At 43.2% G+C, this 72,089-nt stretch overlaps 1 protein-coding gene across 1 annotated transcript; it reads right to left on the bottom strand.

Annotated features, from left to right (window-relative positions):
• Positions 1 to 24,310: 24,310 nt before the first annotated feature.
• On the bottom strand, positions 24,311 to 66,215 carry LOC147626567 (urease accessory protein G-like). Its single transcript, XM_086816623.1, has 7 exons — positions 65,999 to 66,215; positions 65,677 to 65,868; positions 65,432 to 65,492; positions 27,275 to 27,476; positions 25,697 to 25,818; positions 25,461 to 25,565; positions 24,311 to 24,628 (listed from the first exon to the last, which is right to left on the bottom strand). Exons 1-7 carry the CDS (start codon positions 66,163 to 66,165, stop codon positions 24,542 to 24,544), a joined length of 936 nt encoding a protein of 311 aa, XP_086672749.1. The 5' UTR covers positions 66,166 to 66,215; the 3' UTR covers positions 24,311 to 24,541.
• Positions 66,216 to 72,089: the final 5,874 nt, after the last annotated feature.

Below are 72,089 nucleotides of genomic sequence, written 5' to 3'. Positions count from 1 at the left end.
TGTATACGTGTCTACGATAATGCCTACAGTACTATATATGGACATGGTTGCCATGAGCTAAGGTATCCAATGCATGAGTATCCACCTTGTTCTACACTCCATCCAGAGTCTGTCTAGATCGCCATCTAAACTCTACTTGGGAGCGCATGAGTGGAGAGCACCATCACTTGTACCTCTTTGGTATAATCAGAATTTTAAATTCTGTTCATTGTGTAGCTATTGCATTGTCTATTGTGCTTTTGTCTCGCTATCTCTTTTCACTGTGCCATATTCTTATACTCTACTGTCCTATGCTATTTCTTTCTTGCTTGCCTCTTGCTTGTTTGAGATCTTGTGTGCTTGGTTGCATGTATGTGAGAGAGTGAGTGTGAGCGATTGAGTGAGAGAGGAGGGTTGAGGCTCCATTGGAGTGTGGCAGCAGTGTTGGAGTGGAGCTTGGAGTGTGACTGTGCGACAACATCATCTCCTACCAAAATCTGAGCACAAGCAGTCACGAGGTGAGCGAAACATCTTGTTTATGCAATTGTGGGCCAAGTTATGGCAGACTAACTTCTCGGTTTGATCTATTTTATTCTCCTGAGTGCGATGAGGCAAAGCCCCACAACATTATACAAGGACCTGTACTAGGGACCAGTGATACATCATCATATTTCAACTCAACGGAAGGATCCCCAGTCCCAAGAAGTAAAAACCCTAACCAGGTCTCAACAATCAAGCCAACTACTACTATCTTTTTGGTAGTGTAGCTAGCTACCTCAGAGGTCCGGCCTTAACCACTACCTTTGAGCCAAACCTTATGACTTATAAACCATATGATGAAGGAGTTGAGGTTAAATCTAGAGAGACACCTGGTCTAATCTCATCGTTCCAAGGAGGGAGTGTTCATGTTGATATCCATGTCCATACATCTCCTATTGCACTTGGTACAACTATGAACTTTGAACCACCCCCTGCATAAGTGCTTATGGCCGATGGTAGGACATCAGAAGAAGTGCAGGTGGTAGAGACACTAATCCAAGTTCCTAGAGCAAAGGAAGAAGAGACTTTGGAATTGGCACAACAATGATTAGCAGCCCGATACACCCAAAACGAGTCCCAAAGCAACATTGTGTAGGTAGTGCTGGATAGGCGAGATACAAGAAATAACATTGTGTCTACCTTAGGGAAAGAGCTAGGCTTGCAAATCATCGATCAACATCTGCCCACAAACGATTGGGAGCATGACGCATCCAAAATTATGGTGCTGGTTGGGAAGGGATTGTCCAATCCATATCTAGGGCCACAACAGAGGAGGAACGATTGCAGGATCTCTTCGATTGTATATATAGAGTCATTGAACATGAAAGGATCCTAAGACCCATGGCACAAGTTGGGACATCCAAAGCAATAACTCCCACAATGAGAGAAATGGTAACACCTCCTATGAGCCCAGAACCAGATCCTACTTTTGTAGTATCACCTGGCTATACCACAGATCAACCCACATCTTCTAACCCACAAGGCCATGCTGTAGGGACTCAAGGGCAGACTAGCACAAGCTTCACCTTAGTAGATCCTAGAGCTACCCCCGCCCAAGACAATACTAGTACATTTCCTCATCTAGTAGATAACATCACATCAAATATGGCACCTATGATGACTGATGCAAAATTGCCTCTAAGCCACATGCCCACAGTTCACAGTAGCCAAAACCACATCACCAATGAAGACCCCTGCATGCTTGGCATATCTGGTATTACCATTCCTAGAGGGTTCACATCTCTCACGTATTAAGCTCCCAAAGCACAACCAGATAAGACTTGCATTCTCACAACTAAATCTCCCAAAGCATGGCCTTGCCTTTTCACGTATTCAGCTTCCATATGGGTGCTCTTCCATACTGAAGCCATGGCTTATCTAGCAGTGTCATTCAATCGCGCTCACTGAGCACGATTGAACAGAACGACCAGATAAGCCTTGGATTCTCACGGATTAAGCTCACAAAGGGTAGGAATGGTTTCATTGACATAGATAGCTCACAAAGCAAACCATGACTCACATCCAACAAAGAGAAGAGAATCATGCATAGCTCGCACCAAACTCTAGCAAAAAATAGACAACCAAAACAATACATGAGAGAGACCTTTTTCTTAGGACTATAGTCGAATTTATAAGGGGAGTATTTCCCTACGTGTGGTGCTCCCTTCATTTGGACTGAAGCCACCCTCCCTTGCACTCACAGTAGCCGCCTCACAAACATCGTGTATGGTCTTAGAGCAACCACCTCTCACAACATCCGCCTCAAAAAGGTCTAGTTAGGTCTCACAACAGTCGTCTCACAAATGTGTTAAGTGTCAACGTTTTAGGTCTCAATGTTTTTAGGTCTAAGAGCAGCCGCCTCATAGCATCCGCCTCAGAAAGTTCTTGTTAGGTCTCACAACAACTGCCTCACAAACGTTTTAGGTCTCAATGTTTTTAGGTCTTAAGGTTTTTAGTCTAAATTTCAAGTTTAATTACAACGTTTTTAGGTTGCTGCATTTTAGGTCTCAAAAATTTTGTTGTTTCCTTGTGCATATTGCCTATATACTAGATTTTATTGTCTCACTAATTTGGGCAATAAATCTCATGAGATTCTTATTATAAAAATAGGATTATCTCATCCCCACACAGAGGCACATCAGACTAGTAGTTGATTTACTAGTTGATTTACTAAAGATATTGGATTTGAATCTAGCAATCATGGAACGATTGTGAAAGCATGGCACACCTTAATGATTATCTCATCCCCACACAGAGGCACATCAGACTAGTAGTTGATTTACTAGTTGATTTACTAAAGATATTGGATTTGAATCTAGCAGTCATGGAACGATTGTGAAAGCATGGCACACCTTAATGATGCGGGGGAGGATTTGAGGACTTAAGAGTGAGCATCAAGCATATGTTTGCCATGCAATTGGATTTGAATATAGTAGTCATGGATCTAGTAGTTATGGAATAATTATGAAAGTGTGGCACACCTTGATTATGCGGGGGAGGATCTGACAAGGGATCTTAGGGCCCAGGAGTGAGCGGCAAGCTTTTGTTTGCCATGCAGTTGGTGTACACTTGAAGGGAAGTTTTTCTACATTGATAGACCTTCTAAATCAAAGAGATTTAATTCCATAATTATAACTCCATTTACTTTGAGTAGTTTGATGTCATTATAAGATTTATGGCATATTCACATATTCTCATGTATTTTTTTAAATGAAAATATAACAGGTGTGTGTTTGGAGGGGCCGTTTTGTTGGGGGATGCCTATTGCGACAATGAGGCCATTTGTAAGTTTTATAGCCATTCTAATTCATGGGTCATATGGTGCATTAAGGAATCAGAATTCTTCAACATTGATTGGGGCATATCTATTAGATTATCGTGCAACAAGTGCATGGATTGTGACTTGTTTGTTTTGTTGTAATAATGAAAGTGTCATGTCCCATATAACCCTGTCAATGTTTCAACTTTCAAACTAAGGATTTAAGCTATTTTTGAGGTTGTTTATTTTAAAACTATTATTAAACCTTTTATTATTTAAAGTTGTAAGTTTTAGAAGTTGTATTAAACCTCTCATTATTAAAAGTTGTATTAGTAAACTCGAGATTTAATAGATTTTTGAGTTTGTATTATTAAACCTCTCATCACACTCCACCAAGGTTATGGTTTCCATTAAAAGAAACTAAAATAGATGTTTTTTTTTCAAAAGAATTTAGAGTTATTTTTAGGGTTTAGATAACTTTGGGCCATAAGAATTATGGTTCCCAATCCTTGAGAAAGAAACTTTTATATAGCATGTGATTGACCTAGCAAAGTAGTGTTAATATAAAAGCAATTTTATAAAACAATAATAATATAACAAATAATATTCAAGATGCATCGTAAGTTATAAATATAAGAAATGTAATATTTCATTAATATATCAATATAAATTCAATTATTTAATATTAAATATTGTCTTCTCTCTCTCTCTCTCTCTCTCTCTCTCTCTCTCTCTCTCTCTCTCTCTCTCTCTCTCTCTCTCTCTCTCTCTCTCTCTCTCGCTTTCCTTTCATAGGAAATTTCCTTAGAGGCTTTAATTATGTCTATCGAAGGTAAATTCTATAACAAAGCGTGAGTGATTATCATGAATGTAAGGAAACACTAGAATTCAAGTAGAGAAAAAAATTGCATTTGGTCACATTATCAATGTTGTTGGATGGGTGTATATTGTAGTCACACAACCGTCACAATATAAAAACCCCTTGTACCACATTCAATCAAGGCCATTTCTATAGATCTTTAACATTTATATATAAAATTCACTCGTATTTAAGATCATAGGAGTATTCCTTTTTTTAATAAGCCCTTTTTATTGAATGCACCTAAAATGCTTATACATGTTCACGATGTGGTTGTGTGAACTAAACCAACTCAAGAGTCACACACGCACTACATTACCATTGAGAGAAGATTTATTGTTCTTTCATTTAGCACTACATTACCATTGAGAAGCTGACATTTCATTGAGAGAATATCATGAGAGAGCTAATAAGAGGTCAACTAAAGTTCACTCTCTTAGCTAAATAGGAATTAAACAAGGTAAAATCCAAGGCCAAGTACAAACATAAAATCCAAAGAAGTAAGGCGATGCAAAAGACCTTTAGCAAGTGCTAAGCATTTAAATACTTACCTAGGCAATACATACATAGCCTTTGGGTGAGCTCAAATAATGATGGAGAAACAGTTCATGATTGACCTGCTAGTGCTAGCTAAATGAATTTAGCCAAACCAAGGAAAGAACCAAAACTTCACATTTCCAAGGATTTGAGTGTAGAATATGAAAGGTCTCCAGAACTCTTGCAAAGGTATTAATACACACATTTCCTTAGTGTGAAAGGGATGCAGCCAAGAGGAAAGACCCAAATTTTTACATTGCCAAGGATTTGAGCGACAAATATGAGAGGTCTTTATTATTATTGATAAATATTAGTTTTGAATTAAAATAGTAAAACTTATTTTGATATTTTTTACTAAATAACATATGCTAATGTTTTAAATAAATTATAACTAATTGATAATATATGTGAGGTTTATAAGATATCAAAATGAAATAAAAGTGAATGTAAAATAATTAAAAAATCATTAAAATATTAATGTTGCAAGTATGCAAAGGTTTTCGTGGGAAATGTTAGAGCAACTTCTATTAAAGTTCCTTTCATGGATGGAAAGGTTTTGGCTTCTCATAAAACACTACAAGAAAAGCTTAATTGCAATCATGATGTGGTGTTAGAGGCATTGGTTGAAATGGATGGGTTTTATCAAGTTCTTAGTCCAACCCCTGTCTACACAAGGATTGACAAATGAGAAACATTTAATTACTTGAATGTAGTTTAACTTCTTGCTTTTTAGCAAGAGTAGATCAAAGCAACCTAGAGTCTTCTAGGTCGCACCGTAACACCAATGTAACACAACAAGGTGGGGGTTTCAACTCTCCAAAATGATTAGTATGCCCTATTGTTTCCTATAATAAAGTAGAGCTTCCAACTTTTTATGCCATAGAAATTTTGATAGAGTGATACTCTTTTAGAGAGAAATTGATGAGGAAGTCAGATAATAAGGACCTTGCGATCAAAACATTGTCCTGGATATTGAAGCAAAGAGAATATTTCAAGAACCAATGTCAGCATTCCAAAAAAATTGGACTCTTCCCCGTACTGATCTCCTCAGAAAGTTGGTGGAAGAATGTGAATACAAGGGTAAAGTGACTAATCTACCCAAGCTTGGTACTTATAATGTGACGTGCACCCATGGCCTTGGTACTCATATTTTTAATACCATGCATTCAATAAGATGCTCAAAATGCATTAAAAAAAACATTTAGAAAAACGAGAAAAAAATACTCAATTCACTATGCTTATCGAACATTAGCTACCATGTAAGTTCCTCTCGCGTGAAGTCCATGTCTCTAGCTACAACTTAAGTTACCCAGTAATATGCTTTTTAATTAATTCTTTCTCTATCTATGGGAAGTATTTATCTCTAATTGATTTCAAAAAATCTAAGTGAATTGAACAATCTTTGTGTTTTTGAAGTCCTTGTGTCTGATTTAAATTTCATGTGAGTAGGCCTCTAGTTTGCTCTTGAGTTAGCAGTGATCTATTGAAGCTGATCACTTTCTCTAGACTGTAACACATCAATATGTCTGAGATATTAAATTTTTTCTTGAAAGAAGCTACTCACAATGACCACTTCATGTCGTAAAGGTGGTATTGTATACATCGCTTTCCTCCATGCAGACTTGGTGATAATTAGATTTACAATTAATCTTGCTAAACAATTTAGCCCCTTTAAATTTATCTAGAAGTTCATGGATGGATGGAAAGAGAGAGGATATCTTTTTTTCATGATTATCTTATTTAAGGCCCTATATTCCATACACAGGTGGAAAGAATCATTCTTTTTCTTGACTAAAAGTATCATTGCCCATAGGGTGAACTACTGGGTCTAATTAGTTTTGTATCAAGAAGTTCTTCAACCTTTGTTGGATTTCATGTTGGTCTACCTAGATCAATCCATAGGAACCCTTGCAAGGTGGAGTAATACTTTGAATAATCTCTATCTTATGGTCCTCGAACACAGCCTTAGGTAAACTAGGGGGAAAATCTATCTTATGGTCCTTGAACGTAGCCTTAGGTAAACTAGGGGGAAAATCTATCTTATGAAACCTTGGGGCTAGCCCTTAGTAAGCATATGTATATCCTCCATCTCTTTAGCATTTTCATTTCACTCAAGCTATTAAGCCTGAATCAAGGAGTAGTTTGCTTGAATATATTTGGGTTGCAAAGTAGCACATTAGCTATAGGAGAGGAAATTCACAAGGATTAGTTGTCATTTATTCACAACACAAAGACATAAAAGGGATTGAAGAGAAATAGGAGGGCTTAACCTTGCAACTTTGCACACACACACAAAACCACTTGGTGGTAAGGGCGACAATGGTCTTGGGTGCCTATGCAGTCATGCCATATCATAGATAAGAGAAAGGGAGGGAATAAAGGCTTGCACATTAGCAAATCTACAGTAGGCGCTTGCACAATATGGCAGAAGATTCAAGGTATATGGTAGGACTGCATATTAGCACCTAAGAGTTAAAAATGTGAGAAGCTTGAAACCATGGATTGAAATCATACTAAGAAGCTTGAAACCATACTGTTCATCGGTAAGAATGAAATAGGATCATATCTTCCATAATTGTGCTCTTTAGAAGGTCACATTGAGGTTGAATCACTCCACCATACTAAAACCACGGCTTATTTAGCCGTGCCGTTCAATCGCGCTAAGTGCAATTTAACGGAACAACCAAATAAGCCTTAGTTTCAAGCTTGTCTATGCTATGAAATCTCCACTCATGTCATTATTGCTCAAGAGTAGATAACATTTTGTTCCATAATGGTGCTCTTTAGGTGGTCACATCGAGGCCAAAGATAAGGTATCAATAGTTACAACCTCACATGCACAAATGAAATAGAATCATATCTTTCAGATTGGTGCTCTTCCTCAGGGGGGTTCACCTAAACATATGTAAGTATACCACGTGAGTTCAAATGAAGGGATTTTCTAATTCAAAAATTTATAGTAAATACATTTATAGAAGGGTTTTTTTCAAGCTATTTAAAAAAAACCGTAAGTCCATAAAAGAAAAAGGGGTCACTTTATTCATAAAAAAATTACATGTAAGGGGTTTTTTAAATACCCCTTAAATGCACATGATATATAGGGTTTCTTTAGTAATGAAAACCCCTGAGCTCCTCTGGTGGTCACATTGGCTTTGAATCATGGTTTATCTTCCATACAGGTGCTCTTCCATACTGAAACCATGGCTTATCTAGTCATGCTGTTCAATTATGCTAAGCGAGATTGAATGGAATGGCCAGATAAACCTTGGAAAGCACGACTAGATAAGCCTTGGATTCTCATGGCCAAAGCTCCCAAAGCACAGCCTTGCATTCTCACGTATTAAGCTTCCATATGGGTGCTCTTCCATACTGAAACCAGGGCTTATCTAGTTGTGTCGTTCAATCGCACTAAGCACGATTGAACAAAATGGCCAAATAAGCCTTAGATTCTCATGGATTAAGCTCACAAATGATAGCATTAGTTTCATTGACATAGATAGCTCACAAAGAAAACCATGACTTGCCAAACAAGAGATAATTATGTGCAACTCACAGCAACCAACAAACTCTAGCAAAAAATAGAAAACCGAAACAATACATGGGAGAGACCTTTTTCTTGGGACTACAATTGAATTTGAAAGGGGATTATTTCCCTAGGTGTGGTGCTCTCTTTATTTCAATTGAATTTTCCCTCCCTTGCACTCACAGTAGTCGCCTCACAAATATCGTGTATAGTCTCAGAGCAGCCGCCTCACAACATCCACATTAGAGAGGTCGTGTTAGGTAGACTTTGAGAATTTCAGCCTTAAAGTATTTTTCAAGGTAACATATGAAGTCTTGTAAGAGGATTTGGGGTTTGGAACCAACATCCAAATCCATCTAAAGTCAAGCCAAAACCTAATATTTTTGTAGGTTTATCACAAACACCTTTTCCTTTACACATTTTCTCAAAAACTTCCATGTGGTCCTAAGCATATTTTGTGCCATCGTACTTGTGTATCTCTGAAAACCTTGAGCTTTTAACTATGTTGTTCTCGAGGTTCTCTAGGAGCAACATGTGTTATTCCTATCCTCAAACCTCAATCCATAGATTCTACAAAAGGTGGCATACCAAGAGAGATTGGTATTTCTTGTCCCAAGAGGGGCCATGGATGGCATACGAGGTACCACATGGTTTAACAAAACTTCATGTACATGTGGAATAGATATAGGTGTTGGTTGAGATATGGCAACCAATCTTGGTGAAGGAACAACCATACTACTCGTGGGTATAAATGGTGCAGACACTTTGGGTCTCATATTGGTCTAATTTGAGGGTGTATAATCCCTAAAGGCCCCATAAAGCCTCATCGTTTGGCTGAGAGATGTGGGGATGTCTTGAACTCACTTTAATGTTAGAAAGTTCTAGAATTTAGTAATGTGAGTAATCTTCATGTCAAAGTACTCTAATGATCATGCCTACTAATGCCTTTATTCACATTTGCACAAAAACTATCTTTGTGCCTATATATGCTTACATGCTAGCTATCCATTTGTCTTTGTGAGAAGTAACTTTACAACAAGAATATTAGGTCTTCACAAGTTGGGATAAGATCATAGACTTGGTATGCTCATTATATTTTGTTAGGGCATCTAATGTGTTTTGACAAAATTTTGTGCTGCAGGAAATTTTTGGTTTTGGTCATTTTCAGGTAGTTGCCATTTTTGTGGGTGAGTTTTGATTAGGTTAGAGATGGAATTAGGAGAAGCTTTGTAGGAGAGAGTTTTTCCATTTTGTACATAGAACAACTTTGCGCTCGAGTGATTCATTTTATTTCACATCCGTTTGGTGACTCAAAAGTGGGTTTTGAGTGGTTTTGTGCTAAAAATGTGCCTAGATTTTCCTGTCGACATTGCAGGTCCTAAACGGAGGTCAAGAATAAAGATTTAGCCTTAGACAAAGGAGATACAAAATCGAAGAGGAGGATGGAATGTTCGAGATGAGCTATTGAGAATCCTCATCGGATCACCGAGACGCAAATGGCACACCATGTAAAAAGGGATTTTTTCCTAGTGTTTCTTAAAAAAACGTAATGTCATGGAAATGATGACCGCATGTGAAGAAAGCTTCCCGAACACGCTTTTTCAAAAAAGGTGACATCAACAAAAAAATGGCACGCGGATCGAGAAAACTTGAGAAAGGGATACTTTTGGCTTTCAACGTCGTGAAGGTGAGGAATACACAGAAAATCGAAGAAGAGGTTGAGAGTGCGAGTGAGAGTGTGTGTGCGAGTGTGAGTGTGAGATTTTCATGAGAGTGAGTGTGAGTGAGATAGCTCGGTGGTGGTCGTGAAAGATCATTTCTCTCTTCTTCTTGCCATGTAGCTAGTTAAGAGGTGTAAGGTTGTGTTGCAAGAGAGAGATTTGTGTAAGGTTGTGTTGCAAGAGGGAGATTTGTGTGCTTGAGGTTTTGCATCTTGCTTGGAGGAAGATCGGGAGAGTGTAATGATTCTTTCTTTAGTTCCTTGCATGTAAGGTAGATCACTCAAGGAATAATAGGAAAGAAAGACAACACTTGATTAAGTAGAGAGACTAATAGAAAATAGCATGTGACACATTGGCACAAGAAAAAAAGGAGCTTCACTACAATAGAATGATAGTATAGTAGCGTTATATATAACTACAAGCCTTGTAAAATGTTGGAGTCATTTTGCTGCTATTGATGCTACTATATTTACTCTGCAAGCGGGAGGACTACTCAGCATCAAAATTTCACTGTTGGGCAGTGTTAATTTGCTATTATAAACACTGCTTAGCACTTAAAATAAACTTGTAAAAAAAGCTCGCACAAACAAGGAAGTTCTCAGAATTCTCCAGTCTTCCATAGCTTTTTAAAAAAAGTTTATGTCTTACATTTTGCTTGAAAAAAAGTTTCTGTCTTACATTTTGCTTGAAATAAAGAGATAGTAAAAAGAATTGGACAAAAACATTAACAAAAATATATATTCAACCAACTTCAAACAATTACAAAATATTGATAAGGGCTTTAGTCATATACAAAATATTGATAAGTGCTTTAGTCATATGAAAAATAAAATTAAAGGGATGACTAATCATCATCCTCATCTTCAAAATCAATTTCTTTATCTTCATGGTCTTCTTCATGTGCATTGATCGGATCATCTTCACTCTTCTACAAACATGCATACATGAATAAGATAAGTATTAAATAGTAAAAGAGAATATATAAATAAGAAAAAGGCTTATATATTACTTACCTCATTAGCGGGTGGTAGTTTCCAAAATGGACTCATTCAAGGAAACACCTCGCATGTGCATCCATGCCAACAATTACTTTTGGGGGGGTGCTTACCTCGGGGGGGGCTAACCTACAAATATGTATGTATACCACATGAGTTCAATTAATGGGATTTTTTATTTTAAAATTTTAAGGTAAATTTATAGAAATACATTTACAAAAAGGGTTTTTAAAATCGAATTTGAAACAAAACCCGTAAGTCCATAAAGAAAAAGGAGTCATTTTCACAGGTAAGGGGTTTATTAAATACCCCATGAATGCATGTGATACATAGGATTTCTTAGTAGTGCACCCCCCCTCTGAGGTGCTTACCCATATATTCATATTCTTCCTTTCTTGGGGAAGACCAGCAAACTCCCTCTAAAGAGATAATAAAATATAAGATCAAGTTATATTTAAGAGAATAGTAAAATATAAGATAAATTAGATTAATGCAAAGAGAAAAATATACACCTGCAAAGCACGCATTGAAGGAAGATTTTCCTCCCGACCCAAAGTGAGAAACTTCATTAAGAAAAATATGAACTCAAAAAGGGGCCATGTAAGAGCTCTCTGTCTTCCATAAATAAAGAGAAAGTGCAAAAAAAAAAACTATTAAATATTAGCTTTCTCTCTCTTCTTTTAGGATTTAAAGATCACATTTTGGGTATATTACAAAATAGATTCATCTATTTTTTTATTTTATGACAATATCTTTGTCTTTAAGATTGGGACCAATTTTTTTAATTCTCACAATACCTTTGTTTAAGATTGGGACCAAATTTTTTTATTCTGACAATATCTTTGTGTAAGATTGGGACCATATTTTGAAGATAATAAAAAGTATTTTTTTAGTTGAATTCAAAACATGCAGCTTGTTAATGTGACTCTCTTGATTAACCTGTTGGCTTTTTTTTATTCTGACAATATCTTTGTGTAAGATTGGGAACATATTTTGAAGATAATAAAAAGTATTTTCTTAGTTGAATTCAAAACATGCAGCTTGTTAATGTGACTCTCTTGATTAACCTGCTGGCTTTTTCCTTTCAACTTTCATCAAATTTGATGGATTTAAGCTCTTTTTACATTTTAAATAAGAAATTTTGTATATCTTCATGTAGACTTTAGATTTTAGAATTATTATTTATCCACGCCTAGATTAGGGCCTAAAGAGTGTGTGTACATTTTTCCCAATTTCTATTCAGTTTACAAGTCTTTTGAGACTTAGTCTATATGTTTTTAGTTAACCATTATGTTTTTAAGATTATTTTTTGTTGGGTTATGAGGGATTCCCCAATTGTTTTGAGTTTCCCTCCTTTGTAGAGGAGAAATTTTAATCTATGTGACTGGCCTTCAATTTGTGTAGCTTGTCGCTATTTTTTTTATCGTCCCTTCCTTTTCCTTCATTCCCACATTAATGGCACTAATCTTTTCAATCATAATACCATTTAGAAAACATGATGTAGAGTACAAGATTAATTATGAGAAGGGTGTGTTGACTTTAGGTGCCATTTGGTTGGCAACAAAAACTCAACTTTCCCTTCAATAAACTGTGATTTTGCAATATCCATTCTGCTGCAACTTCAAAACAAAAGAAAACTATTGAGGTTTTATTTTTTTCATGTTTTGATATCTGGTTATGATTTTCTAATTTAGTTTTCTTTTTAGTAAATGTTTAATGTAATGGTATAATATTTAAGCTTGAAATTATACTCTATTTTACTAAGATGATTCAATGTTATGTTAAATTTCTTAAAATGTGTTATAGTTAAGGTTGATGTTATGCTTTAATTGGTGTGCTTAATATTATGATTTAATATATTGTTATTGTTATGTTTTATTTCTCTATTACGTTAAATTTTAATATGCTATATTTATCGCGTTTGATATTTAAGAAATAATGTCATGTTGTTTTATTAAGATTGAATGGTTGAATTTTTGTATTATAAGTTTTATGGCTAATTGTCTATATTTTTAATATAGGATGCAAGATAGAATAGGAAAAGAGATGTACACTTTCAATTAGATGTTAAGTATGCACCTTCACACAAGAGGACATAATCAAGTATAGTGCAACAAATAGTGATGCAACACCAAAGAGATGTAGGTAAAAAACATATTGATCTTTGGGTCGAGGGATCACTATATCCACTTGATCCTCTTACTCAATAGCCTCCTCAATTTTTAGGATTAAGATCTTTTATTAAAAATTGACTATATTAATAGAAGTTTCCCTCATTTTGTTCATTTCTTGTTTATCATCGTTTTGATTCATGGCTTACATAAAGAAAATCCTACGCAAGGTGTGACACCCAAAACAGAATAGGCCTACGTCGCCACCACAAGACTCTGACTCAAAACCCTATCCCCAACCTACATGTAGACTTGATTTTTGGTGCCATTTTGTTGGAATCAAAAACTCAGTTTTAATCTTTTTGTTTAGAGATATCCATTGTGTTGCAACTTCAAGGGAGAAGAAATCTACGGAGGCTTTATCTTTTTAATGTTCTAATATCTTGTTATGGTTTTCTAATATAGTTTTGTTTTTAATTAATGTTTAATGTAAGGGTACAATATATAAGTTTAATATTATACTGTGCTTTTCTGAGATGATTCAATGATATGTAAAATGTTATGTTAAATTTCTTAAAATGTGTTATAGTTAAGCTTGATGTTATGCCTTAATTTATTTTCTTATTATTATGATTTAATATGTTGTTATTGTTACTATTATTATTTACTACTATGTTAAGCTAACTTTTAATATGTTATATTTATTTGGTTTGATATTTAAGAACTAATGTCATTTTTTAAATTAAGATTCAATGGTTAAATTTTTGTATTATACATTTTCTTGTAAATTTTTTGTATATTTTTTATATAGGATGCAGGAAGGAACATGAAAAGAGATATACACTTTCAATTAGACGTTGAGTATCCACCTTTAGACCAGAGGACAAAAGTAAGCATAATGCAACAAACAATCATGCAACACCAAAGAGATGCAGGTAAAAAAGATGTTAATCTTTGGGTAGAGGAATCAATATATCCATTGATCCTCTTACTCAATAGCCTCCTCAGTTTTTAGGATTAACATATTTCATTAAAAATTGACTTTATTAACAAAACTTTCCCTCATTTTGTTCATTTCGTGTTTATCATCATTTTGATTCATGGCTTGCACACAAAAAACCCTATGCAAGGTGTGGCCCTAAAAGAGAGTAGGCCTATGCTGCCACCACATAAATCTAACTGGGAAGGTGTAACGTCCTCTCACCAACCCTTTATTGAACATTTATAACTCACCCAATCCCCACACTAGTTGGAGGATGAGGTGCAACCCCAAACCCAGCCCCCACCTCAACCTCAGCCCCCCATCGACCATCCCCGGTTCTGCCGAGTGCTTGGAGTGGCCGGAGCAACGGGGGCAAGGGGGGAGATCATGACCGCCTGGACCGCCTCCACCTCCACCTCCATCTCCATCCACATCGCCCTCCACCTCCATCTCTCCGCCTCCACAGCGCCACCGCCTCCTACGCCTCCAGCGTCGCCGCGGGCCGTCAAATTGCCACCTCCATGCCTCATCTCCACTGCACAAACCGAAGCCCCAACCTGAACCTGAACCTGAACCTCAACCCCAACCCCAACCCCCGTCTCAACCTAAGCACCATCCCCAACCTTAACCCCAACCCCAACCCCGCCTCAACCTCAGCCCCATCCCCATCTGTAGCTAAGAAATCACAAACAGACATGGAGGCCAAGTACTTTTGTGTCTTGTCCTTGATTGAGAGTGTGAACTTGCTCTTGTGCAAAGTCTCCTCTTGTTCCCCTTGCCCTTTTATCAATCCTTATGTGAGATTTTGTATTTTAAAGGGTGGTGAAAGTTTTTTTTCTAGCCATGTAGCTAGTATAAGAGGTGTGAGGTTGTGTTGCAAGAGGGCATTTGGTGTGGTTGAGGGTTTCCTCTTGCTTGGAGGGAGAGCGGGAGAGTGTAACCATACTTTCTTGGATTCCTTGCAAGTGGAGGAATGGTGACAGAACTATATGAGTGATTAAGCCCTTAACGTTATCCTTGGGATTAATCATGGTGTTGGAGAGAGGGTTGTATCAAGGGATGTGTATAGTTGTGTGTAAGCTTTAATATATTGCTATGTGTGCTTTCTTATTCAAGTTTTCATTTCATTAATTTAGGGTGTTAGGTAGTGTAGGTTTTCTTCAACCCTCACTCTCTCTTCATTCCTCTCCTCGATAGCTTGTGTGAGAGGCAAGCATTTGGGGATCAAGCCTCCTATACATCTTCCGTTGGCATGTGAACACCCATTCTACACGTCCAAAAGTCTATTTTGTGTGGCTGGATGCATTTAATGTGTGTTGGCTTTAAGTGAAAGATTCTAGGAAAACCCCTTTTCAGTGAAACCTAAAAATAAAATCGTAAACAATAAACAAAAAAAGTGAAAAGAAAAAAGTAAAAAGATTAAAAAAAGCAAAAAAGTTAAAAATAAAAAATAAAAAAGTGAAAAGGTAAGAGGGGAAAGGTAAAAGTTCCGAGGGTAAAAGAAAATGAGTATATAATTTTTTTGGAAAGTGATCGCACCAACTTTCCTAATATATGTTTTGGGCTATTGCAATCACATTGGCGCAACTTGTGTGACACCCGAAAAATTTACAATTTTACATAGTTAAGGAGCCCCCTACTATGGGAGCCAGCGCTTGTAGTGCTTGACTCACCCAAAAAAAAATACACTATTTCTGGCCCCAAACAGGTTAAGAAACACAAATGACATGTTTCAGAAAAACTTTGGCCAATCCAAAATTTTTACAAAAAAAAATATTTATAAAAATTTAAAAAAAAACCAAATTATCAAGGGCATCTGGGAAGTTCCTACATCCTATAATCACATACACCTACAATCTGGGCATAAATTAGTGGCTGATATAGATGATAGTGTATCTATCGAGCTAGATATGTACCAGCGTACAGTGGGTTGAGGACCTTTGGTGGGAACCCAATGCAGCATTGTACAAGGACCTGTAGGGACGAGTGATACATCATCAATCATATTTCAACTCAACAGAAGGATCCCCACTCCCAAGAAGTAAAAATCCTAACCAGGTCTCACCAATCAAGCCAGCTACCAGTCTTTTTGGTAGTGTAGCTAGCTACCTCAGAGGTCCGACCTCAATGAAGTGGCACAACAATGATTCGTAGTCCAATACACCCAAAACGAGTCCCAAAGCTGTGTACGTAAAGCTCGATAGGCTCGATACAAGAAATAACATTGTGTCTACCTTAGGGAAAGAGCTAGGCTTGCAAATCATGGATCAACATCTGCTCACAAATGATTGGGAGCATGACGCATCCAAAATTATGGTGTTGGTTGGGAAGGGATTGTCCAATCCATCTCTAGGGCTACAATAGAGGAGCAACGATTGCAGGATCTCTTCGATTGTATATATAGAGTCATTGAACATGAAAGGATCCTAAGACCTATGGTGCAAGTTGGGACATCCAAAGCAATTACTCCCACAATGAGAGAAATGGTGACCCCTCTTGTGAGCCTAGAACGAGATCCTACTTTTGTAGTATCACTTGGCTATACCACAGATCTTCTAACCCACAAGGCCATGCTGCTGGGACTCAAGGGCAGACTAGCATAAGCTTCACCTTAGTAGATCCTAGAGCTGCACCTGCCCAAGACAATACTAGTACATTGCCTCATCCAGTGGATAACATCACATCAATAATGGTACCTATGATGACTGATGGAGAATTGCCTCTAAGCCACATGCCCACAGTTCACGGTATCCAACACCACTTCAGACATGGAGCCCCCTGCATGCTTGGCATATCTAGTATTACCATTCCTAGAGGGGTCACATATCATTCTGGTGCACCCATTAAACAACCCTTCCCTAGAATGAGTGTGCTAACAACGCTTGCCACTACGAGACCAGCTATAACTAATTACCACGTGACTAGAGCACGTATTGGGATGCCAATAGGGCACATGCCTTATGTAGCACAACTACCCCTACTAGGGTTTAGACTAATGTATCCTCATGCAGTGCCACATGTTGCACCTCTAGCTACTTATATCATTGCTTCAATTATGCCAACATCAACTCTACCCCCCACAGACCAAGTTGCTTTTGCACAGGCCCTAGGAAGAGTGGTAGCAAAAAGCATAGCACTGTGAGACGGGCCAACAAAGCATGGGAAAGCTAACTAGATAGCCAAGATAACTCATAAGTTCACTCGAGATGGTGATCCTAGGATACATTTGGAAGTATTTGATCAAGTGGTTGAGGCCCTAGGAGAATGGAGCATAAAAAATGGAGAGATGATCACAATAGAAGAGCATGAGTATACACGAGAATGTGACCCTCAAGTAAGTATATTCTTCATCTTTGTCTCATGCTTCAATCATTATGTACCTTATTTAATGCACTATACTAAATGTCATGCTTTTTTTAATATTATTACAAACTATATAATGCAATATGGTCAGAGGGGAGGCACTTTCACATGGAGCGTGTGGATTCTAAAACAAACACATTTGATTGTGGTGTGATGGCAACTTTTGAGCAAGAAAGTCGAGATTATAGACATGATACCAATGTCATAGAGGATAATCTTGAGTATTATAGATCTATTCAAGATATTCTTGAGATTGGACTTAGAGCATTTAGTCTATTCATCTTTGATGTCAAATGGTTCAAGGTGATATATAGAGGTGCTCAAGAAACTAAGAAACATCCAAATGGGTTGTTCAAAATAATTCCACCAAGTTTTGAAATGATGAGAAAGATACTTTCATACTACCTCAATGTCTTGAAAGGGAATAGCAAGATTGAATACATAGTTGTCCCTCTTTCTCCAAGGATGGATTATGGCATAATGTCTAGAAGTGGATGGGCATTGCAAATGAGGTTCATTTGAGTGTAGGTTGTCATGTAAATGAGATGCTATTTTAAGGAATATGAAACAAAGCGTAGCATGCGTATCGCCAGAAATTGAAGAAGACGCTAGCACAAATTCAAGATGGGAATTGCACCTATAGCCCTATAGAGCAGCGTCATAAAATTTTCACTAATATTGTGCAATATTTCAATCATCGTACACATGATCTAGAAGATGAGGCATGGGGAGAGATATTAAGTAATGTAGTTCAACACACATCCTTGAGAGACGTGTACTATGGTCATATGTAAGGAAATTAAAATGCCCAAAGTTATTTAATAATAGGGATATAAAATACACTCAGCATTGTGAAGTAGCCTAAAACCATTGATGAATTATTCCTAGAATGCACTAGCATCATGATGGTAATGAATTTTGAAACAACTGGCCCAAAAGTAAACATTCCAGTTGAACCAAAGATTCAAGATACACAAGAGAAACTTCTATTCTACTAATGATGATGCTATTGATGATGCAGCATATGAAGGACATTGTGATACACTAAGTGATGCTCTATGTGTTGGGGATAACTTTGCTATTACAATTGATAGTGGAAACAAGGAGAATGTGACTTCTATATACTAAAGTGCATGCAAGAAAAATAACTCACTACTATACCGCTTAATGATACATGGGGGAGTGTCATTACTCAAAGCTCCTATGTAGTAAAGGTATTTAGGTATGGGCAAATGAAGGATGTCTTTTTAAATAAAGTGCTTAATGTGAAGCCATAAGTGATACTCTACTCACACTGTATGAGAGCCATCAACTTTCCAATGGAGTGAATCCAAGGACGTAGGAAGGTCTATTCATTGTCCCCCCCTGAAGTGTATGAAGTTGTGTACAATAGTATGTCCATGAATATGTAATTCCTTCTTGCATCTAATTAAGAAAGATTTGCTACTCTAATAATTACAAGTGCATATTGACATTTACTTACCAATTTCTAGTTGCATGTTAGTTGTAATAATAAGTACCCAGAGCACCTATAGCTATTAGGACAATGTTGAAGAGCTCTACTACACCTATAAATACCAAATGTAACTACTTGTTTACAACACACTATAGAAGTGGAGAAGGTTATTGCATGCTAATGGTAGTAACCAGGTAAATAGTGAGGCTAGTTATCACCATTGTAGTAGTAGAGAAGGTTATTGCTAATGGTTACCATCTAAATAGTGAAGCTAATTACCACCATTTTAGTAGAGGTGTGTTTTAATTACCAATGCTGAGTTTTTTTTTTGAAGAAAAAAATGTTGCTATATTTCCTCAAAATGACTATTACAACACATGAATGCAAGGCTCACAACTATAATACTGGAGAAGGTTACGTACTCATATCTAGAGCATATTACTAAGTAACTTACATTATAGCTGGAGACCGAGACTGCACATAGATAGTGCGAGAGAACTTACATGGTAGCTAGTATTCGATAAGCAAAGCGATTTGAGTACTTTTTTCTTATTGTTCTATATGATTTTTTTTGTTTATACATTTTGAGCGTCTTCTTGAATGCATGGTATCCAAAATATGAGTACCAAGGTCATGGGTGAACGTCACATTATAAGTACCAAGCTTGGGTAGATCAGTCAATTTATCCTTGTATTCACATTCTTCCAATAACTTTCTGAGGAGATCAATACGGGGAAGAGTCCGAATTATTTGCAATGCTAACACTCGTTCTTGAAATATAGTCTCTGCTTCAATATCCAGGACAATGTTTTTATCGCATGATGATTCTTGTCTTCTTTATCAATTACTTTTTGTGATAGAATATCCCTCTATCAAAATTTCTATGGCATAAAAAGTCACAAGTTTCACTTTATTATAGGAAAAAATAGGGAGTACTACTCATTTTAAAGATTTGAAACCACCATTTTGTTGTGTCACATCGGTGTTGTAGTGTGAACTAGAAGACTCTGGGTTGCTTTGATCTACTCTTGCTAAAAAGCAAGAAAATAAACTACATTCAAGTATGAAATGTTTCTCATTGTCAATCCTTGTGTAATAGACCATATATTTTCCATATTTTGTTTCCCACTTAAGTGCTAGGGACAGAGCTTCTTAAGATAGGGGAGTCTGTGAGGCTCTATTTTATCCATCTAATTTTTAAAATCAATAGATAGAGAAAGAAGATATCGAAATTCATTATAATTATTTATGTTATAACTATGTGGATATGTGTAAGATTGAGTAAAGTAAGGAAAAATGCTTCTAAAAATAGAAAAGTAAAAGCTGAGCTAATAAAAGAGTTTTGATTATATCTTCCAATAGACAACGATTTCAAGAAAAGCACCTATGATGCCTTATCAGAAACGATGCAATGATTAACTTTTCTGTTTTGAAGTTTTAGATTTGGAGAACGCACGACCGAGTTATGGACAATTTACCGAAACTAACTTGAATTTATGTTGTTGCAAAGGAGACCCTGTGGTGCTGCATCTTCTTCAGCTTCAAAGATTCTCTTTCCCTTGAGGTATACCTTTGAGATTGTGATTGAGATTCAGATTGAGATTGAGATTGTGATTGAGATTGAGATTGAGATACATGTACATGAAAGACTGATTGCTCAGGGGTGGACGAGAGGTTCAAGCCCTACACAAGAGTCCTCCTCTTGTTATCTATTGTATGAAAGACAGATATAATCAAAGACTTTATTCTCTCTTCTGCTTCGTCAAATCTTCTCTTATTATTCTTTATTGGGTATTGTGTGAATGGGAGCGTTACACCTTGTATAAACAAGGGTTGAACAAAGAACTCGATAAATCCCATCCATTTCAACCAATGCCCCTAACACCACATCATAATTACAATTAAGCTTTTGTTGTAGCGTTTTATGCGAACCCACGGCCTTTCCATCCATGAAAGGAACTTCAATAGAAGTTGCTCCAACATTTCCCAAGAAAACCTTTGCAAACCTGCAACATTAATAGATTAATGATTTATTTACTATTTTACATTCACTTTTTTTCATTTTGATATCTTATAAACCTCACATATATTATCAATTAGTCATAATTCATTTAAAACATTAGTATATGTTATTCAGTAAAATAAATTCAAAATAAGTTTTACTATCTTAATTTAAAACTAATATTTATCGATAATGATAAAAAAATCTATTTTAAAAGAATAGTAATATAATCTTTAAATATAAAATAAACAGATCCACCTCTTGATGCACCCATGGGACCATGGAAAATGTGTGTATTGATATTTTTGCAAGAATTCTAATGGAGACCTCTCATATTCATCGCTCAAATCCTTGGCAATGTAAAATTTTGGGTCTTTTTTCTTGGATGCATCCCTTGCACTAAGGAAAATGTGTGTATTAATACCTTTGCAAGAGTTCTAGAGTTCTAGAGACCTCTCATATTCTACACTCAAATCCTTGGCAATGTGAAGTTTTGGATCTTTCCTTGGTTTGGCTAAATTCATTTACCTAGCACTAGCGGATCAATCATGAAATGTTTCTCCATCATTATTTGAGCTCACCCATAGGCTATCTATGTATTGCCTAGGTAAGTATTTAGATGGCTTAGCACATGCTGAAGGTCTTTTGCATCCTCTTACTTCTTTGGCTTTTAGGTTTGTACTTGGCCTTGGATTTTACCTTGTTCAATTCCTATTATTTAACTAAGAGACTGAACTTGAGTTGACTTGTTATCAGCTCTCTCATGAGATTCTTTGATGTCACCTTCTCAATGGTAATGTAGTGCTAAATGATTGAGCAATAAATCTTCTCTCAATGGTAATGTAGTTCTAAATGATTGAGAGTGTGTGTGTGTGTGTGTGTGTGTGAAAGTTGAAACATTGATAGGGTTATGTGGGACATGACACTTTCATTATTACAAGACAAACAAGTCGCAATCCATGCACTTGTTGCAAAATAATCTAATAGATACGCCCCAATCAATTTTGAGGAATTCTAATTCCTTGATGCACCATATGACCCATGAATTAGAATGGCTATGAAACTTACAAATGGCCTCATTGTCGCAATAGGAATCCCCCAACAAAACACCCCCTCCAAACACACATGCTTTATTTTCATTTAAAAAATACATCAGAATATGTGAATATGTCATGAATGTTGTAATGACATAAAACTACTCAAAGTAAATGGAGTCTATAATTATGGAAACAAATCTCTTTGATTTAGAAGGTCTATCAATGTAGAAAAACTTCTCTTCAAGTGTACACCAATTGCATGGCAAACATCACTTACCACTCACTCTTGGGTCCTCAAATCCTCCCCTACATAATCAAGGTGTGCCACGCGTTCATAATTGTTCCATCACTGCTAGATTCAAAGCCAATTGCATGGCAAACATAAGCTTGCTGCTCAGTCTTGGGTCCTCAAATCCTCCCCTACCTGCATAGGTATATTCATGGTAGACTGGGCAAAGAGACAAATCAGGCTGCAATTCGACATGGGCTCTGCCTCTATCTTATAAGCACTCTCCTACCTCTCTTGCACTAAGCATCCGTCAAGTTTTTGCATTAAATAACTTCATCTCTAGTCGAATTGTAATATATTCTCTTAACAAGGTTGTATGTGCGAGAAAGGATGGTGCAGCAAAGTGAAAAAAACCAAGGTTGTGTGTATCTTGCACCTCTTAAATATTAAAAATACCTGCAAATTCTTCAGTTACAGGTTTCAAATTTCTAAGCTTTGGGAGGTTACAGTTTTAAATACCTTCAAACTATTGGAAGACCCTGTATCTTACAAAAGAGCTAGGGTACCTCAAGGATACCTCCACAACATAGATCACCTCTACTAAAGGCATTTAATGCACTTTTGCAAGCTGAGTGGAAAAGGCTACTGTAAGATCCCCCAAGATCTTCAAGCACAAACAACAAGATTAGTACCAATACAAAAGGGTGCAAGCTAGCCCACCTCCCAACCGTATGTCAAAATCCATACACCACCCCCGAGCCCTTGGGCTAAGGCTTCCACGGGCCATGTCCCAAGCCCAAGCGCAGGTCCCCCCACCATCCAACCACACCAAAAGGATACAAAACAGCACAGTCTATCCACACATTAGGCCCACCCCACTTATATAGCCTCAATTAACCTACAAATAGTTGTTGACACATAAAAAGCTATAACTTATGGGATAACACTTATAAACCTTAACCCAAATAACCCTAATAATCATAACTTGCTACACTAATCATCAAGGTTCCCTAACCACAAATTAGGCCCCATTGCAATTAGCATCAAGTACATAACAGTTATGCAACACACTATCAACATCAATGGTCTTGAGCCCCAACAAACCAAAGGTTTTGTTTCATAAGAACACATGTTAGCTTTGTCTTCGTATGACAATTGATTCCTTATTGCAAGCACTTGAAACAATAAAGACATGTGTACCATCTTGGCATGGTGAATGCATTTAATAATATGTTCCTAAAAGACATTCATACTTTGGCTTGAATGATGTAGTGGCACTAATGCTGGCTTTGAACACTTAGTAAGTATTGGTTAGTTATAAGGAGTGAATAATAATAGAGAGCTCACTAATGGTAATTTATAACTCCGAGAACCTATGGGGAGACATGACCTAGAAGAACTCTTTACCAAGCTCAATACTGATACCTGAGAGGTAGGTCCTAGGCTGGTTATGGGATGTCAAAACATGGATAAGAAATTCTCGCATGGTGTTGGTCTAGCCTCATGCTCGTGGGTGCTCCGAAATGGTGAGCTAGCCAATTAATTTATTTGCATACCTCAGGGTTAAACTGGTTAAGAGGTCCTCTTAAAACATATATGGTAAAGCTCAGACATTCTAATCCCTTCGTATAGCACCATCACAGATTATAGCGAAGTAGATAATTAAAATATATACCTTCACAAGGTCAGAAAAATCTGAACTTAAAAATTGAGAGATTTGAGGAAGAAATAATAGTGAAGAAGAACAAAGAAAAAAACAAAGCATTTGAAAGATTAAAAATAAATAAACTAACAAACCTAGCTACTAAGGAGACGAAATCAAAAGATAATATCAAACGAAGACTTTTAATTAAGACTAAAACCAAAAACAAAAAACAAACAAAAAACAAAATAGCAAAACAGAGAACTGTACACTCTAGACCTAAAGCACTAAGAGCTAGAACCAAACATTAAGCTAAAAACTTTAAAAAAGATTTCGACTCAAAAGTGCAACCATCAACTCCAATGTCTGGCCAAACATGAAGTGTAGTTTCATCAACTCTATCATGCATAGCGTGGACAATAAGCTATGACATCCCTACTCACGTCATCAGTGCCCAAGAGTAGGTGCAGGTTTGTATAAGGTTAGTCCAAAAGAACATGCTTTATAAAACCAACGAACTGAGTTTCTATCACTCTCCGGAGGTTAATCAAAGTTTTGAAAACTAAATGTATCTTATTTGAGTCTTCATGCTAATGTGAAATTTATAAAACTGTCATAAAGCATATGTATTCAGTATTAAAAAACAAAAAGCAACAAGCTACAACTAGTACTTAGATTTTCAGTTTAATAGGCATTCACCGAATGCTCAAGTCACACACAGCATAGTGGCTTAAGGTAAAACCCTCAATCCCTCAAGATTTATTGATTGTTATGCTAACTAGCCTTGGAGCATAAAAAGCTTACAAGCTAAACCTTCTTTTTCCCACCAGTCGCTTCCTCCCAAACTGCCAAAACATGTTGCACAATCTCTGGCACTCCAACACCATGTTTTACCTACAAAACAAACATCTCCAGGCTTAAGTGAATTTCTTTGCTTTTTAATACAACTATGCTATCTTTTGAATACAATGATAAGTTTAGTGAGCACAACAAGATAGACCAAAGAAGAAAGAGCTCATGGCATCCTACAAGATTTCTAGGAGCCAAGGTTACAAATGATAGGTACCATAGAGACAATACAATACAAGTACATAAAGTATTGATTACAGCGTGCACGGGAATACATATAGGATACATGGACGAGACATATGAGTTGCTTAATAAGGTCTAGGACGAACAAGACCTCCAAAAGTTGTTATACAAGCTTGTGCATCTTCTACGGCATATGGTTTGCTCTGTACAGTACACAAAGTGGATTGTGGGGTTCAAGTACGAGTACGGAATACAACTATGCTAAGTGCTTTCCACAATAGAGGTGACCCCTCATAAGACCGACCTACATCCAGAGCTCCACACACACACATGCACACACGCGCGCGCACACACTCACGCACAGAGTATGCATAAAGAACAAAACTGTTGAGAGATTCGCCAACCCAACTACACGCCTGACTGCTCCAGAGCACTCCCAAGTGTGGTAAGTCACAAGCACCACACCTCCAGCCACAGCCATACCATACCCAGAAACTACGAGGGGGTTCAGCAGTCATAAATCCACCTTATGGGCTAGACTAGATTCAGATCCACACAATGTGGCTCTGCAATCAGTTAATTGCACACCCTCACTTATTTAGGCCCGAGGCCCTATTGATAATCCTACCCCTCTTGCTCGCCATTATCAAAAGGAGCAACAATGATGGGTCATGATTCAACGATCAATCTATACCTGGGCAAATATAAAAGGCCCTCCATCTCGCATTTTGAGAGCATCTTGTTCCATCACTTTCAGATTAGCACCCACTGCCTCTGCCAAATCAGTCTTATTGATCACCTGTCATACACATACACAGGGAAGTATCATCAGTCTTTTGAAAGAAATTAAGGGTTTGCGTAAGGATGGGTGCCTCGATGTACAACCCCACTTGAGTTGTCATGAGTTGTTAAAAAAGTTGGTGATCTCACAAGAAGGTCCGCCTGAGTGATTCCTGGGCCTCCTTTGCGAGGAATCTTATCACCACCAGCAACATCTATGATATATATAATGTAGTCTGCCAACTCCCGACTAAAATTGGCTGCTAGATTGTCTGCAAAGACAAAATATTGAAACTATAAAAAGCATCTCATAAGACCTAACCATGCAATTGGCCAAGCAAATAGAGCACTAACTGCTGTTAAAACACACACCAAGAGAAGTATGCAGCAAGGCAGTATAGACTCCTGAATACTTTTAAAAAATGTCTTTGCAAAAAATGAAAGTCCTGCTGTTATGTCCCCAAAAAGACTAACTTAGTTTAGCTTTAATAACGAGATCAGGCTAATGCAATAATTAGTGGCTCTGATGATGGGTTTACAACATTAATTGAGTAGACAAGAATGAGGAGTCGGGGTCAAATGTTCTTCTAGCCTCAAGCTCCGGGATGCTCCTGGATGGAGCAATGGCTGGGTAGTGAGCTTCCAATCCCCTACTTGAGTGGTCTTGGACTAATCCATTTTTTGTGTAGTGTTTCACATGCAGATTCACATCAAGCAGTGAGCTCTCAAACGTTACAACTTCTCATGTAACATGTGTCACTTGATACCGGTATTATTAAATGTACACCAGCCATGTCAGCATCCTTACTTATCATGTCATCATGCTTAGTAAGCAACTATTGGACACAAGCCATGATGTAAGCAAGCATCTATATCTAGCCAAGTGCAAGTGATGCTTTGATCAATCAAAGGGATAAGTGTCCCCTATGGTTGAAATTACGAGTCAAAAAAAAAGCTTGTGGTCCAAGCCACCTCCTTTGTGAGGGTGAATTTCTTTAAAACAGGTCAATCCCTCACGAGTACACTTATTCCAGCTCTCACTATTGCAAGTCTAGTTCTGGTGTCTGTTGTCCTAATCATTTACCCACTTAAGAGGGAGTGTTTGTACCTTACCCACTTAAGAGGAACTGTTTGTAGCCAAGTCTTGGTCAATTTTGGGGCTTTCAACCATTTCATTGTAGTTGGTCCAGGCATCCGATGAGCAGCTAAGTGTGGATACTTTTATTATATTTGGACATTATTATCACTGACTTGAACTTCCTTCCCCTTTGGCCCTAATGCTTGCATTAAGCTAAACAACACCACCTCTAATTGTGCGGGGAGGGTAAGGACGAGGGGAAGGGGAGGGCACTTTGGAAATACTCATGCCTACATGCTATCAAGCTCTAGCTTAGTGTCTGGTGAACAATAGTGAAGTCAAGTTTACACACTCCAAGGAATTTGGTACAAGGCGGACAGAAACACAAATAGTGGATAAGCGCCTCATCTTTCTCTCTCACTCACCATATCATAGAATGAAAATCCTGTATGGTGTATCCTATCTTAACGTGTGGTAATACTTGTTGTAGAGGCATGCCGTTTTTTCTCCTTACTGCAAGTTACACAATTACAGGATAACTTATCAAATCAATTATGCCTTCTGTTTCTACACTCAATGGAGAGAGAGAGAAGGGGTTGGGGGGGGGAAGAGAGAGATTGATGTGCATTTGTCCAAACAAACAGGCTCACCTCCTCCTGATTCACATAACAAAATATCTGTTGCGAATCTTCTTGAAAGTTCTTCCAATGGGCCAAGATTGATACTGATATCTTCTCGAATAGCAGCATGTGGACAACCCCCCGTTTCAACTGCTGTTATCCTTTCTGGTGCAAGGGCACCATGCTTCACTAAAAACTCACCATCTTCTCGAGTAAAAATATCATTTGTTACCTACAAAGATATGGAAGTGAGACTCTAGAAGTCAAATCATATTAAAAAGTGGACAACATCCACAGCAATTACCTGAAAAAAGTAACAAGCTTGCTAGAGACAAGAACCATTTCACCAACTAAAACAATAAAAATAGTGTCCTGTGCATACCTTAATCCAATTGCGCGTGAGCACGATCCTGAGCTGCAGCTACCTCAAGGGCAGAGTCCAAATGCGAGTATGTACAGATATGGCAGTGTTTTGGGCACCCAAACAAGTGGGTAATAGGCAGGCATGGCCAGGCCCAGTGTGGAAAACTTTATAACAGGTAGTGGGCCACTACTACAGGCCAACCAACATATCAGATGCCTATCTATAGGCAGGGTCCGTCATTCACAGGTAGATGAGATGAAAATAGAGTTCGCAGTGCTACATCCCCGGCCAGTAGACAGGACTTCTCAACGTCCAGCTTCCTTGAGCATTTCTCACTGCTCAAGTTGTAGAACACTTGCACCTATGTGCTAGGGTTTTCCAGAGATAGAAAGAGAGTGCGGTGGAATCACACAAACAGGACACACACGAGTCCTAAACTACTGCTTTGTGTTATGTACAAGAAGTAATACAACTGAAATTCAAGTATAAGATGTGGCTGAGATTGAAGACATCAAATCCATAGTTACCACGGAACGGGAACGTTCCGGGAATGTCGGATGCTGGAACAGGAGCGGGAACGGGAACGGGAACGGGAGCGGATCGGGAACGTCGCGGAACGCCACGTCATATGACATGTCGGCATTTAGGACTAAAATGACAAAACATTTAAAATATCCAAGATTAAACTTTAAAGTCTTAAACATTAAAAATTTGAAGAGTCCAGACTCCAAATAGAAACTGAAAAGAAAGTACATCGCATGTGGAATCTGGATATATAGAAACTGAAAAAGAAAGTACATCGCATGACAAGTACAAAACTAGCCTCAAGGGCCAAGGTAATTGGTGAGTCAAAGACTAGTCATCAGCAAGTGGGATCTCATCCTCCTATCCAGGCTGTCCCTCAGTCTGCTCATCCTCATGCTGCTCCACATCATCCTCTCCCTCTGGCTGATCCTCACCATCATTGTCATCAAGATCAAGGCAAAATCCAATAAATGGCTCTGGAGTACACTCAACCCTGAACTTGTTAAGCAAACGCAAGTTTGCATTAACAAATACAAGGTCATTTGCCTTCTGGACACCAAGCCTGTTCCTCTTCTTGCTTGCAATGTTTCCAAAACTGCTCCATAAGCGCTCACATGGCGAGGAGCTAGCACCCTGGCTAAGCACTCGAATGGCCAATCTTTGCAGCAATGGTGTATCTGCCCCATAATCCTCCCACCACCGTGCACTGGATATCTTGAACCTATCATTCTGTGCATCCTGCAAAGCGAAGAGGCCTCTCTTTTGTCGATAGAAGGAAAGGTCTTCACAAACCCTCCTCCTATCATCTGCACTGGGTACAAGCTTCCTCAAGATATCCTCCCAACCCTGCACAACCTCTGCATCTGTCTCTTGTCCTTTGCCTTGAAATTCTGGATCCACCACAAATGCAGCAGCCTCTAATGCAGAGTGATACTCTGTCCACCTGCCTGTCGCAAGACGAGATAGCTCCTGTCTCCTACCCCCATCCAAAGTCTGTAGAGATAGGATTCTCTCAATCATCCTGTCCATCCCCTCATACACCTTGCCAATGCAAGGCTCATCTCCATCAAGAAGCCTCAACATAAGAATGATTGGCCGCACAACCTGCAACAATACCTCAACAGTGTCCCAAAAAGTGTCATCAAGAACAATGGACCTGCATCGAATACCTGCCACTGAGGTACGCTCTCGCCATGCATCCCACTCCTCACAAACTACAAGCTGCCTCAAATGATTCTTCACTTCAAAAAGACGCTTTAGCATAAGGAAATTATATGCAAAGCGTGTATCTGAATACTTTAAGAGATCCTTTGGGGATCTCTGTCGATATACAGCCAAAATGTAGTGGTGGCGAGTGATAAATGAAACAATGTGATTGCCCATTTCAATAGAAGGCTCCACCCACTGCATCTTACCAATATCTTTGAGGAGATTGTTGAGCCCATGTGACATGCAAGGAGTGAAGCAAATATGTGGGTACCTATCCTCAATGATCCTCCCTGCTGCCCTGTTTGTGTTCTCTCCATCAGAAACAAACTGGATGACATTATTGGGACCCACGTACTCAATGGCTTCACTCCAAATATTTGCCAATCTCTCTGCAGTTTTGCCCGCCTCTGAATTGTCAATAGCTTTAATAAAAAAGCTACATCCTCTGGAGTAGGCAAGGATACCCTGAATGGAGCGGCTCCTGGTGTCACTCCAACCATCACCCATGATAGTGACGCCACATCTTTGCCATACATCCTGAATGGGTCCCAAGGCATCCTCTATGGCCGTCCTCTCTGTGGCTAGAAGTGTAGTGCGCAATGCCTCGGATGAAGGTGGAGCATAGCCAGGTCCGAAAGAAGCAATCTCCTTCACCATATCTGCAAAGTATGGATTGCGGGCCTTTACCAAAGGAACATCTGCAGCATAAAAAAACCGTGCCACTGATGCATCTACTTGTGCCCTCCTCCCAGGGTGCCATGATGCCACAAGACTAGCCTGCACTGGACCTCGTGAAGCCTGGGTCTGGGAAGCATTTGTTCCATGTGCGGATGGCTGTGGAGCAGCCCCAAATAATGGAGTAGATGCACTCGCTGAAGATGCCACGCCTGCAGGTGTAGCTGATGATGATGTACCTCGAGGATCAAGAACAGAGGGCTGACTCCCTGCTGCATCAAGTCTATCTGCAAGTGCCTGCAATCGTATGATATCTGCTCCTGACACTGTAGGGCAAACAGAAATGCCTTTGCCTCTAACCCCCAACAAATGGGCTCGCACACGATCCGTGCCTCCAGTCTTAATGGATCCACAAAAGTGGCACTTCCACTTGCGTGACCCTCCTCCTCTTGCACTATCATATCTGGACACAAGATCCTCCTCATTCCACCAAGGGGATCTGTTTTCTGCATCTATGCCACGAGGAGGTGCCATTGAAATTGATAAATGGCTGAAAATTAAAATAACATGCAAAATGCCCTTGCATGAGACATAAGTAAAGTGTCCACAAAGTGGAAAAAAACGCAGCAAACTAGAATCTCCAAAATCCAATGTTCATTGCGTAAATTTTAAATCTTACCTGCTGAGTGCTCAAGACTCGAGTCACGAGTGCCACCCGAGCAAAACAAGGGGCCAAGAGGAGGTAGGGAGAGTGACAAGTGTGCACTGTGCAGTGTGGGGCAGCCAAGGCTCAAGAGTGAAGGTAGGGAGAGTGTGGGGCAGCCTGCAGGCCCGGGCAGCCAAGAGGAAGGTGGAATGGAGAGTGTGCCTGTAGGCTGTGGGGCAGCCAAGGGGGCAGCCAAGGGGGCAGCGTGGAGTGGTAGGGAGAGCAGCCAACGAAGCAGGCGCAGCCAACGAAGCAAGCGAAAAAGCGAAAAACAGCCGTACGCTGGGAAAAAAAGGCCGCCGGCGACTAGCGAAAGTACACTTTTTCCGGAACGCCCGGAACGTGCGTTCCGCCCTAGCGTTCCGGCGTTCCGACACGCGTTCCGCCACGTTCCCCGGCAACTGGTCCGTTCCGGCTCCCGTTTCCACGTTCCGGGCACGCCTTGCGCTTCGGAGCGGCGTTCCGGCGTTCCAAGAAGGCGGAACGCCGTTCTGCGGTAACTATGGTCAAATCACAGCCTTGTGACCTACTGTTCACTCTTGGCTATAGCACTTCACCTATAGAGAAACACTCTGTTAAGTACAACATTGAGGAAAGCATATGAATATGATGATTTGGCTACCAACGCATATATATGCACCAATGCTCCTAGTCGGCTAGTAGTACTGCTGTTGGCCACGTGGCCGACTGCCATGTCATCAATACCACATCATCATTGCCATGCCATCGCTGCCACATCATCATTGCTACGTGGCAATGCCACATGTCCTATGTGCTGTCCGACTTTGCCTGTTGGTTGCTATCTTATGTACTCGTAGCTGTGTCACATTCTCCCCTACTTGCATTGATGATGAGCCAGTTTGTCACCATGCACTACAGTGCAGAGTGCATGTGACATTCCCAGCTGCTTAGCTTGGCGGGGCAGGTTCATGGCTTCCAAGTAGTCCGCCAACAACTGGGGTACTCTTGAAAGAACTCCTCGTCTAGCCATACGGCTTCGTGGGTACCTCGATCTCGGAATTTTGTATCCGTCAACCAGAACCATGCTTCCAACGATAATGAAGGATCTGTTTGGGCTCGATGACTTCTGCTTCGTCTACCACGTCTGGCTGCTGTTCATCTGAAACATCAAACACTTCTGGACCAACATATGGTTTTAGCCAAGAAACATGGAAAACATCATTCATTGTCCAACTGGTAGGCAACTTTAACTTCATGGAAACATCACTTAACTTCTTAACTATTGGAAAAGGGCCAAAACTACGGAATGAAAGCTTGGGACAACGTTTGCCCACTTGTTTCAATCTTTGTTTCATAACACGCAGATAGACTCAATCTCCTTCCTTGAAGTGGACATTTCGTCTAGACTTATTCGCATGTCTCCTATATGCTTCCTGTGCTTTGGTCATTCGGTACTTGACCGACTCAATGATCTCGGAAAATGCTTCTGTGGTTTTATTAGCTTCTAGAGATGGAGACACCAATCTCGTCAAAAGAGAAGAGAAACGGCGACCAAAGGCTGCTTCATATGGAGTCCGTCGTCCGACAGTAGATGAATGAGTGTCGTTCAAGATAGCCTGGACCAATGGAAGATAATGTTCCCATTTGGACTGCTCATCATGACAATATGACTTGAGAACATCAAAGACCAACTGGTTATAAATTTCTGTTTGGCCATCTGTCTGCGGATGGAATGCGCTAGACAACTGCAACTTAGTTTCTAAGTTTTCAAATAATGCCCTCTAGAAATGCGAGGTAAACTTTGAATCTCTATCTGATGTATTGGTGCTAGGCAAACCATGCGAGGTAAACTTTGAATCTCTATCTGATGTATTGGTGCTAGGCAAACCACAAACTGGGTACCAATGTTTGAGAAACACATGGGCTACGTCCTCGACTGTGGCCGTATGCTTACATGGGATAAGCATGCAGAATTTACTAAAGCGATCCACAATGGTGAAACACTGAGTGTTACGAGATCCGGTGGATGCTGGTAGAGGCTCCACAAAGTCCATAGATATGTCGATGAAAGGTCCGTCACGGATAGGCAAAGGTTGAAGTAAACCAGCCTTCTTTGTATGTGGAACCTTTACTTTTTGACAAATCTTGCAAGCTTGAACATGTGAATATACATCATGCCTCATTTTTGGCCAATAAAAGGACCGTTCTAATTTCTTGAGGGTACAGTTGATACCCCTGTCCTCCAACTAAGGAGTCATAGGTATCATGGAGAAGAGCTGATCGCTTTTCCCGAATGACACATAGGCGGTTCTTCAAGAACAACCAACCGTTATGTACTGAATAATGGCCCGGCTCAGAAATGAGAGCCAAATTATACTGAGTACCAAACTCAAGGGAGTCGACATATTGCTCTTTCATGCTATCTAAGTCCTTCCCCGTGATTTTGAGAATGGTAGATTCTTGGACTGCCTGGATGTTGGCCTTTCGACTGAGAGCATCTGCCTCTACTTCCAATGTTTAAGCGTTGTGATCACACCCAAAAGCTCTTTGTCATATATCGAATAATTCTTTTCGATAACAGCCAACTTTCTACTGTAATATGCCACGGGTCTATTGTCTTGCTAGAGAACTGCACCTATGGCTACATTTCTTGCATCGGTAATGACCTCGAAAGGTTTATCCCAAGATGCTAACTTTATTACAGGCGCTTCTGAGACAGCTTTCTGGAGTGCACAGAATGCATCAAGTGCCTTGCCTGTAATAACTGAGACTTTCTACTTGCGAGTCTTCACCCCCTTAAGCAAGTCGGTAAGAGGTGAAACCTGCTAGGAGGATCCGATCCAGGGATCAAATCAATGTGATGGTCCTCAAGGCGAGAGGGTGGGAGACTGGGCGAAAGCTCGTCCCTGTGCATAATGTCCTGATGTCTGGACAAGAGGTCTGACTGAAGATGAAATGGATGCTACCAATGAGGTAAACGCTGTTTGAGCACGAACATAAAGTAGTGCTCCTTCTGCTCCCTTGCGAATAGCTCGTCTGGCCTAGAGATGCGAAATCAATGGGATGCCAAGAATGCTTCTATCCCCACGAATCATGACAAGCTCAGGAAAACCTTTACAGATAGTAAAAGTGTCCTGCCCCCAATCGGGAATAGGCTCATACTGACGGAACCATTGAATTCCTAAGAGCATTTCACACCCCAACAGAGGCAAGACAATGAAATCTCGTTGGAATGAGGCCTTCTGAATGTCAAAGGTAAATTGTTGTGCCGTCTGAGAAATGTGGGTGCGGAGACCAGGTGTGAACCCGTCCACATCCAGATGATATGGGACTAATGTGCAGCTCATTTTGTTAGCCAATTGGGGAGAGATGGCGTCCTCAGAACTGCCATATTGAAAAGGACTACAAACTGTCGGCCCTCGGCAGAGCCATAAGCTCGGATGAGGCTTTTCTGTACAGCATCGCTCTCACCCTCCTGCTTAGCATCAAATACCACGGATGGCATAGGATGCATAAAAGGTAAAAGTTGAACCGCATTGGCTGGAGGAGCTGGGGATGCTGTGGCAACTGTGGCAGAAGGAGCTTTGGCGGCTTGTTCAGCTTGCCATTTGTGGCAATCCTTCTTACCATGCCCTGTGATGTGACAAAAAAAACATATGTTTTCTGACTTATACTTCTTTTACTCCTCTGGAGGAAGATAACCTCCAGTAATGCCTGCTTTAGCCTTTTCATCGAGGGTTTTCTTAGGCTTAGATTCTTTATCTTTCTTACCCCTGATTTGGAGCTATTACTGCCATCCTTCTTAGCATCTTTAGAAGATGCATTACCTTTCCCTGGCTGTGCAGTGGATTGCTGCTGCTGGTGTTTGGTACTGGACTGGGATGACTACTTGGACTTGCCTCCGTTCATCTTAATTTCTTCATTCTGAGTGAGAGTCAATGCCCGGTTATATGTACTGGGTTCAAAGTTGCGAACTATGAACCGAATGTTAGGATCCAATCCACGAATGAATTGCTCCATCTTGGCTTGGGCACATAGCCGTAACTGCTGTGCTAAAGTAATAACCTTGCCAAAAAACTGAAGCAATGGTGATCCGTTCTGTCTGAGTCCATAGAACTCATCTGCCAGACCGGTCATGTACTGGGCAAGGTCACCGCGAAACGTTTCACTATCGAAACGAAACGAAGCTGAAACGATTTATTTTGGAACAAAACGTTTCAACACCAGGTAGGTGGACAATGAAATGTTGGACTGAAACGATCATATACATAAAATGTGAAGGTACTGGCCAATAGTTATAAGATGATATTAGCATAATTGTCATCAGTAAAACAAAGAAGACATACAAAAGAGAAGAGAAAAGAACAAATAGGACGAAACAAGGAAAAAGAGAATTATAAAAACTAAAAAGCACACAAAATCACAACCTTTTTCTCCACATGAAACGATATAGTTTCAATGTGCGCACGAAACGTTTCAACACTAAAACGTGAAACGAGTTTCAAAGCCACTGAAACGAGTTTCATAGTGACCATGGTACTGGGGCGAGAGGAATATGGTCTTCAAGTCATGGACAAAGGTATCCCAGCTAAAAGCTGTGACACCTGTGGTCTGGTCTGTATAAAGATTAGACCAATGCTGCCACCAAGTGATTGCCTCACCAGTGAGATGGGAAACCACTACGTGGACTCTAATATGTGATCCCAGCTAATGGAAAATGAGCAGTAAATTGATGAATAAACTGATTTACTGCTAAATGATGTCAAATCCCCATAGGATCTCCTCGTAGAACGCTCCCGGTACAAGACTCGAAACCTACAAACAAACCAAACAAACAAGAAGGGGGTGCAGGCCTGACTCACCTCCCAACCACGACAGCCGTGGGCAAGCCCACAGACTTGGCTGTCCCCACCGAGCCACGAGCTGAGCTAACTAGATGACGTACCGACCAATCTCTACATCGTGATGTGTCTGCACTAGATCCAGGCTCCTGACCATAGAGCTCTCACAAAGACACACGAGACTCTATATCCCTAATGACTAACGTTGGCCACCCTTTTATAGGCTCTTGGCTGGTCATCGGGCGTCCACACTTGGACGCCCGCCCGTTAGTCTATCCCTAACTCAGCTCGCCAATCAACCTCCCCTTCCTCTAAGAGCTCACTCCTGAGCTCACTAAGAAGCCAGGGTAATCTCTCTGAAGAGTAGTCAATGTCTCCCATGTAGCGTCCTCCTCAACACGATCCTTCCACTTGATCTCGTATTCCGTGATAAGCGTATTACGCAATCTTCTTTCACGAAATCCAAGAATCTTTTCAGGTTCGTGTAGAACAAATGTCATGTCTTCGACATCTATAATTTCTTGAGGAGTAACTAACTGGTCTGTTCCACCCAATACTTCCTTAAGTCTACTGACATGAAATATAGGATGAACTTTCACATGAGAAGGCAAATCCAGTTCATATGCAACTGAACCAATCTGTCGTGTAATACGAAATGGTCCACAGTATCTAGAGGATAATTTCGGAGATCAACCTGTCCGTAAAGTCTCGGAATCTTTCGGAACTCGCAAATACACCATCGTTCCTTCAGAGAACTCTCTGGGTGAACGATATCTATTAGAATAACATCTGTCTCGATCTTAAGCACTTCTAATAGATTCCTTCGTAACTTGTAACATTTCTTGCATATCTTGTAAAAAATTACGTGCTGCATCATGCTGAAGTCCTGAGAATCCTACTGTAACAGGTGATCTAGGTTGAAAACCATACATAAGCATGAAAGAACTAAAACCTGTACTCGTATGCTTAATACTGTTATATGCAAATTCTAACATAGGAAGATAATCCTCCCATGAACTCTGCTTTTTGGATACATATGCTCGAAGCATATCCTCCAAAATCTGATTCACTCTTTCAGTCTGGCCATCAGATTGAGAATGATCTGAGAAACTCAAATTCAAAGTTGTTTCCAACTTCTCAAAAATAAGTTTCCGAAAATCACTCGTAGACTTAGAGTCCCTATCACTGACTATGTCCTGCGGTAACCCGTCGTACAGTCTAAACAATTGCTCGATAAACTGCCGTGCTAATTGCGTAGCTGTAATAGTCTTCCGGGTCGGTAAAAATCTAGCCATTTTTGTCAAGCGATCTACCACAACCCAAATAGAATCGTGGCCTTGATGTGTTCTTGGCAATCCGGTAATAAAATCCATGGAAATACTTTCCCATTTATTACTTGGGATTTGCAACAAAGGATGCAACAACCCAGCCTGTCTAAAGAGTTCAGCTTTATTTGCTTGACAAACTTGACACTTGAGACCATAATCTTCTACATACCCTTTCATCTTTGGCCAATAAAAAGTGTGGTTCACTAACGATAGTGTCCTGTGTACCCCAGGATGTCCAGCAGAAGGGGCGTCATGACACTCCTTAAGAATCTTGGACCTAATGTCCGAGATCTGTGGTACACAAATTTTGTTATTACAGAATAGTAAACCATTCCGAATCATCCACTAGCCTCCTGCAGCCTGAATGGTAGGCTGTTCAGTCATCAAGTCTTGGTCAATCAATAAGCTCCCATCCTGGATCTTCTGCCAAAATGGACCAAAATAACTATCAGTCCTGCAAAGCTCTCTCAATGACTTAAATAAGTCAGTAGAAATCTCGATGAACGACAAAGTATTCACCTCTCTAATTCGACTAAGCGCATCTGCAACACTATTCATGGACCCTTTACGATAACGAATCTCAAAATCAAAATCTTGCATTAACTCAGTCCAACGAGCTTTCCTTCCTTTCAAATCATCTGCATCACACACATACTTGATTGACTGATGATCAGTCAATACCACAAACTTAGAGCCATATAAATAATGTCTCCAAACCTTTAGAGCGTGAATCACAGCATAAAGCTCCTTTTCAAGGATTAGCCAACGAGATTGAGTGTCGTCTAGCTTTTTACTTTCAAAAGCAACAAGTCTACCATCTTGAAATAGAGCAACCCCGATGGCATAGTCGCTGGCATCAGTTTCAAGAACATAAGGCCGACTAGGATCGGGTAATGCTAAGATAGGTGCTTCCTTGACTTTATCTTTCAAAAGTTTGAAGGCCATATCCAAATCGTTATTCCAAGTGATAGGCTGATTTGACTTACGTCCACGACCTTTCAACAAGTCGATCATCGGTAGTGTGAGCTGAGAGTACTCTCGCACAGATTTTTGAAGAAAAACAACAAAACCGAGAAAAGAACGAAGTTGTTTCACTGTTCGCGGTATAGGCCAGTCCAGAATCTTCTGAACTCGGTCATAGTCAATGCTCAATCCATCTCTAGACGTTCTCGATCGAGCTCTCGTTAGTGCTCCAGAGCGACGAGTTCAACCTGACGCCGATCTTCGTCGATCCTGCGTTGGGGTTCCTCGTAGTCCCATCTTTCTGCTTTTTCTTGTTGTTTTCTTGCTTCTCCTTCTGCTTTTTCTTCTCTCCTTTGGGACTCGTCTTCTCTTCTTTGTTGTTCCATCTAAAAGAAGAGGGAGATGTAGTCGAGGGCTACTGGAGGCGGAGGAGGACGTGTTGCTGCTGCTTTCAAGAGTTGGAGACACTCCAAGAGCAGCTGGTTCTGAGCTCTAAGAACTTAGAAGAGCTATGTGTCTACTGCAGTCGGAAGAGCAAGGTCTCCTTGGGGGAGACTTCTTCTGGCTGATGGGTACTCTCCTCTATAGACATGATGCTGAAGTCGGTGGTCGTGCCAGAACGCAATCTGACCATCCAAGGATACCCTCACGCTAGGATACGGTGTGTGTGGACATGCTGAATCTGATACCAACGTAACATGCAGTGGAAGTCTTCATATTGGAGGATCCTATCACACAAATGCTCACACCGTCTTCTGTATTCTGAGTTTCGTGAGTTTAGCAATCTACTTTAATACTTCAAACTTTAGAGAGATATGAGAGAGAGAGATGAGAACTGTACACCGTATGAGGTCCCGAATTACGTCACCACTTCTCTGGTAGACGTCTAGAATGATGTCATGATTGAATACATGTGGAAGGGCTCCATGGAAGGATTGGTATCCTGGTGTGAGTTCCTGGCATGATTTATGAACTCATGGAAGGGTGGTAACCCTGGTGAGTGACTCTGGACTCATGGAAGGGTGGTTACCCTAGTGAGTACTTTTTGGTCCTGTGTGCACGACACCTGTGAATGGGCTAGTTGGATGTACAAGATGTAAGTTGGGAGATTTCATCCACTATGTTTGTGCACCAACATATGTATGTGAGTTACACATGCATGGATGACTTGTTTTTGATGCGTGGACATTGCTTGGTATTTTGCCTATGAATGTCCACGGGCACCGGGGACGCCTCGACAACCCATGGGTACGCGTGTGCACACCTGTTTGGGACTCATATGGTTTCCTTATGTGTTTTGCAAGTGGTAAGTGTGCACACTTAACCCAATTTATTCATTATTTCATGTTACTAAGGTTTATTGGGTGCAGGGTTCACATTCACTTAAAGTGTGCGCGGACACACTTATAATTTTAAAAGTGAGTTCACATCAGCCTGGACTTTTTTTTTTTCCGAGAAAAGATCCTTTCATTAGCTATATAAAACGCCCGCTGGGCTACAAAAACTCTCCTGCTCATAAGAAGGCAGAGCAGAGATCCAATCAAGGCAGCTAGGGAGACTCTCCCTAGGTGCAAAAAAGTACAAATATCAGTACAGATAACTAAGAGGCTATATCATACAATAGTGGGGGGGGGGGATCCAAACAGGTGGCCTGTAATGCTAGCGGGGGATACCCGCGTGTAGGGTATAGAAGGGGCCGCTGTGCCAAGTGGTGTGAAAGGCCTGGCGTCGCAAGATCGCTGCATCCGAATCGCCCTGGATGAGGTCATACTGTCCTTGCAGGGTGTGGATGAACTCCTGCCAAATCCCCCGAACAGTCTCTGCTGGTGGCTCCAGTCTCTCCTCAAAGGCCCTAAAACATCGGGCCCTCCAGGTGAACCAAATGGTGAGGCTACTGAGGAGCTCCCATCGTAGATCCCTCTCCTGTGTCCAGCTGGCGAACAAGAAATCCGGTGAAGGAACAAGGCGAGGCTGGCCCCTAATGAATCTGATGGCCTAGCTGTCCTGCTCCGTCTCATATCCGAGAGCAGGTCCTAACGAAGTCGACCAAGCAACGGCACCCCACGTATACATGCCCTCTGGAAAGAGGGGGACCAAACTGCGCAGCATCCGCAGCCAAATCTGTTGCGCCTGTGGACAGTCCCATAGGCAGTGTCTCTGTGTCTCCAATGGGTGGCCGCATCGGACGCAGGCCGCCGGAAGACCACTGTAGACAAGCCAGTGCCAACTGCAGAGCCCCTGTGGGCCACCAGCCACTGGAAACTCCAGATCCTGCGTGCCTGTCGACTAGCCAAGAGCCTGGTCCAAAAATCCTCCAGGAACTCCTGTGAGAGTCCCTGTAGCCGCCAATGCTCCGATGCAACTGGAGAGACCATCCTCCTTGCAGACAAAATATGCCTCCCCAACCGAACAGTGTACTGGAAAAAGGTAATCTCTGTGGCCTCGGGGAACGCATAAGGATCATGCCACTTGTACTCGCCAGGGTCCCACTGGAGCCGGGCCAAGGGGCGCGCAGCATATGCCCATATGCGCCAAACAGAGTCCAAATCTGTAGGGTCTAGATCAATATGCCACTTCCGGGAAGCGGCGGCCACTACCCATATCCTCTGAAAGACGCACTCTGCAACCAAAGGCGACTCCACCTCCACTCTCTGGAGTCTGCCCTCATCCTGGATCTCATAGTAGAGGCATCTACCATCCTCAGTGCAAGCTCTGACAGCAATCAGGATCTCCAACTGTGTAAAGGCTCCCATCCACCGTGGGGACGCTGGCTCGAAAGGCGTGAACCACTCCTCAATGAGTGCCTCTTGAATGTCATCCCTCATGATCAGCCCCCCTCTGAAGTGACTCAGCCTCTCCACCTGGATCTCCTCTGGGAGACTGCAGAAGGCCTGCCAGTTCCAAAACTGCGTGCTGGGCCTGCCGCTGTGAGGTGAAAAAAAGAAAAAAGAACACTGCCTCTATAGCCCTTCACCTCCCAAACTTGGAAACACAAACACGAACGGGGGCACCACCAGCCACAAGCTGGAACACTTCTCACTCTTCACCACCCAACCCATGCCAGACAGACAGCACAAAACAGGGGCACCATAGACCAAAGTAAACACCCAGCAATATATTCCCAATCAAAACATTTCATACAAGCTTCTCCCGACACAGAAGCCTTACTCACACAACTTACAAACACTGACTCAAGCTTGGATTTACTACCGAGGATACACCACATCCCCAATCACCACATGATCCACTCGTCTGCCTGCTGTGCCAATCAAACCAAAAAGAACCCGGCCACTTCTCTTCAGAAGACGCCCCACCAGCTAACCCTCAACTCACTGTAGCCCATCACTTCTGCATGTGTCGCCACCAGCAGCAGCTACCAACATCTCTCTCTCTCTCTCTCTCTCTCTCTCTCTCTCTCTCTCTCTCTCTCTCTCTCTCTCTCTCTCTGCTGATCCTCTGCCAGCCTCACTTCAAACCCTTCCTCTGCAATGCTACCGGCCCCACCAGCTAAGCAGCCACACTGTCCTGTCTCCAGCACCTACCTGGGCTCCCACTTCCGGCTTCACCTAGCGGCCCACACCAGCCCTCGTTTGCCGGCCTGTCACCTTCCTTTGTCTTGCATCCAGCTGCACCTGCAACTACACATCCAGCTCTTTATCATCACCTCCAAGGCCTCCCAGTAGCTCTGCGCCGACCTTCGAAGAAGCCTCTCCCTCCTTTTACAAGGCGGCCACCACCCTGGCTCTCTTCGCTTAAACACCTCTCTCTTCCAGGCGGCAACCTTCTCACCTGCAGCTCTGCCACGATCACCCTTCCTTTCAAACTAGGCGGCAACGCCAGCCCAAGGTGACTACCTTCAGCCTCTGTTTGCTCTCCACGCTCACACGGCTGCGCTCCACTGGTCCCCAGCGTATCACCGCTCTTGTACCCCAAACGGCCACCCTTCGCTCTTTGACGCCCGCCAGTGCTTCCACTAGCTCCCACACGGCCAGCCTCACCTTGACCACCCTTTGCAATGCTACTTTCAGCGCTCCTCAGCTGCGCTCCACATCACCCAGTCGTCACAAGGCGGCCTCCTCACAGAAGGCGTCGACTCTGTCCGCTCCAAGCTCCGCTACTCTTCACACGGGAGGCCCCCAAACTCTGGTTGCAGCATGGTGCTCCCCTCCGCCTTCTTCTCTGCAATTCGATCAGAGCCCCCCACTAATATCACAAGGCGACTTCACCTTTATCTGTTTGTAGCTGCGCATCACCCGCTCACGCTCTCTCTTCGCTTCATGTGCCGGCCAACTTCTAGAGGCCCTTCGCTGGCGGCTACATAAATAGCCATGTGGCGATTCTCAAATTAACCACGTCAATATCATTTTTTTTATTTTTTAAAAGATGGCCACCAATTCTATTTCTTCTCACACCAATTCTCAAGGCTACCTTGGTTCTCTTTCAACTTTAATTGCCCATGTCTCCACATACTTCTCAAATTGCAACCTTCAGTGCCCAATTATCTCTTGGACGCGCACACAATCGGGCGACTGAGGAGCTGAAACCATCTTCAGCCAACCACATTCCGGACAAGCCTGCAACAAGCCCAAAGCCAAACCGTTCTCTCTGTACATCTGCCAACACATTCCATGGCCAAACTCTTCACACCTGCCATGCACACGTATGTACACAAGCCCAAAATATCTTTAAGAAAAACGCTTGACATACTTTGCCAAGCCCCCCATCTGCTAGAGCATTCATGCTCAGCAGCAAAAGATAAAATCCAAGAGCTATCCACCAGGATCAAAAGGGAACATCTCCAAGTCAGCATCCCATTCCCCAATATCTATGAAACACCATGGCTGCATCACTGCATACCAAACATCAACCATAGCCACAAAATCTTTTACGTCCACTTCACCCACAACAAACCTCCTCGTCTTTAAAACCTGTGGCATTGCAGCATCTAGCATCCCATCCATCAACACCAGTGAAGGCGAGGTTCCAGCATCTTGACCTTTATGCACACAAAAATCCAGATCCTTTCCAACAGCAGTGTCCACAAGCACTTCCAGCTCTTGTAATATAGGCATCTCCTCACAACCATACAACTCAGCTGGTTCAGAACCCTTGTCATCCAGGGACTTTGCTTTTAGCATTTCAGCAACCCGCAAAGAAGCCTTAGTTACACTCTCGACCATATATGCATCCATTTCCATCTTTGGCTCTTGTTCATCAAGGCTAGCAACTTCCCATACATCATCCTCCAGCACAATACTCACCTCGCAACGCTCTTCATCAGCCAAATCTTCATGCATACCTTCTTGAGTGTTGCCAACCCCCCTAGTATCATTGTCCAAAGACTCCCCAGCACATAATGCATCAAACGGAAGAACATCCACATCAGTCATTGCAAGTACCATACCACCATCCAATTGTCCAAGAAAATCCATAATAATGGAGTCTTCCTCCATGCTCTCTACATCCGCATCACAAACCATCTTCACTTCACCACAAGTCTCTACCCCATCCTCCTCCCTTGTAGAATCTGACAAAGAATCATCTTCAAAGCATCCTGTATCCAGCTCCTCTTCCTTCTTATCATCAGCCAATCCCAAAGCATCATCCTCTTTGCTTCCATGTGCATGCATGTCATCCAGATCCCTGTCATGTACAGCCACAACGTCCAAATCCAAAGAAGAATCCACTGGCAACTCCTCATCTTCACTTTGCTCCTTCACCTGCTTCTCATCCACCTGTACATGCTTTAAAGACTTTGGAAAAAAATCAGAAGACACATAAAACATCCCCCTTTGCACCTGTATAGGCCTTTGAGGTTCCTTTCTAATCAAACCTTGCATAGAACTCTTACCCACCTCAACCAAATTCACATGCATATCCCTTGCAAACACAACACCTTCATACGGATAAATACCCATCTCCATCTGCTTCAAAACCTTGCTTTCCTTTTCCCTAGCAATCCTAACAGCATCATCAAATGACTTGGGATTCTTCAACTCAACCCTGACCTTTAAATGGGGTAGCAAACCATCAATAAACAAGCACTTCTTCAGAAACATAGGAGGAACTTCCTGCTTCAATGTCATACACCACTTACTCCACAAACATGTAAATACCTGCACAAAATCATCCAGTGATTGTCCATGGACCTGCTTCAAGATGCTCAACTCCTCCCAAAGCACACTAGAATCCTCCACTTGCTGAAAACGCTCCAAAAGGCCTTCTTTCAACCTGTCTAAGGTCAAAACACCATGTAGCTCACATGCCGCATCCTGTGCTTCAAAATCCTTAAGCCAGCTTCGGGCATCTCCCTTCAAGAAAATCTTTATCAGCTTCAGAACCTGCTCTTCATCTGTCACATGATTGCTAATGCATGCCAACTCCATTTTCTCCAAAAAGTCACACACATCCTCATCCTTCCTGCCATGAAATTCTAGATAAAACCACATCATGAAAACCTGTAAAAATCCCTGAGCTCTCCTCAGTGAAACATACGCCCTTCTAGGCAAAGAACAACACCAGAGTTATCCTCAGTGGGGGCACCAGAAGAATGTGAGGTGAAAAAAAGAAAAAAGAACACTGCCTCTATAGCCCTTCACCTCCAAAACTTGGAAACACAAACACGAACGGGGGCACCACCAGCCACAAGCTGGAACACTTCTCACTCTTCACCACCCAACCCACGCCAGACAGACAACACAAAACAGGGGCACCATAGACCAAAGTAAACACCCAGCAATATATTCCCAGTCAAAACATTTCATACAAGCTTCTCCCGACACAGAAGCCTTACTCACACAACTTACAAACACTGACTCAGGCCTGGATTTACTGCCGAGGATACACCACATCCCCACCACATGATCCACTCGTCTGCCTGCTGTGCCAATCACACCAGAAAGAACCCGACCACTTCTCTTCAGAAGGCGCCCCACCAGCTAGCCCTCAACTCTCTGTAGCCCATCACTTCTGCATGTGTCGCCACTAGCAGCAGCTACCAACATCTCTCTCTCTCATGATATGCACAGGTCACACATTGGTTCTCACAGCTGGCTGAGGCAGGAGACAGAGGATCATGGTATGCACAGGTCACACATTGGTTCTCACAGCATGGCCTAGACATGGATCATCTACCACCATTCCAGTATGACAGGGATGCACCACATATCCATCTCTCTCATAGTGAGAGGAACAGAGTATTGAGACAGGATCTATGGCAGCTCTATACACGAGAGACATGGATATCGCCTACACAGCCTCTTCCACCGAAGATGCTATACTACAGAGATCACTTCATGAGTATCACTGATGATGGATTTATAGAGAGGCCTAGATACATGGAGGGCTTTTTACCACACGGCTCCCGAGTGGCTATTGGTCAGCTCAGAGTTTCATCACACCGATTGGAGATTGAGACTGGCAGAGTAGCACGGATCCCCCGAGAGGAGAGGGTATGCAGATTGTGCAGAGAGGAGGTGGAGAGTGAGGAGCATTATGTATGCAGATGCAGAGCATATACAGCCATCAGAGAGAGATATCCCATTTTATTCAGAGAGCCACATTCCCTACGCCAGATCTTTGAGGCAGCAGACCAGCGCATACTCGGGAGATTTATTCTAGACATACAGCGCCACAGAGAGACATTATTACAGGCTCAGACAGCTCCAGAGGGGGGGCGACAGACACAGATTACTACATTTTTTCAGAGATCCATCCCCCTCCTGGCCCCTATACAGCAGGAAATTACTCTCCAGAGAGCAGAGACACTTAGAGCCCGCAGGAGACAGAGGACACCTGGCTTTCGGACACCACGCCTATACCAGAGAGAGATGACAGAGATCAGAGCTCACTTTCACAGAGAGGGTGCGGAGCGACTGGCTCGCTTCAGAGCACACCCAGGCATGTTCTTCAGGGAGCTGTGGACACCCCCTTCACTGATGTATACCATTTTATATCCCCAGTATGGTACAGGATGGAGCTAGCTAGGTTGCATATCATGATTGTATACTACATGCATATAGCTTTGCATTCTCCTAGTAGTAGAGCTCCATCCCTTGCACACCCAGATTCAGCTTTTTTTGTTCAGTACTTTTTCATTTTGTTGGGATGACAGAGGATACCCCATATAGGTACTCCGATTTGTCTCATAGGCCGAGTTCGGTCTTTTGGAAGACGTTAATAAAATCTTTCTTTCTTTCTTTCTTTCTTTCTCTCTCTCTCTCTCTCTCTGTGCTGATCCTCTGCCAGCCTCACTTCAAACCCTTCCTCTGCAATGCTACCGGCCCCACCAGCTAAGCAGCCACACTGTCCTGTCTCCAGCACCTACCTGTGCTCCCACTTCCGGCTTCACCTAGCGGCCCACACCAGCCCTCGTTTGCCGGCCTGTCACCTTCCTTTGTCTTGCATCCAGCTGCACCCGCAACTGCACATCCAGCTCTTTATCATCACCTCCAAGGCCTCCCAGTAGCTCTGCGCCGACCTTCGAAGAAGCCTCTCCCTCCTTTTACAAGGCGGCCACCACCCTGGCTCTCTTCGCTTAAACACCTCTCTCTTCCAGGCGGCAACCTTCTCACCTGCAGATCTGCCACGATTACCCTTCCTTTCAAACTAGGCGGCAACGCCAGCCCAAGGTGACTACCTTCAGCCTTTGTTTGCTCTCCACGCTCACACACGGCTGCGCTCCACTGGTCCCCACCGCTCTTGTACCCCAAACGGCCACCCTTCGCTCTTTGATGCCCGCCAGTGCTTCCACTAGCTCCCACACGGCCAGCCTCACCTGACCACCCTTTGCAATGCTACTTTCAGCGCTCCTCAGCTGCGCTCCACATCACCCAGTCGTCACAAGGCGGCCTCCTCACAGAAGGCGTCGACTCTGTCCGCTCCAGGCTCCGCTACTCTTCACACGGGAGGCCCCCAAACTCTGGTTGCAGCATGGTGCTCCCCTCCGCCTTCTTCTCTGCAATTCGATCAGAGCCCCCCACTAATATCACAAGGCGACTTCACCTTTATCTGTTTGCAGCTGCGCATCACCCGCTCACGCTGTCTCTTCGCTTCTAGAGGCCCTCAAACTCTAGTTGCAGCATGGCGCTCCCCTTCGCCTTCTTCTCTGCAATTCGATCAGAGCCCCCCACTAATATCACAAGGCGACTTCACCTTTATCTGTTTGCAGCTGCGCATCACCCGCTCACGCTGTCTCTTCACGTGCCGGCCAACTTCTAGAGGCCCTTCGCTGGCGGCTACGTAAACAGCCATGTGGCGATTCTCAAATTAGCCACGTCAATATCATTTTTTTTATTTTTTAAAAGATGGCCACCAATTATATTTCTTCTCACACCAATTCTCAAGGCTACCTTGCTTCTCTTTCAACTTTAATTGCTCATGTCTCCACATACTTCTCAAATTGCAACCTTCAGTGCCCAATTATCTCTTGGACGCACACACAATCGAGTGACTAAGGAGCTGAAACCATCTTCAGCCAACCACATTCCGGACAGGCCTGCAACAAGCCCAAAGCCAAACCGTTCTCTTTGTACATCTGCCAACACATTCCATGGCCAAACTCTTCACACCTGCCATGCACACGTATGTACACAAGCCCAAAATATCTTTAAGAAAAACGCCTAACATACTTTTTTATAAGACGCGCACACAACCAAGCGACCGAACAGTTGAAACCACCTCCAGCTGACCTCACTCCGAACAGGCCTGTATAAGCCCAAATCAAAACCATCCACCCTGTACACCTGCCAACACATTCAAAGCCAAACCTTTCACACATGCCACGCATCCATATGTACACAAGCCCGAAACACCTTTCAGAAAAACGCCCGACATACTTTGCCAACCCCCCCATCTGCTAGAGCATTCATGCTCAACAGCAAAAGCATAAAGTCCAATAGCTATCCACCAGGATCAAAAGGAAACAGCAACTCACCATCCCATTCCCCAGTATCTGTTAAAACCAATGGCTGTATCACTGCATACCAAACATCAACCACATGCATCAGAAAATCATCCACGTCCACTTCACCCATAACAAACCTCCTCGTCTTCAAAACCTCTCAACCATGTCTGCATCCATCTCCACCTCTGGCTCCTGTTCATCAAGGCTAGCAACTTCCCATATATCATCCTCAAGCACAATACTCACCTCACAACGCTCTTCATCAGCCAAATCTACATACATACCTTCCTGAGTGTTGCCAACCCCCCTGGTATCATCATCCAAAGACTCCCCAGCACATAATGCATCAAATGGAAAAACATCCATACCATTCATCACAGGTACCAGACCACCATCAAGCTGTCCAAGAAAATCCATAATGATAGGATCTTCCTCCATGCTCTCCACATCCGCATTGCAAACCATCTTCACTTCATCAAAAGTCTCTACCCCATCCTCCTCCCTTTCTGTATCCAACTCCTCTTCCTTCTTATCATCAGCCAATCCCAAGGCATCATCCTCTTTGCTTCCCTGTACATGCATGTCATCCAGATCCGAATGCTCTTCAATAGGGCCTTCTAAATCACTGTCATGAACAGCTATGACGTCCAAATCCAAAGAAGAATCCACTGGCAACTTCTTATCTTCACTTTGCTCCTTCACCTGCTTTTCATCCACCTTCACCTGCTTTAAAAACTTTTGAAAAAAATCAAAAGGCACATAAAACATCCCCCTTTGCACCTGTATCGGCCTTTGAGGCTCCTGTTTAATCAAACTTTGCATAGGACTCTTATCCACCTCAACCAAATTTACATGCATATTCCTTGCAGACACAACACCTTCATACGGATAAATACCCATCTCCATCTGCTTCAAAATCTTGCCTTCCTTTTCCCTAGCAACCCTAACTGCATCATCAAATGACTTGGGACTCTTCAACTCAACCCTGACCCTCAAATGGAGTAGCAAACCATCAATAAACAAGCTCTTCTTCAGAAACATAGGAGGAACTCCCTGCTTCAATGTCATACACCACTTACCCCACAAACATGTAAATACCTTCACAAAATCATCCAGTGATTGCCCATGGACCTGCTTCAAGATGCTCAACTCCTGCCAAAGCACACTAGAATCCTCCACTTGCTGAAAACGCTCCAAAATGCCTTCTTTCAACCTGTCTAAGGTCAAAACACCATGTATCTCACATGCCGCATCCTGTACTTCAAAATTCTTAAGCCAGCTTCGGGCATCTCCCTTCAAGAAAATCTTTATCAACCTCAAAACCTGCTCTTCATCTGTTACATGATTGCTAATGCATGCCAACTCCATCTGCTCCAAAAAGTCACACACATCTTCACCCTTCCTGCCATGAAATTCTGGATAAGACCACATCATGAAAACCTGCAAACAATCCTTGAGCTCTCCTCAGTGAGACATACACCCTTCTAGGCAAAGAACAACACCAAAGCTCTCCTCTATGGAGGCACCAGAAGAATGTGAGGTGAAAAAAAGAAGAAAAGAACACTGCCTCTATAGCCCTTCACCTCCCAAACTTGGAAAATACGAACACAACGGAGGCACCACTAGCCACCGGCTGGAACACACTCTCACAGTTCACCACCCAACCCACGCCAGACAGACAGCACAAAACAGGGACACCATAGACCAAGGCAAACACCAAGCAATTATATTCCCAGAAAACACATCATACAAGCTTCTCCCGACACAGAAGCCTTACTCACACAACCATTACAAACACTCAGGCCTGTCATTGCTGAGGATACACCGCGAACCTCTCGCCTGCATGCTGTGCCAATCACACCAGAAAGAACCCGGCCACTCACTCTTCAGAAGGCGCCCCACCAGCTAACCCTCAACTCTCTGCAGCCCATCACTTCTGTGTGTGTCGCCAGCAACAACTACACCATCATCTCTCTCTCTCTCTCTCTCTGTCTCTGCTGATCCTCTGCCAACCACTTCCTCTGCAATGCTATCAGCCCCACCACCAAGCAGCAACACCTATCTTTTTCTCTGCTTCACTCGACACCCGCTCACGCTGTCCACTGTCGGCTTCACCTACGCGGCCCACACCAGCCAACGCTTTACCAGCCTGTCACCTTCCTTTGTCTTGCATCCAGCTGCACCTGCAACTGCACATCCAGCTCTTCCTCTGTTGTGCCAACACCTCAAAGGCACTCACCCATGCTCTCCTCTCCCACACACGGCTGTGCTCCACGCTCCTCTAGTGGTCTTCTCTGCACGCCTGCAGTACCTTTAACACCAATAGCTGCACATCACCCTTGCGCCTTCACGCCCACTTTGCGTCTCCACGCTCACCACCACTTCAAGAGCCGCCAGCAGCAGCTCTCTCTTGCTATCAGCACCCACTCACACGTCGGCCCTCCACAGTCGCCAGCCCGTCGGCAAGGCCAATAGAGTCTCACCAGCCTGTGCACTAACCCCTGACGGACCTTTTGCTCTCACCTGCAGCAGCGCTATCCGCTCCAGCCAAGCCTGGCGTCGACGTCTCCAGTCGCCCCACCAGCTAACATCGCTCACACCAGCCCGTCACTTCTGTGGCACCAACCTGTGATAACAGTATTGGCACTTCTTCCGCACACAAAGGTGGCCTTCCAGCCCTTCTTCTTCACTGCGATCCTCTGTGGCCGCCTTGTTCTCTCTCCGCGGTTGCTCTTCACCAGCTAGCCCCCGACTTTCTCTGCGACCACCTTCCCGAACGTCTGCGCTGGCAGCACGGTTATCCTCTACGTGGCTATTGCTTTAGTTGGCCACATCAATATTATTATTATTTTTTATTTTGCTCCTCTCCTAATGGATGGCCACCCTCAATGCTTTCACACCATGTCCAAGGCAACACTGGCCTCTTCAATATTTTATAGCCCTCATGCTTCCACATCTTCCAACATAACCTTCCAGTGCCCACTCATTCTTGGACGCGCACACAACCAAGCGACCGAACAGTTGAAACCACCTCCAGCGGACCTTACTCCACACAAGCCTGTACATGCTCACAGCAGAACCGTCCACCCTGTACACCTGCCAACACATTCAAAGCCAAACCTTTCACACATGCCACGCATCCATATGTACACAAGCCCGAAACACCTTTCAGAAAAACGCCTGACACCGCCAATGGTCCTCAGGCTAGACGAGGCCGAGAACCCAGCATATGACCCTGCTCTATGCGTACCGCGGGGCTCCAAATGAGCGGCTGTCTGGCCCGCTCCTCATCACAAGTAGGAGGTCTCTGAGAAATCCCCGGTCTCAGCAGCTCCCAAGCTCGCAGAATGCTCAAGGCAAATCTATCCTCCCATCCTCTACTGAGGCCTGTCCTCCTCATCTCTATGAAGATCCATCGTATCTCAAGTGCCCAAGTGCCCCCTGCTAGGGGAGCCCTAGCCTGCAGTCGCTGAAAAAGAAGCTCCTTCCAAGGCTCAGCGCGTGGAAGCAGCCCCCGAACAATAAGCTTCCCAAGTAAGGCTCTGCTCTGATCAACTGGATCTATAATGCCCAAGCCCCCCTCGGCCAGCGAAAGAGTAATAACTGTCCAAGCAACCTTAGCCCGGGCTGGCTGACCATCCCACCCAGACCAAAGAAAGTTCCTAATCAGCCTCTGTACCTGGCTGATGCAAGAGCTCGAGAAGATCCAGCAAGACGTGATGTACCACATGGTCGCTAAAAGCACCTGATTTGTCACCACCACCCTCCTAGCCAAGGATAGCCGAGCTGTACTCCAATACAAAAGCTTCTTCCGAATGCTCAGAAAAAGCGAGGCGATCTGCTGCTCAGGTGACAAATCAAGTCCAATCTGGCATCCCAAATACCGCACTGCTGTGCCAGGAGAAATCCATCTAAAACCCGGGTCTGGGCTCCATGCCGGAGTGGGAGCGCTACTCATCCAAAAGGCCACTGTCTTGCACCAATTGATCAATGCTCCCGAAGCTGCACCAAAAACCTGTAGCGACTGCTCTGCCCTCTGAAGATTGGCCTCCTGGCCATGCAAAAACAATCCCGTGTCATCAGCAAACTCAGAATCGAGTAGGTCCTCACCCCGGAGCTAGAGTCCTCTCAAACCAACCTCCTCTGCCGTCAGATACATGCTCATAGCCTCAGCAAAGAAGAGAAAAAGAAACAGGGCGAGAGGGCACCCCTGACGGACTGATCTGGTCAACTCAAAACTCGGCCCCCATCCTCCTGCCATCAGCACCTGGCTACGAGCTGTGGAATATAGAGCCGCCACTCCTCGAATCCAGACTGGCTCAAAACCCAGGCGAAGCATAGTGTCCTCTAAGAAGCCCCAATCGACTCTATCGTATGCCTTCTCAAAATCGAGAAGCATCACGACCAGGTTCTCACCGAGAAATCTAGCTCGGGCCGTCGCCTCCCAAAAGGTGAAAATGTTGTCAAGGATACTGCGCTCCTTGACGAATCCTGTCTGGGTAGCATGAATCCAAGGAAGGACTGGATCCTCAAACTCAAGGCGTTTGCCAGGACCTTGTAGACAGTATTGAGGATCGTAATAGGTCTCCAATGCCGAATATAATCTGACACTCCCTCCCCCTTGGGGATAAGAAAGATCAAGCCCTCTGAAAAGCTCTGCGGCATCACCCCAGTGTCCAAAACATACTGAAAGCCCCTGCGGAGGCCTGGCCCCAGAAGGTCCCAATAGCGCATAAAAAAGGCAGGCGTTAATCCGTCCTACCCAGAGCAACTATGGCGCGGAAGGACCCTCAAAGCCTCAACAAGCTCATCCTCTGAAAGAGGCTCACCCAGAACTGTGCGCATACGATCTGTGACGCTCCTCTGCACATACGATCTGTGACCCAGAACTGTGCGCATACGATCTGTGACACTCCTCTGCACATGGGCCCACACAGTCTCTTTGCAAGCATCACTTGCCTCCGTGGCTAGCTCCGCTGAAAGCAGGTCTCTATAGAACTCAGTGGCAATGGCTCTGATCTCCCCGGGCTCAGTGGCTAACGATCCGTCCTGCCTCTTGAGTTGGCATACTCCTGCTCGAGCATGGCAGGGTCCGATAATCTCAAAGAACTCCCCAGTCACTCTATCACCAAGCTGCGTCCACTGAGAGGCCTGGCGATCATAGAACTCATGTCTCTGCTCCTCTACCTCTCTAACCTCCTGGCGTGCCTGGCTCAGCTGGGACGCCACCCACTCACATGTAGACTGCTACTCGTGAAGGCGCTGGAGCGAAGCAAGGCTACGTCTCAAGCGACGCTCCCGCTCTCGTGTCTCTCCCAGCCGTGTCAAGGCTACAGCGTGCAAAAAAGAGCTAAGCTCGATGAGTCCCTGGGCACACTGGCCTGCTGCATCCAGGTCAGAGCTCTGGCTATCATGCCAAATCCTCTCAATGTCCTCAGAAAGACCGGGAATCCTCTCTGGGATCCTCAACTGCAAGCTGGTCTCCCGTGCCCTCTCCTCAAGAGTCAAAATAACTGGCACATGGTCTGAAAAAGAGGGCCAGCGAGAATGCCAACGGAGCCGCCACGCTCCCTGAACCTGTAGCCCACATAAAAGCGATCAATCCGTGATAGATTAGTCTCTCCCTGTTGGCGATCCGACCGAGAAAAACTAAGACTGTCCTGAGAGCGGGAGAAAGCCTCATGCTGCCATGCATCAGTGATCCACAGTGTCATGCAAAATCACTCCCAAGCTGCAAGCTCCGTGCCGTGCACTGTAACATGACTGCCTCCCACCCTATTGGCCAGGTCCTCAAGCATGTTGAAGTCACCCCCGACACCAATGTGCGGCCTCGGGCAATGCATCTGTAACAAGGGTCCAGAACTCTGCTCTGGCACTAGCATGGTTGGGCGCATAGACATTGAGCACGCCAAAGAGCTCATCGTGCATCCTCAGAATAACATACTGTGCTCTACCAGGCACAATGACCCGACTGAGTATGAATGCTGTAAATGAATATGAATGCTCTGTTTTACCTTCACCAAGTGGCTGGAGCAAAACAATGAATGGATGAATGCTGAAAACTGTATGGATACAGAAAACGCAAGGCTGAATGCTGGCTGAATCCTGAAACTGTTGCGTTTAGCTGATGCAGGGGCTGAAGTCAAAGAGAGACCATAGTCCAAGGTACCAAATAAGTATTGGAGAACCCTCAGAACTATCGGTGGTCAATCCGATGGGCAAGACAGTCACCACTTGTTAGAAGCAAATCTGTCAATGCCTAAGCCCAATGGGTTCAGAACTCACAAGCCCTCAGTTTGATCAGTGAATGCACACAGAAAACACAGAAGTTCACTCTCTCTCTCACTCACTCAGACAATACACAATGAATAATGCTCAAGCACTCTGTATTATTGTGCTCCTTAAACTTGTACAATGCTATTTTGCTATAGACTAACTCAAACTCTTACAATAGAGTGTACATATGATTACAATAAGCGCGCATGTGCGCTGCCATCTGTGCACGGCTACCGGTGTACTACCTTTTTATTGTCAGCATATGTTCTCCGACCAGTTCCTCAGGTCCCACCAGTCTGCGGCTTCCGTCAGATGTTCAACACCTGGCATGCCCAGTGGCTCTGCCCCAACAACTACCTCAGAGGTTGATCGGAATGTTTGATGGATGGGTGGGGGTGGCCTATGGTGGTTGGACTGGGATGACCCTTTATTCTTCCGCCAGTGCCTGTAGGCTTCCTAGGAATTACATACTAAGCCTCCCCTATTATAATGGGGTTGAATCATATCAAAAACTCTATCTGCATCAGCAAGTACAGCTTGGTAATTTAAAGAATGAAGAATAGTTTAGTAGATATCTGTATTTGCGGGTTGGATTCCAGCTGCTGCAAGGCCTCTCTGTCTTCATCATAGATATCTGGTTCCGCTTCATCTTGCCCTCTAGCAGCTGCGCACCATCATTTGGGATCTGTTGTGATGAAGACCCTGCGGTCTGGGATGTGGACCTTTCCTCTTGATTATATTTGCTGAGAAATTCATTATGCTTGTAAGGGTTTATAGGTAGGTCCCATTCTTCATCATCATATTGTTGTTTAAACTTAGAGAGCGAGTAGGCAGCATACTCCAGATTTTGTGCTCTGCCTGTTGTCTCTGATTTGCCTCCTGAAGATTGACCAACTGCGACAGAGAATGTTTACTTGATTGGTTATGGCAGGTGGCAGAGTTGATCTCAACTATTTCTTGACTATCAGCAGCTCTTCATTCAGCTTCCGTTGTTTGCTTTGCACTTACATGAGTTGTGTTCGGACACGTTGTAGCTCCAATTCTGTTTGATTTACTTTGGCCAACCTTGTGTCTAAAACCGATCCGTCAAGTGGGAATAGACTCCGTTGGACACCCACACGCGTAATAGCACAACTTAAATATCACAATTTGAATGGACAACTTAATAACAACTGAAAATTGAAATGAAATGAAATGTTGATCAATGGACACCAGCACTGGGGCCGGAACGGGCTGAAACCCCCCCCCCCCTCAATATATATGATATATTATTGGGAGTATTTAAAAGATACAATGCTCCATGGGTTCAATGAACCAGATGATGTCCATGTAAAACTGAGATGAATATAGTTACCAAACAAGAGACTCGAAGTAGACGTTCGAAGGAGAGCAACCCACTTGAGTAGTCTAGTCTCTACGGTCCTGTGCCTTCACTGGAATCCGCGGAGAGCGCCCCACTGGTGTTCCAGGACCATGCACAAACAAGCGCTCCCGTACTAACGCCTGGCTCTCCCGATCTCGGCACCCATGGACCGTGGTTCTCCAGAAGCTTGGACTACCCGGCACCGAACGGGTGTTAGCAGTAGAGAGTATCCCTTATCATATTTACATCAAAGTCCTTTACTTAAATCTCAATCCACTTACTTGTAGCTCGCCAGTGAAAGACAAATACCCGAGGCGTCTAAGTGCAGCTGCTAGAGTTGGACACCAGGGCGCAGCAGCCTACTGGCAAGAAGGAAGAGTACGCAGCCGCCTGGAGGTCTGAGTGCAGCCGCTTGCTGAATGGAGAGGAGGCTTGGGCGCAGCCACCTGTGGAGGTCTGAGGACGCAGCCGCCTGTAGAGCCACTTGTAGAGGAGAGCGCAGCCGTCTGAGGAGGAGGGCACCGCCGCCACCAACAAGGGGTGCGCAGCGGCCTGAGGAAGGTGCAGCCGCCTGAGGAGGGCAAAAGAAGCCTGGCCGCAGCCGCCTGTGGAGTGGCGCAGCCGCCTGTGGAGTGGCGCAGCCGCCTGCAGAGTGAGCAGCCGCCTGTGTAGAGAGAGAGCAGCCGCTTGTGGAGAGAGAGAGAGCAGCCACCTGTGGAGAGAAGCGCAACCACCTGCAAGGGGAGGAGCGCAACCGCCTGTGGAGAGAAGAGAGAGCAACCTGTGGAGAGAAGCGCAGCCGCCTGCAAGGGGAGGAGCGCAGCCGCCTGTAGTAGCCGCCTGCAGAGTGGAGAGGAGGATAGGATGGTCGCCTCCACAGTCGTCCCCAAGCTGGTGAGATGGTCGCTCCTTTGTAGGTGTTGGAGAGAGAGCACACGTCCAACAGCTGGCCGGCCCCCTAGCTTGCATGGAGGCGGCCAGTTCCAAGGTGGGGGGTGGGTAGGTGGCCATGCACCCACCCCCACACATAAAAGGTTCCCTTTACCCTTCATAATTAAAACATGGGTGCCCACCCTACCAAGGACATCAAGTAAGATTTGGAGAGGGTGTCCACTCATTAATGAGTGTGAACCTGCAACCTTATAAAAACAAAGGTTAAAAAGAATGCTATAAAATAAACAAGTGCAATACACTTACCACCTGTTCACACGCAACAAAACTCGCATCATGGAAGTTTCATGAAGCACGGTGGCATGTGCTCCACGAACCTGAGAATCAGATGCATGTGACCTTCCTACATCAGGCAATGTCTCTCCATGAGACAACTCAGTAGGCAAAGCTCTTCTAGTGGCTGACCTGTCACCCCTTCCATGGGATACATGTCTTGAATGCATGTGACCATCATGCCCTCCATGAGCACTAGCATACATATACCTGTCAGCCTTTGTGCCTTGTGGAGAAGATGCATGACGAGAGGTGACTGTCACCTCTTCCCTTTGCATAAATGACCTCAACCTTTGAGATGCGGAATCTCCATGCTTCAGGCGAGGTGGATTTCTGAATTTCAGCTCTCCATCTTCCCCCTCTTTGATGTCACCTTTGCGGAGGAGGTAGGAAAGTTCTTACTCCCTTGGCTTCTCGCCCACTTCACGTGCCATGGATTCAAAAGTCACGTCTATCATTGCATCGGCTTTCCTTGCTTCAATGGCACTTTGCACATGGGGATCTTCAATGTTCATGCAAAAATTTCAGCTCTTGCTCTTGTGCCTGCAAAAGCTTTCTCATATGCTCCAGTTCAGCCCTCATTGCATCAGGCTCTCTTCTTGCATGACTGTCTTTCCTCAAGACAGTTGTCCCCTTGAATCACTATCATTTACCCTCTCAAGGGACTTGTGCCTTCCCTGTAAAGCATCAGAACCACGCGAGGCACTTGATGGGCCCCTCGAATTAGGCACTTCCAAAGGGTTGCCTTGGCTGTCCATTGTGTTAAGTGTGCTAGAAGCGGGGTGTCCAATACACAGGTTTGTTTCCCCACTAAGAAGAGGGAAATAACCGTGCTCTGATACCAATGAAACCGATCCCGTCAAGTGGGAATAGACTCCATTGGACACCCACACGCATAATAGCACAACTTAAATATCACAATTTGAATGGACAACTTAATAACAACTGAAAATTGAAATGAAATGAAATGTTGATCAATGGACACCAGCACTGGGGCCGGAACGGGCCGACCCCCCTCCCTCAATATATGATATATTATTGGAAATATTTAAAAGATACAATGCTCCATGGGTTCAATGAACCAGATGATGTTCATGTACAACTGAGATGAATGCAGTTACCGAACAAGAGACTCGAAGTAGACGTTCGAAGGAGAGCAACCCACTTGAGTAGTCTAGTCTCTACCGTCCTGTGCCTTCACTGGAATCTGCGGAGAGCGCCCCACTGGTGTTCCAGGACCACGCACAAACAAGCGCTCCCGCACTAACGCCTGGCTCTCTCGATCTCGGCACCCATGGACCGTGGTTCTCCAGAAGCTTGGACTACCCGGCACCGAACGGGTGTTAGCAGTAGAGAGTATCCCTTATCAGATTTACATCAAAGTCCTTTACTTAAATCTCAATCCACTTACTTGTAGCTCGCTAGTGGAAGACAAATACCCGAGTCATCTGAGTGCAACTGCTAGAGTTGGACACCAGGGCGCAGCAGCCTACTGGCAAGAAGGAAGAGTACGCAGCCGCCTGGAGGTCTGAGTGCAACCGCTTGCTGAATGGAGAGGAGGCTTGGACGCAGCCACCTGTGGAGGTCTAGGAGCGCAGCCGGCTGTGGAAGAGGGCACAGCCGCCTGTAGAGCCACTTGTAGAGGAGAGCGCAGCCGTCCGAGGAGGAGGACGCAGCCACCTGTGGAGGTCTAGGAGCGCAGCCGGCTGTGGAAGAGGGCACAGCCGCCTGTAGAGCCACTTGTAGAGGAGAGCGCAGCCGTCTGAGGAGGAGGGCGCAGCCGCCTGCAAGGGGAGGAGCACAGCCACCTGCAAGGGGTGCGCAACGGCCTAAGGAAGGCGCAGCCGCCTAAGGAGGGCAGAAGAAGCCTGGCCGCAGCTGCCTGTGGAGTGGCGTAGCCGCATTCAGAGAGAGCAACCGCCTGCGGAGAGAGAGAGAGCAGCCGCCTGCAAGGAGAGAAGCGCAGCCGCCTGCAAGGGGAGGAGCGCAGCCGCCTGTAGCCGCCTGCAGAGTGGAGAGGAGGATGATAGGATGGTCGCCTCCACAGTCGTCCCCAAGCTGGTGAGATGGTCGCTCCTTTGTAGGTGTTGGAGAGAGAGCACACGTCCAACAGCTGGCCGGCCCCCTTAGCTTGCATGGAGGCGGCCAGTTCCGGCCCCCCTAGCTTGCATGGAGGCGGCCAGTTCCGGCCAGTTCCGGCCCCCCTAGATTGCATGGAGGCGGCCAGTTCCGGCCAGTTCCAAGGTGGGGGGTGGGTAGGTGGCCATCCACCCACCCCCACACATAAAAGGTTCCCTTTACCCTTCATAATTAAAACGTGGGTGCCAAAAATGGGTGCCCACCCTACCAAGGACATCAAGTAAGATTTGGGGAGGGTGTCCACTCATTAATGAGTGTGAACCTATGACTTTATAAAAACAAAGGTTAAAAAGAATGCTATAAAATAAACAAGTGCAATACACTTGCCACCTGTTCACACGCAACAAAACTCGTCAGAAGACAGAGTAAACTTCACGACTCACTGGCAGGCGTCCCCGCTCAGTAAGTGGCACGTCAAACAGGCAAACACAAGAATACAAGTCATGCGAAAACAGTTCCAAACATGCAAAACATGAATGCATGTGCAAATAGTATCATGGACATATCTCCCGTTCATGGAACAAGTACTAAACATCTATCGGGCACAATGATGGCACGATAGAAAACATAAATCCCGGTCTTCCTATGGAGTGACAGTCCCATAGGTGAGACACAGATCCAGGCACGAGCCTCCCTATAGAGTGACAGTCCCATAGGCAAGACACGGCACAAATACTGGCTCTTCCATGGCGTGACAATCCCATAGATAGAACGCAGTCCAGGTCATACACGGGTGGCACCAGTCTGGCTCCCGTCCATACGACACCATCCTGCTAACACACGGGTGGCACCGGTCTGGCTCCCGTCCATGTTATGCAAAAATACTGGCCCCTTCACATGAGACACCGACCTGGCCTCAAGTGAACGAGACACAAATCTGGAGATGGACCAAATGGTCGGCCAATTGGTGACAGTGTCCCTTCAACTAAATCTCTATGTGTAGTTCTATCAGTTTTTTCTTGATTGCCTCTTATCAACTGCTCCAGTTTTTCCTGTTGCTCACACCCATTTAGTGCAGTAGTCAGTTGCCACGAGGATGCATTTGTTACTAGCCCTCCTTGCTAAAGGTTTGAATGGTCCTACAAAATCCATTCCCCACTTCTAAAAGGGTTAAAGAGGTAGGATTGGCCGATGAGGCATCCGATCAGCAGCAGCTGATGGCTCTCCCATCCGTTGACACACATCACATTGCCTGACATGATCCCATGCACCTTTAAGTACCATGGGCCACCATAAGCCTGCTTGCAAGACTTTCATGCCTGTTGTTTCTCCAGAGTAGTGCTCACCTAACACTCCTTGATGTGCTTCTGTCAGCACGACTGTTTGTTCATGGTCTGGCACACATCTGCACACAACTTGGTTTATGCCTTTTTTGTACAAAGCTCCTGCAATCTCAAGGTAATACCTGCTTAAGAGAGCCAATTTCTTCCGCTCATCTTTACTCATGTTAGCGGGTGATGTCCCTTCTATGAGGAACTGCAGCATGTCAAAGTACCAATTTCTTTGCATGGATACAGACTGAATAGCAAACGGGTTTGCATTTGGAAACTAATCAGCCATCCCTATATGCTACTCTCTCGTGTCAATTCTGCTAAGGAAATCTGCTACTGCATTTTGATTGCCGGAAGTGTGCACGATGGTAAACTGAAACTCTTACAATAGAAGCATCCACCTTGCCAACTTCTCGGTCAGATCTGGCTTATTCACCAACTACAGTAGGACTTGATGATCTACACGAAACACAAAGTGATTATCCAGCAGATAATGACAAAATTTATTGACTGAGTAAATCAGTCCCCGGGCTTCCCTTTCAGTGGTGCTGTAACTTTTCTCAGTATTTGACAGTATCCGACTAGCATAATAAATAGGCATGTACCACCCTTCTTCTATCTATTGCATCAGCACACTTCCAATTGCTGTGTCCGATGCATCTACGAATACATGGAACATCTTGTCCCATTCCGGTGATTTCAAACTTTAGATGTCACGTGCACACCCGAAAGGTGTACAAGTGACATGGCATCATAAACATTAATCAGGAATTAATAGGGATTTATCAAGATTTATCTAGTATTTTCCAGCATTTTATCAAACATTTAAGCATGGTATTCAGCATGTATCTCGCAATATAGGCTGAGTACATCATTTAAAGCAGCACATTAGACTTCATTAGGCTTCATAGGCATTTATGGTGGCAGCCGACAAGTATTATCAGCATTTATGGCATTCATGGGCAGGTCATGAGCATCTAGGAGCTGGCCGACCAGCATCATTCACACATATATATAGAAGCGCATCAGTTCAGTCCAAGCATCCAAGCTTCTCTTCAGTGTTTTCCTTCCCAGGAGACAAGGGAAGTCAACAGGACAGAAGTTCACTCAGCATACAGTCCTCATAGGCAGCATATTCAGTCCATGATCTCATCTCTCATTAGTGTTTCTCATCCATGGAGCAAGGGAGAAGCAGATCAGCAGTTTAGCTAGCATATTCAGCACATAGTTCATCATTCCTACCTCCTACATAGAGGGAAGCCGGCATCGAAGGGTGGACCTCAACATTGGAGCAAGGATCAGTCATCATCATCAGCATTCAGCCTATCCCTCTCCTCCCGAGAAGCATCTTCATCTAGGACAGCATCATAGATCTATTTAGATCTCATTGTAACCCATTCATCTAATATAGCTGCTTTGCATTGCATTCACACTATTTGTCTATATCTTAAGCATCATTAAGTGAAGTTTAGTTAGCCTAAGGTTGTGATTACTACGATCAATCCCTCACATGTCACATTGGTATCAGAGCATTACAAGGTAACCAACCTTAGATCATTTTTCATTCCATCATTCATTCAGTCAGTCATCATGTTAATCGCTTCCGCACAGTTAAACCCAGTTCTTGCAGGCCATCCTTAGGGATTTCCCCTTAGTAACCCATCCATCTACATTCTTGCACAGCATATAGGGTTGCACATGGCTTGCATAGTAGTCATCCTAGCAATTACTCTTGCATCTGCAAGGCATACATGTTATGCCCATGAGTTCTCTGGGGAAGAATGACATCCATCATCAAAGGAGTAAATGAAGTTTTGGACTTTGACTGGTAACAGCACGAGGTCCTCTTCCACATAAGAAGACGGAAGTTTGCTCCAACATCGCCTCAAGAGGTTCAGAGGTTCAAGAACGACGGAGATGGTGTGTGAAAGGATTCCACAGACAGGTCAGGGGTGACTCAAGTATTTCCAAGCAGTTTTAGCAGCATTTGCCATTCAATTCCTGCAGTAGACAAGTCTTTGGCTCAAACGATTCAACTCCTACAATCAACCTCAACCCCGGCAGAAGAAGTCAGAAGGGGGAAATGGTTTCAGTGGAGAAGGATTACCAGAGGAGTTGAAAGGTTGCCATGTATAGCACCCAGCAACAGTTTACCAGAGGGGAATGTCGCCTGCACACCCGAAAGGTGTACAAGTGACATGGCATCATAAACATTACTCAGGAATTAATCGGGATTTATCAAGATTTATCTGGTATTTTCCAACATTTTATCAAACATTTAAGCATGGTATTCAGCATGTATCTCGCGGTACAGGCTGAGTACATCATCTAAAGCAACACATTAGACTTCATTAGGCTTCATAGGCATTTATGGTGGCAGCCGACAGCAAGTAGGTGGCAGCCGACAAGTATTATGAGCATTTATGGCATTCATGGGCAGGTCGTGAGCATCTAGGAGCTGGCCGACCAGCATCATTCACACATATATATAGAAGCGCATCAGTTCAGTCCAAGCATCCAAGCTTCTCTTCAGCGTTTTCCTTCCCAAGAGACAAGGGAAGTCAACGAGACAGTAGTTCACTCAGCATACAGACATCATAGGCAGCATATTCAATCCATGATCTCATCTCTCATCAGCGTTTCTCATCCATGGAGCAAGGGAGAAGCAGATCAGCAGTTTGGCTAGCATATTCAGCACATAGTTCATCATTCCTACCTCCTACATAGAGGGAAGCCGGCATCGAAGGGTGGACCTCAACATTGGAGCAAGGAACAGTCCTCATCATCAGCATTCAACCTATCCCTCTCCTTCCGAGAAGGATCTTCATCTAGGACAGCATCATAGATCTATTTAGATCTCATTGTAACCCATTCATCTAATATAGCTGCTTTGCATTGCATTGACACTATTTGTCTATCTCTTAAGCATCATTAAGTGAAGTTTAGTTAGCCTAAGGTTGTGATTACTACGATCAATCCCTCACATGTCACATTAGAAGGCTCCCTTGCGTTGTGAACCACCTTTTAGTAAGAATCAAAAGATAAGACCTTAGTGCCTATAAAAGGGAGTTGCACTTGATGGTTTTATTATGCTTTCCTAATACAATCATTCTTGTGTTGTGCCCACTTAGCTCTCTCTTGTGATCAAGCTTCTCCCTCTCTCTCTTCTACACACTCCACCATCATGATGATATTTCAGCCTCCATAGCTTCATGTGTGATCTCCTATGATTTCTAACAATATCATCAAAGAAGATGCCTCTAGACCTCCTATAATCATCAAAGAACACCAACATATCATCAAAGAAGATGCTTGTAAGCCTCCTATAATAGCAAAAAAATATGGACCTTCATGCAGTTAAAAGTAGCCCCGGTATATTCATAAGACCAAAAGGCATAACCAAATATTCATATAGTCCAAAGGAGATATGGTAAGCAATCTTACTCAAATAGTGTGGTGTAACTTGAATATAATGAGACCCAATCTTAAGGTCAATAACTATAGCATGTTGAACCCTCCTAAGGTGTCATCGACTCTCGGGATGGAAAACCAATTATAGATGGTGATCTTGTTAAGTGCCCTATAATCCACACACATCCTGGTCATATGACCCATCCTTCTTTTGAACCAAGAACAACTCCTTATTTAAAAGCTCATTAACTTGCGCCATAATCTCTTCTCATTAACTTGCACTCACTCGAAACCTATGCTGATTGGGTGGGTGAGCTACCATTGTCACATGCGGAAGCTCTAGGAGTCTTCTTTCAGCCCTAAACACCATCCTAGAACATGCTTGATGCAAAACACATACAAAAGATAGAGAGAAGAGAGAGAGATAGCTAAGTATTCCGCATATTCATATGGTACAAAAAGGCTACATCTTGGCTAGCCCTTGCTACCCCCCAAAAGGTGCTAAATCAAATCCTGATCTATGACTCGTCTATGATCTAACACTCAAGTAGATAAGAGATACCCAACAATGAGCTTGGCGCGTGCTATTTATGGCTTTGGAAATACACGTGGATTCACTGACTTGCTGTCGGCCAGATCCATGAACACAATACTTTTGCTACAGCTAACACCAATAATTCCTCTCTATCTACTGGCCGACAGCAACCTGGTCCCACCACGGTATCTTCCTTGCCAATAATAACTCCAGAAGCTCCTACATTGGTCTTTATCTATTGCCTTTCAGGGATTAGCCAACACATGTCTTGCACATGATATCCCCTCTGCTAAACTTAATGACGGGATTCCAACTTCTATTCTTGGATGACTGTTATCATCCCATTGTCCATTCCTGGAGTCCCAACCTGTCATCCTTCCCCTCCTGGCAACCTTTTCACTGAAAACGCCGCCCAATCGCCAAATCCACTCCAACTCTAATGAAGATCTATGCATCTATGCATCTATTCCTCCTATCCCCTTTCCATTCCTACCATGTCCCTAAACATCTTCTCTAGTCTTCTTTTCCTAGAGTATTGAGCCTGGCACACTTACTCCACCCCTTGGAGGATCATCCTCCCTTGGAACCATTGCATAAAAGCCTTTCTTGGTATACCCCAAGGGGCACCCAACTCACAAGACTGTCATTCCCTCGGGTCTTGTATAACAACACCAACCAACCTCCTGGGAATTTCTTCCATGTCTTGTGTTCCTTTCCTTGGGCCTCGTACCTATGCACTTTCATGTACCTTGGACCTACGCACCTTCATCTAAGACTCATTCAGTGTTTAGCCTTGCTAAGCGTGAGGCTCTGACAACAATACCACCTCGACACACAATACTTTTGTTGCAGCCGATACCAAAAATTCCTCTCTTTCTGCTGGCCGACAGCCACCTGGTCCCACCACAGTATCTTCCTTGCCAACAATAATTGTGGAAGCTCCTGAATCTGGTCTTTATCTGGCCCTAGGATTAGCCATGGCATGTCTTGCACATGACATGCCACAAATAAGATCTGTGCAGTCATCCTTTGGCCTCTGAAGCGGTAACTCACCTGCAAAAAATCTTTATTTGCATGCAAGAAATTCAACCTATCTTGATTTAAATTATCAACATGTACATTTTCATGTTCTACATTATCACATGCAAATACCCAGTATGAGCAAAGAGGCTTTTTCATTACCTTGTTGACTTGAATATGACTTACAACTAGTATAGTATCACTATGAGTGCCGGCATCAATCACATGCTCACAGCCTCAATGCACTAAAGTACTTAAATATTAGTACAAAGGTTGACAATGAAAGCTATGTGGAGAAAGAGATAGACTGCTAAGGGGACCTCTTAAACCCATCATAATGCATGTGCATGTGTGTGCGTGTTCACGTGATATACACACACAGAATAGCCTCAGAAAAAAAAAACTTAAGCCCCTTCTTTTGCAAAGGCATGCCAAAAAGGAGACGCAGTTTGTGAGAGATGAGAGTCCTTACAGCTGCAATGCTGTACTTATCCCGCAGTGCCGTGCACAACGCTAGCATGAGGGCTGTTTTTCTGCAGTAGTTGGCATCCCAATTCAAACCTTATAAGCCAGCACAATGGTAGATTTCCCTTCCTAACCTTGGGTTAAACCTTAGCCAAGCCAGAAAAATGCTATCACAAAAACCTAAATAGGAAAATGAGAAAAACAGAAAGAAGGAAGCCTTGAAAACTCAGGAGAGGCCTTCAAAAAACTTACCCACTTCCAACTGGCCCACCGATGCCAACAGTAAAAGCGCGCTCTACAAAATCACGGTTGGCAAGTCGTTGGGCTCTTCTAGTGAAGTACCCCGGTGAATCTAAAGGTTCATGAGTGTGGGGAGCTAAGCCATCATGTGAATGGTAGAGCTTTCCATCTTTACCAGTCCAGTAGCCATCAGCGTCTGTGCCTCTGAGACAAAAAGCAAGGGGAATTTTGCAAGTCAGCTAGTAGTATGGATTCTGCTCGGCATTTTGCTCGGCCCACAACATACAGGAAAGCAGAAACCACACAACATATAAGCAGAGAGGAGAGAGCATACTCGTGGTCGTGGTGGTGGTGGTGGTGGTGCTCGTGATCATGATCATGATCATGATCATGGCCGTCGTGGCCATGGTCATCATGCTGGTGATTGTGGCCGTGGCCGTGGCCGTGGCCATGGTCATCATGCTGGTGGTGAGAGTGTGCTGCGTCCGCGGCCTTCTCCATCTCTTTCTCCACAGAAACCTCGCTGCTAAAAGGCCACAAAAGGCATTTATTCATAAATGTGCATATTATACTCTTTTTTGGCACATACTATATGCAGCCCATTTAACTACAACCCAAGCGAATAATATAATACTATAATATATATTGGATCACATACGTTTTTTTTTATATGAATTAATTAAAGAGGGCGAATTGAAGATTTTTAACCTTAGTATAGTTGAATGATGTGAAAATGTTTTGACATGTGGCAATGCGAGGGCCCAAGCTCTCGAATTATCTAGCGACAGCAAAGGGAGGCTTTCTCAAATATTTTGGCTGACATGCATAATGTATAAGAGAGGGACACGTAGGGACAGATGCGAGCCTAAGAGGGAGGGAGAGATGAGTGTAGAGAGAGAGGGAGGAGGGGGGGTTTGTGAGCCTGAAAGAGAGGGAGAGAGAGCATGAAGAGAGAAAGCGGGTGGGTAAGCCTGAGAGAGGGAGAGAGAGCACGAAAAGAGAGAGATGACAAGCAAGCCTGAGGAGCGATGCTAGAATCTGGTTCAGATATTCCAGACTAACATAAAGGCAAGGAAGTTGCAGTTAAAGCAAGAGTTGCATATTGTGGAAAAGAAAAGCATGTCCATCAATGAATATGCCTTAAAGATCAAGAGCATTGTTGAATCCATTGGGTCAGTGTGGAGGATGATGATTTGGTGAGTGTCTGTCTGAATGGGCTTGGCAAAGAGTACAAGCCATTCAAGACCTCCATTGCAGTTTTAGGGAGAATATTCCTAACTTTATCGAGACTTGATTTAGGGATGAAGTCCCAAGTGATGTACTTCATGGAATATATTATGAGAGTGGTCATTATAATAGAATTAGGCCTCTTATGAGCCTAAAGTGCCCGGCTAGCCATACAATTTAAGTGAGTGTAAACACTTATGGCCACGTATATAAGTGAATATCTCACATAATATAAAGAACTCTCCCATTGTACAATAGATTCTTGCTCTTGCTAATCTCTCTCTAATCCATGCTAGTGAGTGTGTGTGAGTGAAGTGAGGTGAGAGGAGAGACGAGTACACATAGTGCAACAATGCGGCTGTGTGACAACGCTCGCGGGAGGCATGGTGGAATTACTTCTCAAGGAATTGTAGAGCTTGGAGACCTCAAGGGTTATGAGCTCGGCCATTGGAAATATCCTCACGACAGTTGCGGTTCACCAGGTAATCTTCTTGTTGGATCTGTTCCAAGGGGGGTTTAGGTGAGGCATAACATTTTTGGCTCCATTGTCGGGGAATCATCACCTGGCTTTTTCTATCGTTTTTCTCTAATCTACACATTACCCATTTTTCATTGTCTTGATTAGTTGTTTTCCATGAAAAAGATGTGGTTTTGATGGAGATTTGTGTGGTTTTGTGAGAAATAGCTCTCCTTTTTGTTTGTAAAGAATAGTTTTGGTGCTTAATTTGTAGCTTAAATCGTTGTTTTTGTTGTCATTAATTTGGTTTTTAATGTTCCTAGGGCTTGCACATAGAGTGTATTAGGCTTTGTTTTCTTTCCCATTTCATCAAAAAATACAATAGAATACAATTTTTAGTGATTTTTAGCTCTCTTTAGAGTTAAACATAGTAATACATTCCCACTTCATCTGAGGAATATCTAGCGGGTGGAATTCGCCTGGTAATTTTACCCTTTTAGCCTTGTTTCTTTGACAGGCTAAGCATTGTGTGACATACCTTAGTACATCTTTCTTTAATCCTGGCAAAAAAAAACTCCTTTGTAGAACATTCATCATCTTTACATATGGTACATCATGAGCTTCATGTAGGATTCGATCTTTTAACTCTCTAATGTTTGGTATACACATCCTTAGTTTTGAAAGAATAAGCATCCATCACTAAGAGTGTAATTCTTGATTATCCTACTCTCTTTCTCGGAGTGATTTGTTTGGGTGATGAGTTGTAAAATGTGTCCAAAGTACTCATCCAAAGCTATTCTTTCCTTTACTTCCATAAGTAAAGGGTTTCCTGGCATAGAGGGCCACAAAGGACTTCCTACTCAATGCATTTGCAACTACATTATCTTTTCCCTGTTTGTATTTGATTTCAAAGTCTAATTTTGATAAAATCTCTATCCAACGCCTTTGTCTCATGTTGAGATTTGACTATAAAAATCCACTTTAAGCTCTTATGATCTGTGGCACGCATGAACCTTCTGCCTAGTAAGTAGTGTCGCCATAACTTAAGAGCATGAATTACAGGCCAAAAGTTCTAGATCATGAGTAGCATAGTTTCTTTCATAATCCTTGAGTTTTCGTGAAGTGTAAGCGACTGGTTTTCCTTCTTGGGTGAGTACTCCACCAATAGCCAAACCACTAGCATCCGTGATCACTTCAAAATCTGCATCAAAATTTGGTAGTTGATGGATGGGTGCAGTTGTGAGAGCCACCTTGAGTTTATCAAAACTTTGATGCTCCTTGGTCCAAACTATTTTTGTATTCTTTTTAAGTAGTTTGGTCAAAGGTATGGCTATCTTTGCACAATCCAGAATAAAGATATGGTACCACCCTATAATCCCAAGAACTCCTCGAATCTCCTTGCTGTTGGATGGTTGAGGCAATTTCACTATATCTTCTACTTTTGTTGGATCTACTGAAATTCCATCCTTGGAGACAATGAATCCTAAATATTCAATTTTGTCTATAAGGAAGGTACACTTACTCTTTTTAGCAAGAGTTGGTGTTCTCTTCGAATTTCTAGAACTTCTCTAACTTGGGCTTCATGCTCTTTCTCATCCTTAGAGTAGATCAAAATATCATCGAAGAACACCAAGACATGATTGTTAAGCTACTTCTTGAATATACCTTGCATGAGTCTGTTAAATGTTGCTGGCCCACGGGCATTAGTCAATCCAAACGGCATCATGGTGTATTGGTAATGCCCATATCTAGAGTTGAATGCTATCTTTGGGATGTCTTCCTCCTTGACTCTAATATGATAGTACCTAGATTTTAAATCAATCTTTGTGAAGACTTGGGCTCCATGAAGTCGATCTAGTAGTTCATCGATCCTAGGAATTGGATATATATTCTTCACCACGGTGAGTTGATTTAGGCCCCTATAGTCAATGCATAACCATTAGGTTCTATCCTTTTTCTTCTGAAATAGGACCGGGGCTCCCCAAGGCGATACACTTGGCTTAATGAATCCTTGTTCTAGCATCAGTCGGAGTTGTTCCTTGAGTTCTATTGATTCTGGGATTGACATTTTATATGCTCTTTTTGCCATCAGTTGAGCTTCATGAATAAGCTCAATCTCGTGGTCGATTTCCCTTTGTGGAGGCATCTGGGTAAGCTCCTCTGGAAAAAGATCTTTATAATTCTACAACTAATCAGGTTCATTCCCTATAGCATACTTCTTTGCCTTTTTGAGCTTTACTACAAATACCTTTTGATTTTTCATGAGACCCTTTAGTAACTTACTACCCTTTACTAGTTGTAAGTTGGGTCTACTAGTCCTCCATGAAGCTATGACTTCCTCGTTTTTGGCATCCTTGAATGAGATTTGTCCACTCTCACACAATGGATAGCGGCCCTTTTTTCCTTTTAGCCAATCCATTCCAAGAATACCATCATAAGCTCCCAAGGCCATCACATGGAAGTAGCACTAGCTGGTTGGTTTACCACCATCGAGATCAAACTCTAGATCCCCTATGGTGTGTCGGGAAATTACTTCCTTGCCACTAGCTAGTTCAATGACCATTTTCCTGGATGGTTTTTGATTAAGACCTAATTGCCTGAGGCCCTTTGGTGAAAGAAATGAATGAGTACTTCCAGAATCAATTAGCAATTTGAAATGTTTACCATGATGAGATGCTGGTGTTTGGATCACTGAAAATTGTCAATTTTCACCTTGGTGCTCTATTGTAGCATGAACTTGAGCTCTAACTTCCTCTTCATCTTCAAGGGTTTCTTCTTCTGCTTGGATCATAGCAACTCTTTGTCTTCCACGACCTCGTCCGTGATATCCACCTCTAGGTCTTTGAACTCCGTTTCTTACTGGATTGGGTTTTTGAATGGAAGCAACTCTTCCCCTAGGATTAACTTGAGGGTTCTTGGGAAAGTTTGGGGGAGGCAATTTTGAAAGGTTAAGAGCCTTGGGTGGATGAGGGCATTCAACACGGTGATGACTTGGTTGATGGCAATTGTAGCATACTCCACTTCGCCATGCTAGGTCATTCTGTAGGGTCTCCGAGCGAGGCAAGATTGGTTGTGAGTTTTGACCATTGATCAAACGGTAAAAGGATAAACCATAAGGTCTTCCTGAATGGGCGATTCGGGGTAAGGTCTCTTCCTAAAGTTGTTACTATTTTTATCCTTTAGTTCTTCTTCTAAAGGTTTGGCTTGAAAAACTGCATCTTGAAGGTTAGTCGGCTGCATGGATTCTAGCCTATGGTTGAGGGGAGGGTTTAGACCTTGCACAAATCAACTAATGGATTTAGCCAAGGTCATAGTTGGAGCATACTTCTTGAGTTTAACAAAAACTGGGAGTAGTAGGCATCCACTGAGATGAATTTTTTTGGGTCAAGCTATAGAACCCATTCATCTTTAGGGTTTCAAAGTCTAAGGGCAAGTACCTTTCCTCGATAGCTCCCTTGATTTGTTCCTAGGTGATAGTGCTTTCTTAGACATCCTTTTTCCTACACCACTCTTTCCACAATAGCATAGCATTCCCAGTCAGTCGAAAACGGGCCAACATAGCTTGGTTGGCTTCATTAGTACCAATAAGAGAGAAATAGTCGGTTATGGAATCTATCCATGCCTCTGCATCTTTAGCCACATCTTTTCCTTCTCCTAAGAAGGAAGAGGGTTGCATCTGCTTAAGCAGGAATTTCCTTTTAGCTTCGTCATCTTGTTGGTGTGAAAAGATAGAACGCGCTTTAATGCCAATTTAAGGAAGCCCAAAGAGGGGAGAAAGATAATATTCATTTTTTATTACAATTTGGAAATAAGGTTACATGTTGATTTACAATACTTTCTTGAAGATTATTTATTCCTAGGACGAACTTGGGAGGTTGTTTATTAAGATCCAAGGCATAGATTTTTGTGGAATCTGTGATCCTTGAGAATCCTGGGTGAAATCTACCACAACAATAAACTCTACTCTTAGGGATGAATTGAGTGATCAGATCGTAGATATGTTGGGATGCATAACGAGGCTCCCCATTTGTAATAATGACAATTTGATCAGGGAAAAGAGTTCCATAGAATACAAAGTATTTTAGTACTCTAAGCTTCTCTAAAATCTGAAGGATGCACAGCTCGGCATCCATAAGTTCGAATCTACTAGCAAATATACATTCATGGGAAGAGGGAAACTATAGAAACTTCATCCTCGATGCTTTTGGTCGATAGATGTCTAAAAAGTGACTTGCCCAAGCTCTCCATTCGTTAATTGTTTTGACTGATAAGTGGTTGAAAGTCAATTTGAGTATTTCTATTGTTTGATCAATTCTCATATGGGGTCGTACTTGTAATTCAATTGTCTTAATTGATAATAATAATAATTATTATTATTATTTTCTACTCCTAACCTAGCTCTGATACCACCTCCAAGATAGCTCCCAAACCCTTCAATCCTTCGTGGTAGGGAGGAATCTCACTGGTAAGTAACACCCCAAGATTTCTTATGAAGATTGCCTAATCGGGAGACAATTCTTGGCTATTCGATATATAAATACCTTCATGATATGGAGAGTCTTACCTAATATTTATCTATATTTTTCTTCTTTGGAAAGTACCCAACTAATTGGATCCACCCCACCACCCACTTTCAAGAATTAGGATACGATCAACTATGAGGGTTTTAATTACTAAGCACATTTGTTAGTATAGATGCAACACGTAATAGAATTCTTTGTTATACAAATACCTTCATGGT

The sequence above is a fragment of the Cibotium barometz genome, chromosome 22 (genome assembly GCF_041138505.1).
Source record: "Cibotium barometz isolate CiBa-2024 chromosome 22, ASM4113850v1, whole genome shotgun sequence".
Classification (NCBI taxonomy): Eukaryota; Viridiplantae; Streptophyta; class Polypodiopsida; order Cyatheales; family Cibotiaceae; genus Cibotium; species Cibotium barometz.
This window is presented reverse-complemented; position numbering and strand designations above follow the sequence as displayed.

Bases quoted from the DNA above. Each gene is read 5' to 3' on its own strand.
- LOC147626567 (XM_086816623.1), bottom strand. From the start codon at position 66,165: ATGGAGAAGGCCGCGGACGCAGCACACTCTCACCACCAGCATGATGAC. The intron at 27,477-65,431 runs GTAAGGACTCTC...ATATCTTTGTAG, and splicing joins ATAAGTACAGCATTGCAGCT to GTAACAAATGATATTTTTAC. The intron at 24,629-25,460 runs GTATAGATTGAT...TTTGTTTTGTAG, and splicing joins GGCCTTTTATATTTGCCCAG to GTAAAACATGGTGTTGGAGT.